The sequence below is a fragment of the Cryptomeria japonica genome, chromosome 4, assembly GCF_030272615.1.
Source record: "Cryptomeria japonica chromosome 4, Sugi_1.0, whole genome shotgun sequence".
Taxonomy (NCBI): domain Eukaryota; kingdom Viridiplantae; phylum Streptophyta; class Pinopsida; order Cupressales; family Cupressaceae; genus Cryptomeria; species Cryptomeria japonica.
Genome location: NC_081408.1, coordinates 169,193,574 through 169,265,662, shown reverse-complemented (window position 1 = coordinate 169,265,662; position 72,089 = coordinate 169,193,574). Strand labels below are relative to the sequence as shown.

Below are 72,089 nucleotides of genomic sequence, written 5' to 3'. Positions count from 1 at the left end.
AGCATTTAATGTTTTATCTTCCTTTTTCTCATTTAAATAAATTAATATTTATTTAAATATTTACCCAAATGCAAATTACACCATTTAATTGAAATAAATGATTTTATTTTAATTGAAAATACCAAAATTCCTCCCACTTGCATTTTCCTACAAAATCCACTTGCATGCCTAAACCCCTTCTAGATTCTTCTAAACCCTTCCTAATTAACCTAATCCATCCCCTAAATATTGTCACATTCCTAAGCAAATTGGAGTCACTTCTCAAAGACTCCAAAGTCTTTAAAAAACAATTAATGTTTTGTCTGTTCAACAAATTAACTTCTAAAGTCTTCCAAACCACTTATGGCTCTTACATGACCATTAATGGTTAATTCCACTTGCACCCATGGTTAAGGACTTTGACCCCTAACTTAACCCTCATGTAACCCATGTGTCTCTTCAAAGCATTTATTTCTTTGACTAGGGTAACCATCATGTCCCCTCAAGCATTTAATGCTCCTTATCTCTCCTCTCAAGCCTCCTCATGGTGACACTTGTCAACATGGGATTGGGTTGAAAGTCTCACATGGATCTCAAACCATTCAATCCTGACCCTTGTTGAGATTGCTCAATCTCAACCATCCATTGCTCCATTTTTCCTATAAATAGAGACCATTTCTTCATAATCCAAATCCTAGAACACTTGTATGCATTTAACCTATAGGCATTTTAGAGAGCATTTAGCATAGCAAACTAATATCTTGTTATTTTGGTTAAAATCAATCATTTTAATAGCATCTAGTGTTTTAGCTTTTCATTTTACATTTGGAGCAAAATACTCAAATCTCAATCCTCCATAAGCATCCATAGTGCAAAAAGCTGCTAAGAGCTACACTATTTTGGAACTTGGAGAGGAGAGGAACAAAGAAGAAGGAGCCAAGAGCATGTTAGGAGGCATTTGGAGATGCCTCATCATATTTGCTTATTTAGTTAAATATTCTTTCATGTTCTTAGTATCTCTTTTGATATGCCTGTTTAGATTAGCTTTTGGTTAACTAACACTAATGATTTCTTGTGTTTTGTGTTGTTTGTCGTTTTCTAACCTTGTCCATTTTGCAGAGCATCATTTGGTGAACCCGACGTGAATTCAAACACCCATGAGATCATTTTTTTTTTTTAACCAATAACATGTTTGAATGTTGAAATTGTCACACAGGTTGTGCTTTAGCGCTATTGATCGCGTTCTAGCGCTATTGATACTTGTTGTTCTAGCGCTATTGTTCTTACAATAGCGCTATTGTATCAAGATTAGCGCTTTTGACACTATTTTGGCGCTTTTGACCCTGTTTTAGCGCTATTGACCCTGTTTAAGCACTTTTGCCTTCTCTGTTTTTCTTTTTCTTTTAGCGCATTTGTGTTAAATAGCGCTTCTGGTCAAACACAGACTAGCACTATTGTAACAGAATGTTGTAAAAAAAAGACCTTGTAACCGAAAAAGTGAAAAATTTTAGGCTTGTGGAAGCCCCCCTTAGATATGGATTTTACTAAGTAGTTGTTGTTTGTGCAGGTTTAAAAACTCACCTTTTAAAATCAAAAACTTTATTTTGGTGTTTTAAAACTTGAACAAACAAACTTTCCCTTGCTTTCCAGGTTAGGATCACTTGTTTCTTTGGTGCATTAAAACTGAACAAAACAACATTTGTTTTCTTGCAAGTTAGGGAACACACTTTATTTGGTGCTTAAAATCAACAATTCCATTTTCTTGCATCAAACTAAAGAATTTACAATCCACACTTCAATTTTTGGTGCACATAAAATATACAATCAACTTGTTTAAAACTTTTTGCAAAGCGATTTTTCTTCATGCATACATGCTTCAATTTCAGTTGACCAGGATTTCCAAAATTTTAGTTTACTCAAAACCTTTGCATTTGAAGTTAAAAAGAACACCATGAATGTTGGAGCAACATCTCCAAATAGTTAGATCACATTGCAATGGCAAATTAAAAAGAACAAGTGTTTTTCATGCTTGGCACACTTGTGCAAAAAGTTGGTCAAGTGGTCCTACTTCTAACACACACTATCCTCTCCCTTGGCTTTCGTGGTCCTAGGTGCAAGAGAAAAGTGTTAGTAACACTCAAAAAAAATTATCTTTTTAAGAGAGGCATGCCAAGAGACACATCACTCTTGGGAACAACCTCGTGCGGTAAATCCTTCGAGCCGCTATAGAAATCAGGTGAGAGCGAAAGCTGTAGCCTTGGGTATAGTTGTTCCTATAGTGTAACCGGCCGAAAAGACAAATGAGCCCCACCACTAGTTACAAGTCTCTTAAGTGAGTCACTGCAGAATGAACTTATGTCCAAAAACATCGAACATGACTAAACACCTTTAAGTAGTAGCCCACCTGTTCTATTGATTGAGGATATTTGCGATATAATTTAGTGCAAGAGCATAGATGGTTTTGCTCCCAAGATACTCACCATACATATTTCCTTGAGTAGAAACATAGCTTTTTGAAAAGTCACTTGTGGCTTGATAAAAGTGGTGACTCCCCCATCATAGGGATCATCTATTTGTTATACTCGTGCAAGACTTAGTCTATCACATCCTTACCTGCCACGGTGGGATTAATAAGGTATGTAGTACCAAAGTCGAAGAAATATCAAGATGTGGGCTAAATTTATCACAACTGGCCATTTGACCTTAGGGATAAAAAAGTGTTTGAAATGTCTTTGTGTTAGTCAAGACCAAGTGCAAATTGAGCCGACTTCAAGCTTTGGAAATACACCTTAAAATACATCTAAAGGAAGGGTCATATAAAAGTCCAAGGATTGGGTTGATCTAGACCCATACTCATTTGTGCCTTTTAGGCAGCATTCTTGTGTTTGTGTGCTTGCTTTGTTTTCTTGTCAAAGAAGAATAAAAAATCAATCCCAAAAACAAAGTATTCATCCAACATCTTTCAAAGCAACCAAAAAAAACCAAGAACAAAACAAGAGAAGAATCAAACTTTATGACCATTCTTCACATCTTGAGAAAGAAGAATTGTCGTCAGAATATCAACTTGAAAAGAAGACCATTGAGCTCAAAGGCTTTGATCAAAAGGAAGAAATTCTTCTATTTAAATAGACAAATCTTTATCTCCCATAGAGTTTTTTTGCGTCACATGTGTCTCTACCTTCAAGACAAAACAAATGAATTCGATTTAGAATCATTGAACCATAGAGCTTTTATGCAATATAGAGCTTTGAGTTATCACAAAAACCAAGGAGGCAAGATTAATCCCAACTTCTTCCCAAACGTCTGTATCACATACAACGCAGCTCGAGAAATACCACCAACACCCAAAAGGGAAGAGGTAGAGTTTGTCCCATTTGTGACACAAAGCTTTTATTGAAGTTAAAACATTCCATTATCTCACTCATACATCATCACTTCATCATCAATCCGTTCCAACTCTCAAAACATTAAGAGGTTCTTGTCCCAAGTTCTCTTTTTAGATATTGCTTGAATCAAACACATCACATCACTTTTTAGATTGTTTCTACATCTAGGATAAGCTCATCCTAAGAGACACATCTATGCAGGTTAAAACTAGTTCATGAGTGAATCCTCTCATTACTAGGTAGTTAAATCTATAACACATCTCAAATTTCTCTACACCTTATCACATAAAACCTTATCAAAAATGAACAAGCAATTCAAAGAAGGAATTTTAGTTACATCTACCTTAAAAGTGCTAGAGATCCACATGCAACACAATTCACCAACCATCAATCTTTCATTTCATCAACAACGCATCATCATTTTCACTCAACTTCAACAAAAGCTTGTAAACAAAATGGCTCAAACCCAATCACAGTCAAGACAACGAGAAATAGAAATTGAGGAAGAAGAGGAGGAAAATCTCAATGAATTTCAAGAAGCACTTGGAGGAAATGCGAATGACGAAAACCCAAGTACTCCTACTCCTGCAACAATAGAAAGGGCCCAGCATAACCCTCTCTTTAACAGACTTTTTGATGAAATACTCAAGAGCAATGCGGATGCTCACTTTTTAAAGATCACTCAAGAAGGAGCCAAACTCCCCTCTGACTTTGATCTTGCCCAATTAAGACAAGCATCGGAACAACAAAGTTGCCATGAAGAGGACAGAGGTAGAGATCCCATCAGATATAACATTCCTCGAGGTAACCCACCACCTCCTCCTCCAAATGAAATGGAGATGTTGCGGCAACAAGTCAAGAATCTCACCCAACAACTTCATAGTGGTGTCAAGACTAACCAATTCTCACTCAATGACATATGTCCCTATCCTTTTGATAGGAATCTTTATATGCCACCCTTTCCACAAGGATTCGAAACACCCAAATTTGAAAAATATAGAGGAAAGGGAGACCCTCGCGATCATGTCAGAGAATTTCATTCTGCTTGCCTCGAAGTGGTATATGAAGACACATGCCTAATGCACCTTTTTCCACAAAGCTTGGGAGGAGCAACCACATCATGGTTTTCTTGACTATTAGGTGGCATTAGAACATTTGAGGAACTCATCCAGAAGTTCCTAGCTCATTACTCTCATAACATTGAACGTGATATCACCATGGCCGATCTGTGCAACACTAAACAAAATCCAGGTGAACTATTCTCAGTATTCCTGCAATGATGGTGTCAAATGTCTAGCAGATGTTCTCTTCAGTTACCTGAACGAGAACTAGTGGAAATATTCATTTCCAACTTAAATGAAGAAATGGAATTTCACCTAGATGTCAAAGACATAGACTCTTTTAATGATATGATCACCAAGGGTTTGAAATGTGAGCGAGCCCTCATCAAGAAGGGACTCATCAAAATCTATAACGAACCAAAGGATGGTCCTCACTCGCACTTCAATAGTGATAAACCAAGCTTCTGGAACAAAAACACAAGAATATCATCAACGATGGGGTTATGGATGCCAGGACTATCAAAAGTGCACAACCTGTGGTTCGGTTTGCAGGACAAAATCCTCCACCTTAGAATAACACAAATGTTCCTTCAAATCAAGGTTGTATCACATCTCACGATGAACCTAGACCTCGTCAGCAAAAACAAAAATGAACATACACTCCCTTACGGGAACCCATTGAAATAGTATTGCGACAACTCATTTCTCAAAATTTGGTCACTCTACCTAAAACATCAAACTATGAGCCTTAGGTCAAACCTGCATGGTGGAGAGATACTGAACACTGTGAATTCCACCAAGGAAGAGGACACAAGACAAGTAATTGTCACCGATTGAAAGATCTCATTCAGGATCTTATTGATCGAGGAGAAATTGAAATAGAAGGACATGACCCAAAAACAACAAATAATGATCATCTAATGTTCAAAAATCCACTTCCATCACAAGATCAAAGGGGTCTTTCCACTTCCAAGCGAGGCACTGATACCACGGATTATACGCAGGTTGCATATAATTATATTGTCAATCACCTGTATGATGCCAGTGAACAAGTTGCAACTATAACCTTCAAAAATCCCAACTCCAATTGCAATGTTGTTACACGACGTGGCAAGGTTACCATAAAAGTCGCTCCACAAGGCACCACCACCATACCAAAGCAGTACAATCTTGTGGAACAATTAGATAAAACACCTACGCTTATATCCATTTTAGAGCTATTGCGCCTATCGCCATCTCATAAAACAATCTTGGATCAAGCTCTCCAAGAGGCGTCAGTCCCTGTAAACCTGAATACAGACCAATTTCAAGCCATGGTTGGAAGTCTAAAGTCATCACCTTGTCTCACTTTTTCCGAAAGTGACAACTCTTCCTTCCAGCAACCTCATAACACTTCGCTACACATTGAAGGCTTCATCAACCAGCACAGGATCAAGCAAGTCTTGATCGATAATGGAGCAGGCCTGAATATTTGTACACTATAGTTAGTCACGGCATTGGGATATGCAATAGAATCAGTGGATCCTCGCAAGAAGATCACAATCAAAGCCTATGACGATGCAGAGCGTTCCTCCAAAGGAGCTGTGGTACTACCAATCTGAGTGGGCCCTACGGTAAAGCACATCATCTGTCAGGTTCTGGAACTTCCTCTGCCATACAATCTATTGTTAGGAAGACCTTGGATACATGCCATGCAAGCCGTTCCATCTACCTACCATCAATGTATCAAGTTCCCACATAACGGTGTAGAGATCACAATCCTAGGCGATGCAAATCCCTTTGCATACTGTCATAATATCAGCCATCAACCAGAGATTACCGTTCCTAATAATAGAGAAGCCATTTCCTCCACATCATATATAAGTCCCGCCTCTCTTGCTAGTATGAACACCACTATACCAAAGCAAGAAAAGCTTAAAATGAAAATAGCAGAGGAAGGTCTTGGGGAATACAACTTAAGTCAACTCTTTTGTGTGGGACAAATGCCCACTTCTCCTAGAACACATGGTAAACCGCAGCAGTTACTCCAGCAACCACTGATCATGCCAGCATGTGCTTTGACGCCTTTCATCTTTGGAAAGAGTCAAGAAGAAGAAGAAACCCAAGCTGAGGACTTAGCGGAATGGATCTATAAAGATCCCATCACCACTGATATACCGCAAGTTAAGCTTCCTATGGATCAATATGGCAAAGGTCTTCTCATTATGCAAAGATTGGGGTATGATGGTCAGAGTGCTTTGGGATATTTCAAACAAGGATGACATGAACCTCTGTTGCCGGAATTAAAGCCCAAAGGTAATACGGGCCTAGGCTTTGAAAAAGAGATCTTTCCTAAACTCAAATTCAAAGGAAAACCCAACAAACAATTATATCAGCCTACTACAAAAAGGACACCTTTCATTATCAAAGCAGCATCAAGCACCATCACAACTGCCCCATCGAGGCTCAGAATCCCAACACCACCATCTACAATACCAATCATCCCACCAATCAAACCAGTAATCCCATCCGCAGCAGCCATCACATCAATAGTACCATTAGTAGCAGCAACTGTATCAGAACCCGCAGCAGCATCTATGGCACTAGCAGTTCCAACAGAAGCACCTGAGTCAACACTACCGATACTCCCCGTATCGGATTCCTTAATCGACATCGACCTTCCTGTAGCACCGATCATTTCATCTACAAAGGTACATCAACCGATCACACCTACAGTATTCAACTCAAAGGACATCCCAGTATGGTATTGTAAAGCGGAAAATCGCAATCGAACCCTAGTTGCTCTCCCCTCTTCCAATTCCGAGGAGAGAGAAGGGAGGTGGCTAGGGTTGATGGTTTTCACTTGGGAGAAGACTTTACATTCAAAAGAGGGGTTGAAACCCACAAGATCCAATCCCACACAATGCAAGATTGGATGCTAAATGAGTTTCAAGGGTTAAGACAGCAAGGCTACCCTCTTTTGTAAAGAATGTGCATAGAATGATTAAGCTAGGAATGCATAGAAAGTGATAAAGATTCGCTTATAAACTGAGATAGGGATATAGTATGAAGTTGTGGACCTGGAATTAGCAGTAAAATGTCGATACGGCGCTGTCCTGCAAATTTGAGCAAAAGTTGTCGGGACGATGGTGCCCGGTGCCACGGTCCTCTGAAAAATCGGCGAAATGAAGGGGGATCTGTTCGTCTCTGCACAAGGATTCTAGATCTTCAATTTCAGCCGCGTACCTGCAACCTACACATAGAAAAGCGAAGACGATTGGGGGGTTAGGGATTGGGGGTTTGCCTTTAGGTCAAACCCCGGTTTTGGAATTAACCAAGAAATGAGAAATGCTGTAAATGTAAATGTCTGTAATGTAAAACAAGTACTAATACCTTGTTGTAAGGATGTTTGTATCCTTATGTGCGAAGGTATAGATGTTGTATGTTGTTGTATGTAGTATGTTGTATGTTATAAGTGATCTCCTCTTCAATGGTTGAATCCCTGTCTTGAATGCAACACTTAGCCTTGAATGGAGACTTAGAAGGAATGCTTGAATGCTTGAGTATAGTTTCCACGCTTGTACACATATCCTCCTCATGCCAAATGAGAGAGAAAAATGTAGTTTATATACTTGCCAATTAGGGTTAATAGACTGATTTTCCCGACCTTAGGCCGACCAGGAAAGTTAATTTCCAATTTGCAAACAAAAAGACCTGAAGTCTCATAGGAGACTGGGCCCAAAATAGGCCCAGGGACTAGGGCGTTGGGCGCCATGGTCCTGCGGGACCAGGGCCCTGGTCTTGAAGGACCAGGGCCCTGGTCTTGAAGGACCAGGGCGCTCAGCGCTCTAGTCCCACCTCCCGGGACAGCAGGGTGCAAAGGAGGTTCAGGCCAGGGTGCTTGAAAAATGCAGTTTTTAGTGTCGTGAGCAAGTTTCGGGGTCTCCATTCAGGTTGCGTGTTGCGTCGCCATCGTGAAGACCGAAATGCAGTCGAAATTGCAAGTGTCGCAATTTTAGGACACTACATTTAGCCCCCACTTTAGCGGGAGTATGTATGCTCATACTTCCGGTAAAGTACAAGGAAACAACATTGAAAGACTTTCACCACGTCAAGGAGGCAAGACACACCAAGCCCCCAGTGGACTAAGGATCTTACGACTTCGATTGACAAAGTAAAAGGGAAGATCACGAGGGAGAACCATGACTGTCAGTAGTAAGGTTCCCTCACTATGAGTCATGCAAGAAAAATACCAAAAAATTTTCAAGGCAAAGCTAAGTTCGCCAAGAAATTTTCAAGTATCTTGAAAGGATAGACAGGGTGTATGCCCCCCTACGTTAAAGCGATCGCACACGCCTCAACGGGGGTGATTGTTTTAACGTAGTGATACACATAAGAAATGAGAAAGGAAAGGAGGACGTTATCGCAAGGATTTAGCCCCCAAGTGTGAGATAAACCCAAGGATAATAGATACAAAACACAAAGCACGAGGTGACTTTGTTTTCCTCAGGGTCAGTATGCTATATGATAAGTCATGTATATATATCATATGTATGTATGCATAATTGTTCTTCATTCCCCAATCAAGGAAGGTCACCTAGAAGAAGGGAACACATGTGTCTTTTGAGTCTGAGAGAGACCAAAAGAGATCTCAATGCTTTGCATCGTCCTCAAGTAGACAACACTAAGGACAACAAATAGAAGAATGAGAATAACACATAGAAGAAGTAACAAAAGAAAGGAGGAAAGAATCTGCTATGCTAATGTAACTAGTCTAGCACGTCATCTACCCCCCGATCTTGCTGATCAATGTTTCGGGAAGGCAGGGAACACGCTAGAGGAGGAACATCCAACATAGCAGATGGAGCTATCACAAGATCCAAACAAGGGCTATGTTCATGTTCCAAGCCACGTTGTTCTTGTCTAGGAGCTAGGATAAGTGCTTTAGAAAATTCGTTAGATAAATGGTTATCAATATCAACAAGTTCATATTCACTATCAGAAGCAAGAGGAGTAACATGTTCATCATGAATAACATTTTCATCTATATCACCATCAAGATTTATAAAAATAGGGTCTTTAACTCGCACAGGATCAAGACCATCATGCATCCTATGTTTAGGAGATTTTGGAGAAAATGGAATAATGCTTGTTGAAGGTGTTTTTGGAGATTGTAAAGTTTGAGAAGCAGTTGCTTGAGCTCTAAGACGACGCTTTCGTCGGCGTTCACGTGCAGAACGATTTCGTCTAGTCTTAGTAGGAAGTGGAGAAGATTGAGGAGGAGGAATGTTCTCATCCTTATCACTTGGGTGTTTAGGTTGTGGTCTCTTAGGCTGGATAATAGGAGAAGAAGAAGGTCTCTTCTCTCTATAAAAAGAAGGAGGAGGAACTGCTCCATATAAAGGAGGAATTTTTGGTTTAGGAAGAAGACCAAGTCCATCATGACGAGGAGGTATAGGTCTACTTTTAGGAAGTTTATTAGGCATAGACATAGTCACATCCATAGGAATGGGTTGGGAATCTTCTTGAGGAAAGACATTAGTTTTATCTTTCAAAGGAAGAACTTCCTTCTCAAGAACAATAGGAATGTCAAGTTTGGGTGTTCTAGGTTCACTTAAAGATAGGATCATATATGTTTTCCACTTTTGATAAGATTTAAAAAGATGATCACTTCGCGGAGGAAGAGATTGGAATTGTTTAGGCCAAAAATAATCAAAAGGAACACTAGAGGTTCTTTCAGCTGGTTTAAAGAGACTATGATTGATAGTAACAACTTCACCATTATGGGGAAATTTCAAACACTTATGAATAGGAGAAGCAATAGCTTTCATGGAAGATAGCCAAGGATAGCCAAGCTTCACACGAAATTGTTTGGATGAAGGAATAATAGAAAAGTTCACATCAAGAGATTTGTTATGGACCTCAATAGGCAATGTAATAGAACCAATTGCAGGAGAAGAAAATGCATCAAATAATTTCACAACCACATCTGTTTTGTCATAGATCACTTGATTCAATTGCAAAGTAAAAAGGAATTCTTCAGTAATAACATTAACCATGCACGAAGGATCAATAAGCACTCCACAGCAAGGTGTATTCTTGACTTTTGCAACTATGTATAAAGGACCATCAGGTGCTCTAATGGTTTCACTAGAATCAAATGTGATGGAAGGTTCTTTAGGGTTTTCTTGCTGCTCTACAAAGTTAATCACATTCAGAGTCATAGACACAAGACCATCAGATGAGAGAGAGGAATCATTAGTCTCAATCGCATTAGAGGTATGAGAAGGTAATGGATCAGTAAAAATCTAAAGATTTTGGTTAGGAGGAGCTATAGATGTGTTGCCTTTATCATTCACTCCAGAAACAGAAATAGTATTATTATCAATCAAATCTTGAATTTTACCCTTTAAAGAAAAATATTTTTCAGTATCATGCCCAGGCTGACGATGAAATTGACAAAAAGCTTTGTTATCAAAATAAGGTGAAGTAATCTTTGCAGGATCAATTTGTCTTAAAGGAGGAAGAGTAAGCACATTTTGTTCCAATAACTTATTCATAATACTATGCAATGATTCATTCAAAGGAGTATACTTTCTTTCTTTCTTGAAAAATTTAGAAATAGGAGGCACACCTGATGTTGCATTCACATTGTTGTTGATGATGTTTTCATTGAATTTGATGGAATCTCTATTCGGTTTAAACTTCCCAAATGGTTGTTGACTGCTATCACCCTTATCACTCGGAGCCATAGGATGTGATTGTTCCATTTGACTCACACTCAGTTGATAATTGTGAAGAGTTGCACACAACTGTTGGAAAGAAGTAAACTCAGAAAACAGAAGTTTGTCTCGAATATCTTTTTGTAAATTAGAAATAAAGATCCTTTGAATATCATTGTCAGGCACTGGAAAAGAAATTTGAGCATACAAATGCTTATATCTACCAATGAAATCAGTCACTTTTTCTTTAACACCTTGTTTACAATGCATTAAATCAATCAAAGTAACTTTAGGACTTATATTGTTTTGAAATTGTTGAATGAAAGCATTTGCAAGTTGTTCGAAAGAAGTAATAGAATAAGAAGGAAACGAGCAATACCATTGTAGGGCTTTATCTCTTAATGTTCTAGTAAACAGTTTTGCAAGCAACCTTTGGTCATAAGCAAAATCGGTACAAATTGTTTGAAAAGTCTTAACATGTGTTAGAGGATCTCCTTTACCATTATAAAGCTCCAAATGCGGGATTTCAACATGTTTAGGAGGGATAACTCAAACAATGTCAAGAGAAAGTGGGCTCGCAACATCAAATGTGGGCACACTAAACTTAGATTGATTGATAGAGGCAATTTGTTGCTGTAAAGAAGAGACAGTTTGTGCAAGATTATTAATGGTCGCTTCAGTCGAAGAGTTCATATTAGATGTGTTAGATTGAGATGGAGGTGTTATGTTATTGAAAGAAGGTAAAGAGTAAGGTGGTGGGACTCTATGATAGGTAGTCATAGGAGATGATTGGACAGGAGGAACACTACAAGGAGGAATGGAATGGTTAAATGAATTGCCCCCTTGTGTCATGTTCATTTGCGGAGATGTAATAGGAACACTCATTGAAGGAATGAATGAAGAAGTCGAATTGAATGAAGGAAGAGGGTTAATTGAAGAAGAGGGATTGCCCCCATGACTGGTGATCATAGGAGGAATGTCTTGTATAGAAGTAGCCATTATGTTTTATGTAAAGGTAGGTATGCTAGCAATAGAAGTTGTCAGAGGAATAGAATGATTGACTTGTGTAGGAGGTTGCGTATAACCTAAAGTTTCAGCACAACTCTTCATAGGCATCACATTCGAATCCACAATGTGTGCAATACCACGCAAAATATCAATTCCATTCTTATCACTTTGAAGCATATGTTTTAGACCCTCAATTAAAGGAAGAGCTTGACTATCGGGGTATTCATGAGACATCCATTGGTGAAAATCGTCAAATTGGTTATCCAATTTCGAAAGTTGTTCCACAGAAACCTCATGGAGAGCTTCTTCATCATTAGGAGGATTAGAGGAATTACCCATGTCCTCGTTAAAAAGGCTATTCAAATTAGGTTCCATCTCCTCGGTAGTTAAACCTCGGAAAGACTTAATTCTACGGCTTCGCCTAACGGGAATAGTGTAAGTAGGGCTTATTGTTGTAAAACTCATGCACTAGAAAGAGAGAGAAGATTTTGAATTTTAGAGATAGCAATTTTCAGTAAAATCAGCCAATCTTCTAGATTTAAGCTGTTAAATGCAATCACGATAGTCTCTCGAAATTTCAGAAAAAATGTCCGGGACCGTGGCGCTCGGAGTGCACACGGTCCTTGCAACTTTTTTCGAAATTTGTAGGGATGAAAGATATGATGATTTTAAAGCTAATCTGAAAAAATTGAGTGATTTTACGATCTGTAGATAGGCCAAATTAAAGTTGCAATCTCAAAATTGAACCCTACCCAGATTGTCGAAAAATGCAAAATTTGAATTTTGAAAAAGAGAGGGAAACTGAAATTTTGAATTTTATGATTTTAGAGGGAATGTCAAAAGAAATGCAAGTTTTGAAATTTAAAAATTGACTTAATTTCACGCAAAATTCAATTTTGAAAGTGGAAATCAAAGTTGTTGTAATTAAGCACTTAATTTCAAAAGTCACAAATTGCAAGGATTTGAATAAAGCACTGAAATTTTGAATGAATGCAAACACACTTTTCAGATTTAGGACAGTAAGAAACACAATTTTGACAAAATTTTCAATTTCAACGATTTTTGAATGATTAGGAGCCCTAAACCAAGCAATCACAAGACCAACTTTTACTGTAATTTTGAAAGTGTTATAATTGATAAAATCAGCCAAAATTCTGGATTTTAGCAAGAAAATACAGTAAGATCTCGCTCCCGAAATTTCAGAAAAAATGTCAGGGACGATGGCGCTCGGAGTGCACACGGTCCTCGCAACTTTTTTCCAAATTTTCAGGGATGAAAGATATTGTGATTTTATTGCGGAATCCAAAGTTACAGCTGATTTGGAGATGTTTTGATCAGTGAAATTGTCGGACAAAGGTTGAATCAAGAGGGTTTCAAAAATTAGGGTTTTGACACTTAACCACTTAATTTTCAAAATTAAAGCACAAATATGAACTGATAATTTGTAATAGAAGGGCAGATCTGAAACAAGCATTAACAATTAAACATTTCACAAGCTTAATTACTAAAAAGAAAATTTTAGGGTTTTTATGCAATCAACCTCTAAAATTTGCAAAAGATCAAACATGGAAATGCAATCAAGGAATCCAATTTTCAGATCTAATCATGAAAAATCAGAAAGGATGTTCACGTCGGGTTCACCAAAATGTAAAGCGGAAAATCGCAATCGAACCCTAGTTGCTCTCCCCTCTTCCAACTCCGAGGAGAGAGAAGGGAGGTGGCTAGGGTTGATGGTTTTCACTTGGGAGAAGACTTTACATTCAAAAGAGGGGTTGAAACCCACAAGATCCAATCCCACACAATGCAAGATTGGATGCTAAATGAGTTTCAAGGGTTAAGACAGCAAGGCTACCCTCTTTTGTAAAGAATGTGCATAGAATGATTAAGCTAGGAATGCATAGAAAGTGATAAAGATTCGCTTATAAACTGAGATAGGGATATAGTATGAAGCTGGGGACCTGGAATTAGCAGTAAAATGTCGATACGGCACTGTCCTGCAAATTTGAGCAAAAGTTGTCGGGACAATGGCGCCCGGTGCCACGGTCCTCTGAAAAATCCGCGAAACGAAGGGGGATCTGTTCGTCTCTGCACAAGGATTCCAGATCTTCAATTTCAGCCGCGTACCTGCAACCTACACACAGAAAAGCGAAGATGATTGGGGGGTTAGGGATTAGGGGTTTGCCTTTAGGTCAAACCCCGGTTTTGGAATTAACCAAGAAATGAGAAATGTTGTAAATGTAAATGTCTGTAATGTAAAACAAGTACTAATACCTTGTTGTAAGGATGTTTGTATCCTTATGTGCGAAGGTATAGATGTTGTATGTTGTTGTATGTAGTATGTTGTATGTTATAAGTGATCTCCTCTTCAATGGTTGAATCCCTGTCTTGAATGCAACACTTAGCCTTGAATGGAGACTTAGAAGGAATGCTTGAATGCTTGAATGTTTGAGTATAGTTTCCACGCTTGTACACATATCCTCCTCATGCCAAATGAGAGAGAAAAATGTAGTTTATATACTTGCCAATAAGGGTTAATAGACTGATTCTCCTGACCTTAGGCCGACCAGGAAAGTTAATTTCCAATTTGCAAACAAAAAGACCCGAAGTCTCATAGGAGACTGGGCCCAAAATAGGCAGCGCTCTGGTCCCACCTCCCGGGACAGCAAGGTGCAAAGGAGGTTCAGGCCAGGGTGCTTGAAAAATGCAGTTTTTAGTGTCGTGAGCAAGTTTCGGGGTCTCCATTCAGGTTGCGTGTTGCGTCGCCATCATGAAGACCGAAATGCAGTCGAAATTGCAAGTGTCGCAATTTTAGGACGCTACAGGTATAGTAATCGGATGCTAGAAAGTGGTTCAGAGACTGACTCACATGAATGGGAATTTGATTCCATTTAGCTTAACACTTCAGATGAGGTAGACACATCAATACCTCCACCCCGCAAAGACATCCCTATTTACGGAGAAGCACAGATAAAGACTTCTTGGGTTCCTGAGCTAGAAACATCTTCCACAGACCCTACGTCTCATCCTACGCCTGATTCTGACAGGGAGAGTACCATCAACGACCTTCACCATAACGTCTTAACCCTCATTGATACCTCTAATGAACTTAACCTAATCGATGAAGTAATGCCCATTATCCATCCTAAACTCATCGAATGGAACCAACCAAATCCCCCATGTCTTGACCTCTTCCAAAACGATGAGGCCATCATTGACTTTTTGGAATTAAGGGATAACCTACCAAGCGGGGATCACAAAGCTGGATTTGCCATAGAACTAAATAGCGCAGCATACTTCGGGGCAGATGTCAAACCTTTCGACTGCAAAAATATAACAATAAAACATGGATCTTCCAGTGAAAACCACACCGTGGCACTGTTTGATTCAACAAAAGTAAAAAGAAAGAGCGTATCCAACGATGAAAACCTCTCTGAGGTGCCTGAGGATGAAGGGTTTGACATTCTACCTGCTAGTACACAACAGGAACAATGAACGATTCTCATCGAGGAAACCAAAGAATACAATGTGGGGACTCCTGAAAATCCTCACCTCATACATCTGGCATCTCTTCTCACTCCAGAAGAACAACCTAAATTTATAGAGTTCTTTCAAAAGCGTCAGATCAACTTTGCATGGTCATATGCAGACATGCCTGGGCTTGATCCTGATTTAGTCATGCATCACCTCACCATAGCAGAAGGAGCCAAACCTGTCAAGCAGAAGCTTCGTAAGATGCATCTTCAAATTGCAGTGCTAGTCAAAACAGAACTCAAGAAACTCGTAGATGTTGGTTTCATTAGACCAATTGATTATGCAGATTGGATCTCCAACATTGTGCCTGTCGGCAAACCCAATGGGGGTATCCGCATTTGTACTGACTTCAGAGATTTGAATAAGGCATGTCCTAAGGATGACTTCCCCCTACCAAATATCGACATCATAGTGGATCTGACAGCAGGACATGCCATGCTTTCACTCATGGATGGCTTTTCAGGATATAATCAAATAAAGATCACACCAGAAGACCAACATAAGACAGCCTTCACATGTCCATGGGGCACATATTGCTGGAATGTAATGCCTTTTGGCCTCAAGAATGCAGGAGCGACCTATCAAATAGCAATGACCACCATCTTCCATGACATGATGCATACTATGATGAAAGATTATGTTGATGACTTACTAGCAAAATCACTCACTCGAAAAGGTCATCTCGACATATTAGATAAAATATTTAATAGACTGGAACAATACCATGTTCGACTCAACCCAAAGAAATGTGTCTTTGGAGTAACCTCCGGGAAGCTTCTAGGATACATTGTCTCAAGCAAAGGTATTGAGGTCGATCCAGCCAAGGTAAAAGCAATCATGGAGATGCCACCACCAAAGAACATCAGTCAGCTAAGGACATTACAAGGATGACTACAATCCATCCAAAGATTCATTGCACAACTGGTAGATAAGTGTCATCCTTTTACACACCTGTTACACAAGAACATCCGCTTTCAATGGGATGCCAAATGCCAGCACGCATTTCAGACGCTTAAAGACTATCTCATGAATCCACCATTGTTGATCCCACCAAATCCAAGTCGACCTCTGTTACTCTATATATCAGCAAAAAGTATAGCATTGGGTGTACTACTGGCACAGCATAATGTAGAAGGAAAAGAGTGTGTTGTTTACTACATCTCTCGCACACTGGTTGGCTATGAACTCAATTACACACCTATTGAGGGAGCTTGCCTAGCAGTAGTCTTGGCAGCCACTAAACTGGGGCACTATCGGTTAACACACAAGGTACAACTCATTGCAAAGATTGATCCACTCAAGTATTTACTTAGCAAAGCAGCATTGACAGGCCGCTTGGCCAAATGGGTGATGATTTTGAGTGAATTTGACATCGAGTATGTGGACCGTAAAGTTATCAAAGGTCAAGTTATTGCAGATCAGTTGGCTGATGCACCACTCATAGGTGATCATCCTCTCATTTCCAATTTTCCAAACGAAGAGATATTCATGATCACAACAAAACAACCATGGAAGCTATACTTTGATGGTTTATACACTAGACATGGCTCGGGGGCAGGCATTCTGTACCTCAAGGTGACAGCATCCCAAAGTCTTACAGGCTCACATTTCCATGCACCAACAACATAGCGGAGTATGAGGCCTTGATCACAGGACTCAAGCTAGCCGTACAATGGAAATTACAATAACTACAAGTATATGGCGACTCACAACTGGTCATTCGACAAGCAACTGATGAATATTAGACCAAGGATGATAAACTCATGTCATATAAGAAAATGGTGGACAATCTAAAAGAATCATTTACTACAATTACCTTTGAGCAGATACCAAGAGATCAGAATCGAGCTGCTGACACCATGGCTACCATCGCATCTCTCCTAGATCTTCCACAGAATTTAACATGCTATGAATTCTTGGTAGAACAGCTTTGGATCCCCGCTTATGATATCCCCAAATCCAAGATGATATGTCACCTTGTCGGTTCTGAATCCCCATGGTACGGATAATTCTACACCTATCTTCGTGATCACACACTCCCTCCCGACCAATCAAATAACCAACAAAAAACCTTCATTCGCTAAACTGCTCGATATACCATTATTGTTGAAACCCTATACTGATGCAGTCTTGATGGTACTCTCCTTCAATGTCTGGAACAAGATGAGATAACAAAGGCCTTGGAAGAGGTACATGAAGGAATTTGTGGAACCCATGCAAGTGGTTCATCACTAGCCAAGAAACTCTTGCGCAATGGATACTATTGGCCATCTATGGAAAGGACTCCTACTACTTCGTTAGAAAGTGCAAGAAATGCCAAGTTCATGGAGACCTGATACATGCACCAGCATAGGAACTACAACCAATCACGACACCATGGCCTTTTTGTCAATGGGGCCTTGACCTTGTGGGTAAAATCCATCCATCTTCATCCAATGGCCACAAATTCATTATTACCGCCACCGAATATTTCACAAAGTGGATCGAAGCTGTTCCACTTACCTAAGTTACCAACAAGCAAATCGCCTCATTCATCCTTAATTACATCATCTGTCGGTATGGTGTACCCATGTCCATCATCACAGATAATGGTCTTCCTTTCAAAAATCAGGATGTCCGTGAACTCTGCGAAAAATTTCACATCCAACACCACTTTTCCACTCCCTATTACCCACAAGGCAATGGTCAGGCCTAAGCATCAAATAAAAGCATACTGAGGATCCTAAAGAAGACAGTCAATAATGTCAATCGTGATTGGCACGTTCAATTGAATCCGGCACTATGGGCATATCGAACTAGCATTCAAACCCCTACAGGCCCAACTCCCTACTCATTGGTCTATGGTGCAGAAGCTATTTTACCTATTGAGGTCGAAATCCCATCACTACGGGTTTCCTTGCACAATCTCATCGATGATGAAGCATACAGAGTATCCCGTCTCCAAGACTTAGAGCTACTTGATGAAAAACGACAAGCTGCATACAATCACCTCAAGGCCTATCAGCAGCGCATGAGCAAAAGTTATCATCATCGAGTTAGATTTCATACATTTGAGGTAGGTGATCTTGTTCTCCAAGAGAATCCTCGCAACCAACCAAACAGAAAACATCAGGGCAAGTTTGAATCAAATTGGCTGGGCCCATATGTTGTCATTGCTGTATTTGGGTCCGGAGTATATCAGTTGGCTACTTAAGAAGGAGAACCACTAGCAGATCCAATCAACAACATGCACCTCAAACGGTTTTACACATAAGCTGCACAGAGCATCAGGCTCCCATGTATATTGGCAAAAATACAAAAAAAAAACATCCAGATAAATGACCTGAAGAAAATACAAAAACATCAAAAGAGTAAAGAAAAATCATGCATCCAAATGGTGAACAAACACTCCGGTGGCACCTTGGGTAAGTATGATGGTGAAAACCTAGCAAACAGGCGTCACTCATAAAAGGCTATGGCTTCATTGTCTTTCAAACTTGTTGCGATCACATCTACTTCATACATACATCCATCCATCCATCTAAACCATGGCTTGTTATTTGATCTGTAATCAAAGAAAGTACTTCATGTGTCTTGCATCCTGCTTTTTCATGGTCCTGCCTATACTGGGGGCAATGCACTTAACCTATCGATGGAAGTGGATTTTTGCATTACTTGTGATTCGTGGAGTTCTTGATTCAAAACTGTCTCACAAAATCCAAAAACAATCAAAACAATCACCAAAATATCAAAAACATTGGAAATCAAATCAACAAAATCCAAAAACATCAAAAAACATCAAAAATCAATCAAAAACATGGCAACACATTGTACATACTCATCCACATAGATACCAAACAAAACATTGTGATATACTCCACAAAATGACCACTTGCCCTATCAACCAAAACAATTGACATCAACAATCAAACTGTCTTCAACAAGGATGCATCCTTCCTTACCAAAACAAAGACAAAAATGACGTTTTTCTTTGACAAGAAAATTATGTTAAGCTATCAAATACTTGGTTGATTTGTGAGTAATTCATTCATTTATCTATATCAGGATCTTTCAGCATTATTTTGTATCATCTACACATTATTTCTGATGAAGTTTTGGGGCATGTACTAATGGTGTCTACGTGGGAAGTTCACTAAGTTACGTGATCATATGCAAAAATTCAAGTCATAGATCACTATGGCTTGCTGACTACAGCGTATACCTCGACCATATGAGCATGAACCATTACCAAGGATCCATATTCTTTATTCTTTATGTATATACTGTTTGTTTGCAAGTACAATGCTCTTTCTTTGGTTCCTCCTACCTCATCCAAACTGAATAAAGGTTTTATCTCTTATTACAGTATGCACTTGTCTCAGGATATGATCAGCCTAAGATCAAGGAGGACGATCCAAGTCATGCATGAAAGGAGATAATCCTTGTCTATTCCGCAAGCAATACTCAGGTCAACTTGATCCATTATATCAAGTTGCTTGTATTAACTTGCTATATCAAATCCATGTAAGAAATACTCTGGTCATCTTGAATCTTTATGTCAAGTTGCTTGTATTTTCTTACAACATTTTAAAGCTCAATGATGAAAATAGAGCACTATGGATCGTCATCTCATCTCATCTGTATATATTGCATTTCGTTGCATTCCACCCATCCATACATTCATAATAGCTGCATATTATGCATACATAGTCATAATAATGCATACTCTATTTTACTCATCTTCTTCCATGGGACTCGGTCCTAGTCCTCCATATCTTCTATCTAACATCGAATCCCCCCTCACCCTCCCTATCTTGAGCATCAACATCATCCTAATCCCTTCATCGCTTCTCATCCTCACTCATCCACAAAATTAAGCCAATTACTCTATCTACACAGATACATTGACTCCCACACACCTAGACTATCAACAAATACTCTGATCAAGTATCTTCGGGTCTCAACAGGTAATCGATCATGGTAATCCTAGACTACATCAAGCATTTATCATAATGACCTAGTCTCAACGGGGCTGCCATGATTCCCCACAACCATCCATCACACGCACACACTATCAATTGATCAACCAATCAAACACAATCCAACGGACAATTACATCAATTGTCTACGTCTCAACAAGTATTTTGCTTCATATACCTTGACTTCATTGGGCAATTACATCAATTGTCTAAGTCACATCAGGTCACTTTGATTCACTTACTCAGACTTTATCATATCCAAGCGACCAATTGACATCAACTGTCACGCTTTGCCTTGACGGGGGCAATTAAACCGATTGCACCAGATTGTCCAACCAATTTTGATCAATTGTATAGCATCAATCCAAACCCCACACTACATCTGCTATGTATCTCTTGCATGACCTCAGGGTACTCGTTGGCTTGTTGTTTCTTCATATTCACTCCATTTTTCCCATTCTTTCATCATTAGTTCTAATTTCTTCTATTCTACCTCCCCTCCACTTTTCATTCTTTTTCGAGAGATCGCCCGATTTTTCAAACAAAAAAAATTTGGCCCATCTCTCGAGGGGGCATACCACCCATTAAATTTACATTTTATGGGGCATTTCTTCACACCTATTTTTCTTTCTTTGAAACGACACGATAAACCGCACCATCTCAAAAAGGGGCAAATGTAGTCACATAAATCTATCCACTTAATTAAATAAATATTTAGTATTTATTTGATTATTTAACCATCAATCAATAATTAATTAAATTAATATATTTAATTAATTCATCTTAACCCTCTTCTCTTATGAATTAAATAAATTATTCAATTTATTTGATTTAATTCACTTAACAAATTCAGACCATTAATTAAATAAATAAATCATATTTATTTAATTAAATATTCTCTCACATTTAAATAAATTAATATTTATTTAAATCCCCCAAAATCCCACCTCTCACATTTAAATAAATAAATCATTTATTTAAATCACCTTTATCCTCCACCCACTTGTATTTTCTTACAAATGCAAGTTGCACAACTATTTTAAATAAAAAAATTATTTATTTAAAATCCTATTTATCCTCACCCACTTGAAACCTTTAATGGTTTCCCTTAAAGTCTTCAAACTTAATGGCTTCCTTCTAGAGTCTTCTCAAACCTTTAATGGTTTCCCTTAAAGTCTTCAAACTTAATGGCTTCCCTTAAAGTCTTCTTAAGACTTTAATGGTTTCCCTTAAAGTCTTCAAATTTAATGGCTTCCTTCTAGAGTCTTCTCAAACCTTTAATGGTTTCCCTTAAAGTCTTCAAGCATTTAATGTTTTATCTTCCTTTTTCTCATTTAAATAAATTAATATTTATTTGAATATTTACCCAAATGCAAATTACACCATTTAATTGAAATAAATGATTTTATTTTAATTGAAAATACCAAAATTCCTCCCACTTGCATTTTCCTACAAAATCCACTTGCATGCCTAAACCCCTTCTAGATTCTTCTAAACCCTTCCTAATTAACCTAATCCATCCCCTAAATATTGTCACATTCCTAAGCAAATTGGAGTCACTTCTCAAAGACTCCAAAGTCTTTTAAAAACAATTAATGCTTTGTGTGTTCAACAAATTAACTTCTAAAGTCTTCCAAACCACTTATGGCTCTTACATGACCATTAATGGTTAATTCCACTTGCACCCATGGTTAAGGACTTTGACCCTTAACTTAACCCTCATGTAACCCATGTGTCTCTTCAAAGCATTTATTTCTTTGACTAGGGTAACCATCATGTCCCCTCAAGCATTTAATGCTCCTTATCTCTCCTCTCAAGCCTCCTCATGGTGACACTTGTCAACATGGGATTGGGTTGAAAGTCTCACATGGATCTCAAACCATTCAATCCTGACCCTTGTTGAGATTGCTCAATCTCAACCATCCATTGCTCCATTTTTCCTATAAATAGAGACCATTTCTTCATAATCCAAATCCTAGAAAACTTGTATGCATTTAACCTATAGGCATTTTAGAGAGCATTTAGCATAGCAAACTAATATCTTGTTATTTTGGTTAAAATCAATCATTTTAATAGCATCTAGTGTTTTAGCTTTTCATTTTACATTTGGAGCAAAATACTCAAATCTCAATCCTCCATAAGCATCCATAGTGCAAAAAGCTGTTGAGAGCTACACTATTTTGGAACTTGGAGAGGAGAGGAACAAAGAAGGCAAGAGCATGTTAAGAGACATTTGGAGATGCCTCGTCATATTTGCTTATTTAGTTAAATATTATTTCATGTTCTTAGTATCTCTTTTGATATGCCTGTTTAGATTAGCTTTTGGTTAACTAACACTAACGATTTCTTGTGTCTTGTGTTGTTTGTCATTTGCTAACCTTGTCCATTTTGCAGAGCATCAATGTCTACTTTTTTATATATAAACAAATGGAAGTATAACTCAAGTGACCCATTGAGTATAGTTCAACTATAATCAACATAAGATAGAAATCAAAATAGTACTTTGTATATTCATAGATGCATAATGACAATAACATAAATATATTCCCAAAAATAGTATTAGTCATTACAAGCACATGAAGCTTCGTTATATAGAGCTCATGAAAGTCTAAATTATTCAACTACCTAAGTGATTAACTCCTTAGATCTAGGAAGGAGATTTAAAACCATAAAGATTAACAACCATGAGAGATAGTCCCAGTAGGACTGTATAACATTAATAGTTAAAATATATCTGTCATCTTGTATACATGATAACAAGAGGAATAAATAGTTTGTTATGAACAATCAAACTCCATGGAACAAGTCTTCACCATCTTCATATCTTGATAGGGTAGTAGGAACAATTCACTCCATTGGATCAATTCAACTCTACTTCCTTGCATGGCTATAGGACTTTTGACAATATGAAGCTACATGAGATAAGCCAGTTTACTATGCCTAGATGCTACAAAAGATAGTTAGTATGAAAATGATCACATTTATCAAATCTACAAATATTATCATCACATTAACTCTCATAATTGGCCACATAATCATATTATCAAATTATGTATATAAGCATGAAAGTATGGCATGTATGTCTTATAGTTTACCATAACACCAAGTTTTAAAGCACCAAAGACACAATTAAGTACACACAAAGTCATGTAAAAACTATATAAAGAGACCATTAAACCACCCCATCAGTCGCAATGGATAGTGTCTCTACACAAGATATTCCCAATAATTGCAATTGATGTAGCACTATTGTAGTTAATTCCAAACAAGCAACTCTTCTCAACAATCACATGTTCTTTGCATTTGTCATATTGTCCCCAATTGACATTTCTTGGTGGATTGGGATTTTGCATTGGCTTTATGTATGCTATTTATATTTGCTAGAAATTTTCTAAAGCCTTTTTACCAAATCTATTTTCTACTTTTTCAAAAAAAAGTTACTTTTTTCTTGTGCCTTACATTTTCCATTCCAAATAGTGACTTTGAATTGTAGCCTTGCATTTTAATAATTAACAATGAATGTCCTCACTTCGTCCAAATCATCTATTTAGTGTAGGTTTTCCATTTACATGAACTTATATTCAATCATGCTTGCTTTCTTTCAAAATGGCATCTCATTTACACATTCACAGTCATAAAGTTAATTAAATTTCAACTTTTAGGATCATATAATGGTGAAAAAAAAATACATCTAATTTTTTTCATTCCATGTAATTTTGTATCATTAAAAAAGTCTTGTATACAAATTATATAAATTTGGTGTAGTAATAGTATGCAAACAACTCATAAAATAAATTAAGAATAATAGTTAGGTCTCTCTCTCTCTCTCTCTCTCTCTCTCTCTCTCTCTCTCTCTCTCTCTCTCTCTCTCTCTCTCTCTCTCTCTCTCTCTCTCTATGTGTGTGTGTGTCTTTCTAAAGATAGGTATGCTAGTTTATCTTAATTTATAAAAAAAAAATGTTGTCTTTATTGCACTTCATTAATTATTTTATAAAGTTGATGATTTATTTTTAATTTTATTAAATTTTTAATCGAATTAGATGGTGACACTAATAGCTTACATATTTGATAGATAAGTAGGAGATATTTTTCACAAGAAGTCAAATTATAGCTTCTAGATTCGATTGTGTGAATTGTAGACCAAAAACCACTTAAATAGCATAGGGGAGGGGGTGGAAAGGAGGGGAGAGAAAGGCACAAGAATTTTTAGATTTAAAAATAATAAAATAGTCAAATTAAAAGAAAGAAAAGGAAAAATAAATAATAAATATAAGAAGAATGAATATTTAATTAAAAGGTAAAATAATATTAAAGAACCTACATACAAGCATACAACCAAAGAAATAAATAAATAAATAAAAGAAATATAAATAGATATTAACAAAAGAATAAAAAATACAAAGAAAAAAAAATGTGACGAGACCAAATCCAAAAGGACAACAAAACCAAATAAGAAAATAATACGAAAAAGAATTTAAAAAAATAAAAAACGATTAGAAACAAATTAAAGAATAAATAAATAAAAGAAAAGAACAAATAATGATATTGCTATAAAGATTTAGTTGTGTAGCTTTGAGTCAAACTTATTGACCCATGTTTCATGAGTAGTTTTTTGCCTTATGAACCATTTATTATAGAGCCCCTTCTCTCAATGAACAACTCATGTGTAGCGGGATGGAGAAGTCTATAACCTTTGACATCATTTGGATACCCAACAAATATGCAAGGCTTACTTTGCGGATCCATAGCCTTGCGTTTCTATGTTGGAATGTGGGCCCATGTAAGAGAACCAAACACTCTGAAGTGCTTAACTGCAAGTTTCTGACCAGTCCAAGTTTGAAAAGGAGTTACCCCCTTTATAGCTTTATGAGGAACTTCGTTCTGGATATAACATGCACAATTGATGGCCTCTACCCAATAACCCACTTAGGAAATTACAAAATAGTGGTTATGAGATGTGGCACAACAAGCCAAAAGAGGTTGTATAACTCAACTACCCATGTGAGGTGGAGAGTTACACATGTAGCTGAAATATTTCACCATGTGTCCTCATATAAACTACTCTTATTAACTTAAACAAGCTTAAATAATATATGTGTAGGAAAAATAAATACCCCCTAACATAAAGAAAATAAAAAACCTACACTAACAAATATAAGAAGAATGAATATTTAATCAAAAGGTAAAATAATATTAAAGAACCTACATACAAGCATACAACCAAAGAAAAAAATAAATAAATAAATGAAATATTAATAGATATTAACAAAAGAATAAAAAATACAAAGAAACAAAAATGTGACAAGACCAAATCCAAAAGAACAATAAAACCAAATTAAAAAATAATACTAAAAAGAATTAAAAAAAATTTAAAAACTATTAGAAACAAATTAAAGAAAAAATAAATAAAAGAAAAGAACAAATAATGATATTGCTATAAAGATTTAGTTGTGTAGTTTTCGAGTCAAACTTGTTGACCAATGTTCCATGAGTAGTATTATGTGTTATGAACCATTTATTATAGAGCCCCTTTACCTCATCAATTGACAAGTAAGAGATATTCTCCACAAGAAGCCAAATTATGATATTTACTATGTAATTTTGAAGTCAAACTCATTGACCCATGTTTCAAGGTTCAAACATGAATCAATGAATTTGGCTCGAAAACTACACAACTAAATCCTCACATCAATATCAAAAATAGCTGGCATATCATTGATCAAGAATAATACCCTTTGATGTGATATTATCATGAAATTTATCAAAAGTACTTGCAAGCATTCCTATTTTGAAACGTTAGGCCGACCTTCAACATGGTGCTATCATAAAAGCTTCCAACTATTTCTATTGAGTTCCTATTTGTATAGGTTGCTTAAAATTGACAGTACGTCCAGTGGATACTACAACCCCTAGTAAATACTTATCCGCTAATATATTGATTGTTCACAGTTAGAGCGGATCCCACATGTAAAAAGTTGCCACGAGACTGAAAATTTCAATAAAAAATCCGCCAACTAAATCATTCAAAGCACGGAAAACGCTTCGAAATGGGCCGAGCTCCATCATTTGAACAATAATTTATACGTCCTAATTGTTCAACAAGGTTTATTCTTTACTTTTTAGGATTGCATCATTCAACTTGCAACCATAATGTGATGCCATGTGAAAACAAAAAAGTGCCAAAGGTGAAAAATGGGCATTCAAAGCTGAAAGGGATGTGAATGAAAGACCTGCAATCGGTACACAAAGTGGGCCAGTCACTGACAGATGATACTTGCCCTTCAAGGTTACTATGGAGAAAGTTCTGATGGCCTTCCCTAGAGAGCAATTAATGGATTTAGCAAGTGTGCAAATGGGTTCTCTTGTTTACTTTGCTTGACCCGTAAATCACTCTCAAATTGTGGAAAATTGTGGCCGGAATATGTTTCTTCCAGGTAATGAAGATTGAAGGAAAGAGATATGAATCTTCCCTGTGTTGACTGTAAATGGAAGCCATAAATTCCCAGCATTCAGAAGAATGGAACACAAGTTCAGGATAGCAAGGTTTTCCACAGATCTTGTCCAGTATAGTAGAAGAATTATAATTCTTCATAAGTTGTCTTAGTCTGCTTCTACTATGAAGGTTTGGATTTTTATTCTATTGACATTGAAGTTCAATTTGTTTACTTTTGGTCTGAGGCTAATGTAAAGTTTTTGTTATTGCAGAGGATTGTAGTGTTTTCTGTAGAGATATATTGCTGCAAATGCAAGCAGACTATCTTGAAGGCCACTGCAGAAATAGACGGTATGCACTTCAATCTTCAAACATACAATTTCTCAGACATGCTGGAGAATTGTATTGTTTTTACTGTTCATGTGATTTGAGCTTCTGATTTTGACTCTGTATTTGTTTTTCTCATCAATGATTTGAATCATTCTCCATTCCATCTGATAATGAATCATAGAATCGCTGATGAAAAAAAAAGCACACACAGTTAAAACCAAAAGCTTAAACTAAATTTTATTGTTGAATGACTAATTTATATGTTATACATTTTACAGGTATTGACTCTATACAAGTGGATAGCTCTAAGAACACTGTGACTGTCACTGGGGAAGCAGATCCTGTGAAAATAGCCAAGCAACTAAGAAAGTCCAAGAAGCATGCAAAACTTTTGACTGTTAAAGCTGCTGGCTAAAAACAGAGGAGGTCCAAAACAACCATCTGATCCATTTTATCTCAATAATGGAGATGCAATAGTTTTCAATTTTGTTGAGAGTGTGCTACAATGTAATCTGTAATTAGGACAAGGTAGAAAGAGAAACAGTTGATTTCAGCTATCTGGTCTTTTCGAGGTCACAGATATTGTTGTTTTAATAATATTCTTAAATCAATTCAGGCAATGAATTTGGGCTTGCTCCATTAAGCTATTTTCTTTGTTTTCATATTTTCTTACCTTGTTCAATTAGGAAAAGTGAGTTTCTGCCATGAACTCTTTTTGGGGTTTAATTTTGTGTAATAATCATTCCAATATTCAGTTCGTATGGGTAGGTGAGTTGGTTTGGGTGGTGGGTTTGTTCCCATCGGTCTTGGGTTCAACTCCCTCTCACATTTAAGAGGGAGGACTGGTTGCAGGCTCTGGATTCTCTTCCTAGGGGACTAGTCTCTCTCTCCCTAGGGGACTAGTCTCGCGTAGTCTCTCTCTAGGGGACTAGTCTGGCCTCAGTTCACCCTGCGTAGGGGACTAATCTGGCCTCAGTTCACCCCAGGACGTGGTACTAAAAAAAAATAATCATTCCAGTATTCTTAAGAATTCTAAGATTTTTATGATCATGAGATAGTGTAGAATGCAACAATACATTCATAAGATAATCATTGTAATTTTCCTTTATCAATAATAAATATATGTATTGTAAGTGGTTTTTTTTTTCCTGTAGTAATAGATATCAAGTATTGTATAATCAGTAGTTATTGAGTTTTAAAATTTTATTAGATTATATTTTTACAGAGTTATGAAAGAGAGTTTTAGGAGAGGGTTTTGAAAGGATTCTGAAATCTTACACTTGTCTGAAACTCAAAAAAGGTCTGACAAAACAAAAAACTCACATCAGAAAGATAGAAAAAACCATTACAATCATTAAGATTTGTATCCGAAACTTTCCAAAAAACTGTTGAATTTGAACCAAAGACTAACTTGTATCTGTTTGAATTAATACATAAAGTCATTATAATTGTTTTGTTATAACTAATAATTTGTGTATATATGATTGTATGTGGATGTAATATTTCTATATTTTTAAGTGGATTCTAATATGGTCAGGGAATATATATTTATTTCATAGGAAACTGGTCTCTCTAATTATTAGTGTTGGAAGGTCTTATATTGGGCAGAACTTGATTCTTGGTGGACTCATTTTAAACTATTATGAATTTGTGTTGTAAACCCTTCTTTTTGGGGGTATAATTTTATGTGTAATAATTATTCTACTGTTCTTAAGAATCTCAAGAATGTTATGATCATGGGTTAGTGTGGGAATATATTATTGCATCCTTCTCTTATTAATAATATATACACATGTTATTCTATTGTAAGTTTCTCTTAGTAGTAATGGATATCAAGTGTTGCAAAGTCTAGCTCTTGACTTTCTGTTTTTTATTAGATAAACATTTTTTACAAAGCTATGAATTGAAAGATGAGACTACTTCTTGACTTTCTGTTTTTTATTAGATAAACATTTTTCACAAAGCTATGAATTGGAAGATGGTTTCAGGGAGGGTTTTGGAAGAGCCTTGAAATCTTACACATACGTCTAAAACCCAAAAATAACCTCACTAAAAAAATTTTAAAAAAATTAAAAAAAGTTCACATCAAAAAGATGGAAATAATCATTATAATCATGAAGGTTTGAATCCACCTGGCCAAAGAACTTTGAATTCAAATCAAAGACTAACCCACATGGGAAATAATCCTACCTTTGTTCCAAAAGATCTAGACTCAACCAAAGGACAATTCATAGTTGTATTTGTGGGAGGGAATATATTAATACAGAAATTGTTAAAATTGTTTTGGTATAACTTATAATTTGTCTATCTATAATTTTGTATTTGTAGTCACATAAATCTGTCCATTTTAATTAAATGAATATTTCGTATTTATTTGATTAAAAAATCCACTAGCCATCAATTAATTAAATTAATATTTAATTAATTCATCCCCAAAACACTCTTCTATTAATTAAATAAATTATTCAATTTATTTTAATTCATTCATTAAATCCAATCCCAATCAATTAAATAAATAAAATCTATTTATTTAATTAAAATCCCCTTTTCTTCTTTTAAATAAATTAAATAAAACATTTATTTAAATCATTATCCCCACCCCACTTGCATTTTCCTAAAAATGCAACTTGCACACATTTATTGAAATAAATGAATTTTTATTTTAATAAAATCCTATTTTCCCTCACCCACCAAATCCACTTGCAAAAATCTAATCCCCTTCTAGATTCTTCTAACCCCTTCCTAATTAGCCTAATCCATCCCCTAATTATTGTCACATTCCTAAGCAAAATGGAGTCACTTTTCAAAGACCCCAAAGTCTTTGATAACCATTAAAGGCTTTCAACCTTCAACCACTAAATGGCTCAAAGTCTTTGAAAACCATTAAAGGCTTCCAACTTTCAACCACTTAATCCCCAAAAGTCTCCAATAACCATTAATGGTTAATTCAACCCTCCCACATGGTTAAAACATTTGTTTTGACTCAACCTCTACCCAACGCAAGGGTCTCATCAAGCCTTCAATGCTTTGACCATGATTATCTCTTAATCATTTGCACAAAGGTTTATCCTTGGATTAACTCCTAATCCAATGGGTAATCCTAATTTAGGTTTGACCCTTAGCCTTTAGATAACCATGAGGTCTTCTCAGGCCTTTAATGCCTCCAACCTCTTCTCTCAACCCAATCATATGTTGACATTTGTCACCATTTCATTGGTGCAAATTGTGCACATGGATTCCCAACTTTCAAGCTTGACCCTTGATTAAACCTTTCAATCCTGACCATCCATTCCTATAAATAGAGCCCATTCCTTCATAATCCAGATCCTGAAAACTTGTATGCATCTAAGCTATAGACATTTTAGAGAGCATTTTAGCATAAACAATCTAACATTTTGTCTTTTGGTTAAAACATATCATTTTAGCATTAGTATTAGCTTTTCATTTCATATTTGGAGCTATACTACAATCTCAATCCTCCATAAGCATCCATAGTGCAAAAAGCTGCTGAGAGCTACACTATTTTGGAACTTGGAGAGGAGAGGAACAAGGGAGAAGGAGCTAATATCATGCTAAGAGATAGTTGGAGATGTCTCATTGTCTTTACTTCTTTAGTTAAATTCATTAGCATGTTTTTAGTGTCTCTCTTGGAATGCCTTCATATGTTTTAGTTTTTGATTGACTAACGCTAATGCTTTGTGTGTTTTTGTGTTGTTTGATCTTAGACTAAACATTGTGTGCCATTTAGGAGGGCATCATTTGGTGAACCCGATGTGAATCGAACACGCAACCTTCTGATCATGTTTTTGAAATTAACATTTTTTCTTGTTGAAACTGACACACAGGTCGCGCTTCGGCGCTATTGAACGCGTTCTAGCGCTATTGCAACATTTTATTTTAGCGCTATTGTCAATATAATAGCGCTAATGAAAACGTTTTAGTGCTAGTAATTCCATTCTAGCGCTTTCGTCACAATTCTAGCGCTATTGAAACTATTCCAGCACTTTTGACCTTTCGGACTTTCCTATTGTTTCAGCGCTACTGTGTAAAATAGCGCTTCTGCAACGCAGACTAGCGCTATTGTGTAAATTAGTGCTTTTGTCTAAAAAAAAGCAAAATAGCGCTATTGTGATAGAGTGTTGTCCAATTCGCTTTGTAACCAAAAATTAGAATTTAGGCTTGTGTAAGCCCACACTAACATTTGACCATTGATTGTGTGCAGGTTCTAATATTTGTTGTGTGCAGGGGAAGGAGTTAGTAGATGCTTTAAAATCTTTCTTTTTACTTTCTTTCCAAAGTTGGTTAAAAAGAATCCATTTTTCCTTCTTGCACAAGTTAAAAATCAACCTCACATTTTACTTTGGAGTGCATAAAATGAACCCAAAAACTTGTTTTTAGTGCTTAAAAAGAACATTCATCTTTCTTTTATTGCAAAGTAAAAAGAACAACAAATTTTGCTTTCATTACAAGTTAGGGATACATTTTGTTTTGGTGCTTAAAATCAACAAAACAAATTTTCTTTCTTGCATCAAACTTAAAAATCACAATCCACACTTCAAATTTTTGGTGCAGTAAAAAGAACAATCCACTTGTCTTGATTTTTTTTGCAAAAACAAATTTTCCTTCAAGCAAAACGTGTTTTTCATTAAGTTGACCAGGATTTCTAAATTTTAGATTACAAAACACATTGCCTTTGAAGTTAAAAAGAACACCATGACTGTTGGAGCAACATCTCCAAATAGTTAGATCATCTTTGCAAATGTTGGACTAAAAAGAACAAGTGTTTTACGTATTTGGCACGCTTGTGCAAAAAGTCAGTCAAGTGGACCTACTTCTAACACACACTATCCTCTCCCTTGGCTCTTGTGGTCCTAGGTGCAAGAGAAAAGTGTTAGTAACACTCAAAATTTTATCTTTTTAAGAGAGGCCTGCCAAGGGATCGATACTCTTGGGAACGACCTCGAGCGGTAAATCCTTTGAGCCGCAATAGAAATCAGGTGAGAGCGAAAGCTGTAGCCTTGGGTATAGCTGTTCCTACAGTGTAACTGGCCGAAAGGACAACTGGGCCCCACCACCAGTTACAAGGCTCTTAAGTGAGTCACTGCAGAATGAACTTATGTCCAAAGCCATCGAACATGACTAAACACCTTTAAGTAGTAGCCCACCCGTTCTATTGATTGAGGATATTTGAGATATAATTTAGTGCAAGAGCATAGAAGGTTTTGCTCCCAAGATACTCACCATACATATTTCCTTGAGTAGAAACATAGCTTTTTGAAAAGTCACTTGTGGCTTGATAAAAGTGGTGACTCCCCCATCATAGGGATCATCTATTTGTTATGCTCGTGCAAGACTTAGTATATCACATCCTTACCTGCCACGGTGGGATTCATAAGGTATGTAGTACCAAAGTCGAAGAAATATCAAGATGTGGGCTAAATTTATCACAACTGGCCATTTGGCCTTAGGGATAAAAAGTGTTTGAAGTGTGTTCGTTTTACAGACCTAGTGCAAATTGAGCCGACTTCAGGCTTTGGAAATACACCTTAAAATACATCTAAAGGAAGGGTCAAAAACAAGTCCAAGGATTGGGTTGATCTAGACCCATACTCATTTGTGCCTTTGGGGCAACATTCTGATGTTTGTGTGCTTGCTTTGTTTTCTTGTCAAAGAAAAATCAGAAAAATCACTTCCCAAAAACAAAGTATTCATCCAACATTTCTCAAAAACAAAAGTACCAAAAACAAAGTGCAAACAACAAAGAGTCAAATTTTATGACCATTCTTCACATCTTGCGAAAGAAGAAGCGTCATCAGAATATCAACTTGAAAAGAAGACCATTAAGCTCCAAGGCTTTGATCAAAAGAAGAAAGTTCTTCTATCTAAATAGATAAATCTTTGTCTCACATAGAGTCTTTCTACATCGCATGCGTCTATACCTTCAAGGAAAAACAAACGAATTTGATTCTGAATCATTGAACTGTAGAGCTTTTATGCAATATAGAGCTCTGAGTTATCACAAAAATCAAGGAGGAAAGATTAATCCCAATTTCTTCCCAAACATCTGTATCACCTACAACACAGCTCGAGAAGTGCCACCAACGCCTGAAAGGGAAGAGGTAGAGTTTGTTCCATTTGTAACACAAAGTTTTTATTGAAGTTGAAAACAAAACATCCATCATCTCATTCATTCATCATCACTTCATCATCAATCCATCCCAACTCTCAAAACATTAAGAGGTTCTTGTCCCAAGTTCTCTTTTAGATATTGCTTGAAATCAAACACATCACATCACTTTTAGATTGTTTCTACATCTAGGATAAGCTCATCCTAAGAGACACATCTACGCAGGTTAAAACTAGTTCATGAGTGAATCCTCTCATTGCTAGGTAGTCAAAATCTGTAACACATCTCAGATTTCTCTACACCTTATCACATCCAAAAATCATCAAAACAAACAAGCAATTCAAAGAAGGAATTCTGGTTACATCTACCTTTAGAGTGCTCGAGATCTACAATCCACTAATCATCCATCTTTCATCGAACAACTCATCATCATCTTCAATCAATTTCAACACAAACTTGCAAACAAAATGGCTCAAACCCGCTCGCGGTCAAGGCAACGAGAAATAGAAATTGAGGAAGAAGAGGACAACCTCAATGAATTTCAAGAAGCACTTGGAGGAAATGTAAATGACGAAAACCCAAGTACTCCCACTCCTTCAACAATCGAAAGGGTTCAGCATAACCCTCATTTTAACAGATTGTTTGATGAAATACTTAGAAGCAATGCGGATGCTCACTTCTTAAAACTCGCTCAAGAAGGAGCCAAACTCCCCTCTGACTTTGATCTTGCCCAATTAAGACAAGCATCAGAAAGACAAAGTCGCCATGAGGAGGAAAGGGGTAGAAATCAAATCAGATATAACATTCCTTGAGGTAATCCACCACCTCCTCCTCCAAATGAAATGGAGATGTTGCGGCAACAAGTCGAAAATCTCGCCCAACAACTTCATAGTGGTGTTAAGACCAATCAATTCTCACTTAACGACATCTGTCCCTATCCATTTGATAGGAATCTTTATATGCCACCCTTTCCACGTGGGTTCGAAACACCAAAATTTGAAAAATATAGAGGAAAGGGGGATCCCCGCGATCATGTCAGAGAATTTCATTCCGCTTGTCTTGAAGTGGCTTATGAGGATACATACCTAATGCGCCTCTTTCCCCAAATCTTGGGAGGAACAACCACATCATGGTTTTCCCGACTACCAGGTGGCATTAGAACATTTGAGGAACTCATCCAGAAGTTCCTATCTCATTACTCTTATAATATTGAACGCGACATCACCATGGCTGATCTGTGCAATACCAAACAAAAACCAGGTGAACTATTCTCAATATTCCTGCAACGATGGCGCCAAATGTCTAGCAGACGTTCTCTTCAGTTACCTGAACGAGAACTAGTGGAAATTTTCATTTCCAACTTAAACGAAGAAATGGAATTTCACCTGGATGTCAAAGACACAGACTCTTTTAACGATATGATCACCAAGGGTATAAAATGTGAAAGGGCACTCATCAAAAAAGGACTCATCAAAATCTTTAATGAACCAAAAGATGCCCCTCGCCCGCGCTTCAATAGCGATAAACCGAACTTCTGGAACAAGAATAAGAATATCGTCAACAATGGAGTTGTGGATGCCAGGACTGTCCAAAATGCACAACCTGTGGTTCGGTTTGCAGGACAAAATCCTCCACCTCAAAATAACACAAATGGTCCTCCTAATCAAGGTCGCATCACATCTCATGATGAACCAAGACCTCGTCCACAAAAACAAAAACGCACATACACTCCCTTAGGGGAACCCATTGAAACAGTGATGCGACAACTTATTTCTCAGAATTTGATCACTCTACCTAAGCTATCCAACTATGAGCCTCAAGTCAAACCAGCATGGTGGAGAGATACTGAACACTATGAGTTCCATCAAGGAAGAGGACATAAGACAAGTAATTGTCACCGATTGAAAGATCTCATTCAAGATCTTATTGATCGAGGAGAAATTGAGATTGAAGGACATGATCCAAAAACGACAAATAATGATCACCTGATGTTCAAGAATCCACTTCCATCACAAGATCAAAGGGGTCCTTCCACTTCCAGGCGAGGCACCGATACCACTGATTATATGCAGGCTGCGTATAACTACACTGTAAATCACCTATATGATGCCAGTGAACAAATTGCAACTATAACCTTCAAAAATCCCACCTCCAATTGCAATGTTGTTACACGTCGTGGCAAGGTCACCATCAAAGCAGCTCCACAGGGCACCACCTCCGTCCCAAAGCAATATAACCTTGTGGAACAATTAGACAAAACCCCTGCGCTCATATCCATTTTAGAGCTATTACGCCTATCACCATCTCATAAAACAATCTTGGATCAAGCACTCCAAGAGGCGTCAGTCCCTGCAAACCTTAATACGGACCAGTTTCAAGCTATGGTTGGAAATCTAAAGTCATCACCTTGTCTCACTTTTTCTGAAAGTGACAACTCTTCCTTCCAACAACCTCATAATGCCTCACTCCACATTGAAGGCTTTATCAACCAACACAGGATCAAGCGAGTCTTGATAGATAATGGAGCAGGCCTAAACATTTGTACACTACAATTGGTCATAGCATTAGGATATGCAATAGAATCAGTGGATCCTCGCAAGAAGATCACCATCAAGGCCTATGATGATGCAGAGCGTTCATCCAAAGGAGCTGTGGTACTACCAATCCGAGTGGGCCCTGTGGTAAAGCACATCATCTGTCAGGTTCTGGACCTTCCTCTGCCATATAATCTATTATTAGGGAGACCTTGGATACATGCCATGCAAGCCGTTCCATCTACCTACCATCAATGTATCAAGTTCCCACATAATGGTGCAGAGATCACAATCCTGGGCGATGCAAATCCCTTTGCTTTTTGCCATAATATCAGTCATCAACCAGAGATTACTGTTCCTAATAATAGGGAAGCCATTTCCTCCACATCATATGTAAATCCCGCCTCTCTTGCCAGTTCGAACACCCCTATACCCAAGCAAGAAAATCTTAAGATGAAAGTCGCAAAGGAAGGTCCCGGAGAATACAATTTGAGTCAACTCTTTTGTGTGGGACAGATGCCCACTTCCCCTAGAACATATGGTAAACCACAGCAGTTACTCCAGCAACCATTAATCATGCCTGCATGTGCCTTGACGCCTTTCATCCTTGGAAAGAGTCAAGAGGAAGAGACACAAGATGAGGACCTAGCGGAATGGATCTATAAAGATCCCATCACCACTGATAAACCGCAAGTTACACTTCCTACGGAACAGTATGGCAAAGGCCTCCTCATTATGCAAAGAATGGGGTATGATGGTCAGAGTGCTTTGGGATCCTGCAAACAAGGACGACATGAACCGCTGCTGCCAGAGTTCAAACCCAAAGGTAATACAGGCCTAGGCTTTGAAAAAGAGGTCCTTCCTAAACTCAGGTTCAAAGGAAAACCCAGCAAACCATTTTGCTCACCTACTACAAAGAGGCCACCTTTCATAATTAAAGCACCATCAAACACTATCCCCACTGCCCCATCAAGGCTCACAACTCCACCGCAACCATCACCCATGCCAAACATCCCACCAATCAAGCCAATAATCCCATCAGCAACACCATTTGTAGCAACAACTGTATCAGAACCCGCAGCAGCATCTATGGCACCAGTTGTTCCAACAGAAGCCACTAAATCAACACTGTCGATACTTCCAGTGACAAAACCTTTAAACCCCATCACAGTTCCTGCAGCACCGATCACCTCAAAGGTACATAAACCAGTCACACCTGCAGTATTCAACTCCAGCGACATCCCAGTATGGTATAGCAATCGGATGCTGGAAAGTGATTCAGAGACCGACTCACATGAGTGGGAATTTGATGCTGTGCAACTTAACACTTCAGATGAGGAAGACACATCACCACCTCCACCACGCAAAGACATCCCTATTTACGGAGAAGCACAGATAAAGACCACTTGGGTACCTGAGCTAGAAACATCTTCCACAGACCCTACGTCTCATCCAACGCCTGATTCTGACAGGGAGAGTACCATCAACGACCTTCACCACAATATCTTAACCCTCACTGATACATCTCCCGCACTTAACCTAATCGATGAAATAATGCCCATTATCCACCCTGAACTCATCGAATGGAACCAACCAAATCCCCCATGTCTTGACCTCTTCCAAAATGATGAGGCTATCATTGACTTTTTGGAATTAAGGGATAATCTACCAAGCGGGGATCACAAAGCTGGATTCGCCATTGAACTCAATAGCGCAGCATACTTCGGGGCGGATGCCAAACCTTTCAGCTGCAAAAATATAACAATAAAACATGGATCTTCTAGTGAAAACCACACTGTGGCACTATTTGCTCCGACAACAGTAAAAAGAAATAGCGTATCCAACGGTGAAAACCTCTCTGAGGCACCTGAGGATGAAGGGTTTGACATTCTCCCTACAAGCACACAACAGGAACGATCAACGATCCTCATTGAGGAGACCAAAGAATACAATGTGGGGACTCTTGAAAACCCTCATATCATACATCTGGCATCTCTTCTCACTCCAGAGGAACAGCCTCAATTCATAGAGTTCTTCCAGCAACGTCAAATCAACTTTGCATGGTCATATGCAGACATACCTGGGCTTAATCCTGATTTAGTCATGCATCATCTCACAGTAGCAAAAGGAGCCAAACCTATCAAACAGAAGCTTCGAAAGATGCGTCCTCAAATTTCCGTACTAGTTAAAACAGAACTTAAGAAACTCCTGGATGTTGGTTTCATTAGACCAATTGATTATGCAGAATGGATCTCCAACATTGTGCCAGTCGGCAAACCAAAAGGGGGCATCCGCATTTGTACAGACTTCAGAGATCTAAATAAAGCATGTCCTAAGGATGACTTCCCTCTACCAAATATTGACATCATAGTGGATTTGACAGCAGGACATGCCGTGCTTTCACTCATGGATGGCTTTTCAGGATACAATCAAATCAAGATCGCACCAGAGGACCAACATAAGACAGCCTTCACATGTCCATGGGGCACATACTACTGGAATGTAATGCCTTTTGGTCTAAAGAATGCAGGAGCGACCTATCAAAGAGCAATGACCACCATCTTCCATGACATGATGCATACTATGATGGAAGATTATGTGGATGATTTACTGGCAAAATCACTTACTAGAGAAGGACATCTTCACATCTTAGATAAGATCTTTGATAGACTGGAACAATACCATGTTCGACTCAACCCAAAGAAATGTGTCTTTGGAGTGACCTCCGGGAAGCTTCTAGGATACATTGTCTCAAGCAAAGGCATTGAGGTCTGTCCAGCAAAGGTTAAAGCAATCATGGACATGCCACCACCAAAGAATATCAGTCAACTAAGGACACTACAAGGACGGCTTCAATCCATCCGCAGATTCATTGCACAATTGGCTGATAAGTGTCACCCATTCACACACCTGCTACACAAGAACATTCGCTTTCAGTGGGATGACAGATGCCAGCAAGCATTTCAGGCACTTAAAGACTATCTCATGAATCCACCATTGTTGATGCCACCAGATCCAAGTAGACCGTTGTTATTTTATATCTCAGCGACAAGTACAGCATTAGGTGTATTACTGGCACAACATAATGCAGAAGGCAAAGAGTGTGCGGTATACTACATCTCTCGCACACTGGTTGGCTATGAACTCAATTACACACCTATTGAGCGAGCTTGCCTAGCAGTAATCCTAGCAGCCACTAAATTATGGCATTATCTGTTGACACACAAAGTACAACTCATCACAAAGATTGATCCAATCAAGTACTTACTCAGCAAAGCAGCATTGACAGGTCGCTTGGCCAAATGGGTGATGATTTTAAGTGAATTTGACATTGAGTATGTAGATCGTAAAGCTATCAAAGATCAAGTCATTGCAGATCAGCTGGCCGATGCACCACTCATAGGCGATCATCCTCTCATTTCCAATTTTCCAGATGAAGAGATATTCATGATCACAGAAGCACAGCCATGGAAACTATATTTTGATGGTTCATACACTAGGCATGGATCGGGGACAAGCATTCTGTTTATCACACCTCAAGGTGATAGCATCCCGAAGTCTTACAGGCTCACATTTCCATGCACAAACAACATAGCAGAGTATGAAGCCTTGATCACAGGACTTAGGCTAGCCATACAATGGAAATTACAAGAACTGCAAGTATATGGCGACTCGCAATTGGTCATTCGACAAGCAACAGATGAGTACAGACCAAAGATGATAAACTCATGCCATACAAGCAAATGGTGGACAGTCTAAAGACATCATTTACTACTATCACCTTTGAGCAGATACCAAGAGATCAGAATTGAGCTCTTGACGCTATGGCTACCATTGCATCTCTCCTAGATCTTCCACAAAATTCAACACGCTACGAGTTCTTGGTAGAACAGCTTTGGATTCCCGCTTATGATATCCCTGAATCCGAAATGATATGTCACCTTGTCGGTTCTGAATCCCCATGGTACGGTGATTTCTACACCTATCTCCACGATCACACCCTTCCTCCCAACCAATCAAATAACCAACGAAAAACCTTCATTCGCCAAACTGCTCGATATATCATTATTATTGAAACCCTATACCGACGCGGTCTTGATGGTACTCTCCTTCGATGTCTAGAACAAGGTGAGATAACAAAGGCTTTGGAAGAGGTACATGAAGGAATTTGCAGGACTCACTCAAGTGGTCCATCACTAGCCAAGAAACTCATACGAGCTGGATACTATTGGCCATCTATGGAAAAGGATTCCTACTACTTTGTCAGGAAATGCAAGAAATGTCAAGTTCATGGTGACCTGATACATGCACCAGCACAGGAACTGCAACCAATCACAACACCATGGCCTTTTTGTCAATGGGGCCTTGACCTTGTGGGTAAGATTCACCCATCTTCATCCAACGGCCATAAATTCATTATTACCGCCACCGAATATTTCACCAAGTGGATCGAAGCTGTTCCACTTACCCAAGTAACCGGCAAGCAGATCGCCTCATTCATCCTCAACTACATCATCTGCCGGTATGGTGTGCCCATGTCCATTGTCACAGATAACGGTCTTCCTTTCAAAAATCAGGATGTCCGTGAGCTTTGTGAGAAATTTCATATCCAACACCGCTTTTCCACTCCCTATTACCCACAAGGCAATGGTCAGGCCGAAGCATCCAATAAAAACATACTGAGAATCCTAAAGAAGATGGTTAATGATGCCGGCCGTGATTGGCATGCTCAATTGAATCCAGCATTATGGGCATATCGAACTAGCATTCGAACCCCTACAAGCGCAACTCCCTACTCATTGGTCTATGGTGCTGAAGCTATCTTACCTATTGAGGTCGAGATACCATCCTTACGGGTTTCCTTGCACAATCTCATCGATGATGAAGCCTATAGAGTATCTCGTCTCCAGGACTTAGAGTTACTTGATGAGAAGCGACAAGTTGCATACAATCACCTCAAAGCCTATCAGCAGCGCATGAGCAGAAGCTACAACCACCGAGTTCGATCTCGTACATTTGAGGTAGGTGATCTTGTTCTTCGAGAGAATCCTCGCAACCAACCAAATAGAGAACATCAAGGAAAGTTTGAATCAAACTGGCTGGGCCCCTATGTTGTCACTGCTGTATTCGGGTCCGGGGCATATCAGTTGGCTACACCAGAAGGAGAACCGCTTGTAGATCCAATCAATAGCATGCACCTCAAAAGATTTTATACCTAAGGTGTATAGAGCATCAGGCTCCCCTGCATATCAGAAAATACCAAAAACATTCAGAAAATGTCCTGAAGAAAATACAAAAACATTCAAAAAGTAAAGAAAATCATGCATCCAAACAGTGAACAACCACTCCGGTGGCACCTTGGGTAAGTGCGATGGTAAAAACCTGGCAAACAGGCGCCACTCGTAAAGGCAATGGCTCTAGTATCTTTCAGGCTCATTGCGATCACATTCATGCACACACACATCCATCCATCCAAACCATGGCTTGTTATTTGATCTACAATTAAGAAAGTACTCCATGCGTCTAGCATCTCACCTTTTCATAGTCAGGTCTACAAACTGGGGGCAATACCCTTACCCTAGTGATGGAAGTGGATTCTCCATTGTTTTATGATTCATTAAAGTTCTTCATTCAAGCAATCATCAGAAAAATCCAAAAACATTCAAAAATGCCTCTAAAAATACCAAAAACATTCAAAAATGTTTCACAAAATCCAAAAACATCGGAAAACCCATCAAAAGTCACACAAAACCATGGCAACACCTTGTACATATTTATCTGATTAGATACAAATGAACATTGACAAAATACTCACAAAATGACCACTTATCAATCAACCAAAACAATCGACATCAACAAATCCAAACTGTCTTTAAAAACAAGGATGCATCCTTCCTTATCAAAACAAAGACAAGATGACATTTTCTTTGACAAGAAAATTATGTTAAGCTATCAAATACTTGGTTGATTTATGAGTACAATCATTTGTTTATCTGTATCGGGATCTTTCAGCATTGTTTTGTATCATTTGCGCATTATTTCCGATGAAGTTCTGGGGCATGTACTAATGGTGTCTACGTGGGAAGTTCACTAAGCTACGTGATCATAGGCAAAAATACAGTCATAGATCACTACGGCTTGCTGACTACAGCGTATATCTCGACCATATGAGCATGAACCATTACCAAGGATCCATATTCTTTATTCTTTATGTATATATGCTGTTTGGTTGCAGGTACAATGCTCATCCTTTGATTCCTCTTCCTCCAAATTGGATAAAGGTTTTATTTTCTTAGTACGGTATGAACTTGTCTCAGGATCTGATCAGCCTAAGATCAAGGAGGACGATCCAAGTCATACACGAAAGGAGATAATCCTTGTCTGTTTCGCAAGCAATACTCTCGTCGACTTGACCCTTATATCAAGTCATTTGTATTCACTTGCTATATTAAAATCCATGAAAGAAATACTCAAGTCATCTTGAATCATTGTGTCAAGATGCTTGTATTCTCTTCCAACAGTTTAAAGCTCAATGATAAAAATAGAGCACTATGGATCGTCATTTCACCTCATCTGTTTATATCTTGCATTCCGTTGCATATCACCCATCCATTCATTCATATGTGGGCTTTTACATGCAAAAATGACTAATAAAGCTGGTCTTGGATACAATCATGATCGAGTACTCTGATACATCATCAATGCATCATGCAAAGTCTTAAAAACCTTGTGTTCTTCATGATCATATCATCATTACATTTAGGTGCATCTTGCATTACGTCCATTCATGTCATTTTAAAAACTTAAACATTGCATATAGTTCATTGTTGATATTCGTTTTTATTAAAATCATTTGCATCATTGCATCATCATAAATAATCGCTTTATTCATAGGATTAAAATGGTCTTTGATTATATTTAGTCTTTTACTGAGCATTCATATAGTGTCAAATATCCATTATCATTTTCTTATCTTTTCATCATTTATCATTTGCATTCATTTCGTTATGGTTAAAAGGATGCATTCATTCATTACTAAGTATCTTATTATGCTCATTGTAAGATACATTCACATTGCATTCATTATCATTACATTAAGGTGCAGTTATTATACTCATTAGTTATCATATCATCCCATTATCATTTATACTTACCAACATATTTAAAAACACATTTAGAATCATAACACCATTTGTTTACACCATTTCATACCATTTCATATATCCATTTTACGTATGCATTTATTTAAAACACATTATCATATAAACACTTGTACTTTACATTTGTTTATCCGTATGCATTCATTCTACACATTATCATATAAACATTTGTCCTTTACATTTATTTAGGCATCATTATCATATAAACATTTGTCCTTTACATTTATTTAGGCATCATCATCATATAAACATTTGTCCTTTACATTTGTTTATCCATCTACATTCATTTAGGCATCATCATCATATAAACATTTGAACTTTACATTTATTTATCCATCTACATTCATTTAGACATTATCATATAAACATTGGTACTTTACATTTTGTTTCTCCATATTACATTCATCTAAAACACATCTAGATGCATATCCATACATAAAATCATTCATCTAACCATTACATTAACATCGTCACATAAATCATCTTATCATTGCATCGCAATAGGAAACACCATAAATCCTGTTCATACATCAAAACATAAGCATATCTCATCATGGCATTCCATACATAAAGCATTACATCAAAAATCAAAATACATCATATACATCTAAACCTGCATTCATATATCAGTATCCAACATCATATATCATCATGGCATTCCATACATAAAGTATTACATCACAAATCAAATACATCATACACATATAAACTTGAATTCATATGTTAGTATCCCACATCATAAATCATCATAAAATCATGCATAAAAGAAACATCTCATCAAATGCATCCATATACATATACATCTAAGCAATAAATCATCATCATGCATAAACATCCAAACATAATCAAAAGCATATCATCACAATATGGGATCTCCTCATATATATCAACTCATATATCAAAGTACAATGAAGTCTACAAAATCGGCTATCAAGAGCCATCCAAGATACAGTCCAAAAATAGACAATGATACAATACATATATGCAAAAATGCTCTCTCAAATGCCGCTCTGGCCAGATGTTGTACCTGCACCACCCCTACCTACTCCACCACTGGTACCGGCCCCACCTGATCCATCTCTCCGTGGAGGCCTCATCGAACCCCCACTCCCTCCTGCATCTCCTGATCTATCTCGCCTTAAAGGACCCATCACTCCCCCACTGCTCTGCATCCTCTGTGATTGCTCGGATCTCGACTGCCGCATCTGGGTATAACTGAGAGCTCACTGACTAAATGGCACCACCTGCTCATATAAACCTCGCCAGTACTCTATCTCAGCCTGTGCTCGCCCAAACTGCCTCATAATCTCCCCTGTAGGACCCTGTGCTCCTACTCCCGCTCGGACTCTCTCCTGCAACTCTGCCAATCTCTCCACCGCAGTATCTCTCTCCCGCAGCACCACTGTCAGCTCTGACTCACGTGCAAATAGTTGCACATCCCTAGCTGCTACCTCCGCCTCTAATCTCTCTACCTGGGTCTGCAAATAACCTATCATATGATCCCGCAGATCCCCTGTAGCTCCCTCCCCCATGGCTGCCACACCCGTATCACCCCCTGCACCACCCTCCCCTGCACCACCCTCTCCTGCACCTGTATCCATCGGGATCTCTCTCTCCATCCCCCTCCCACTCAGCTGCACTCCTCCCTGCATCAAAGGACCCTGTGATATCTGAAGAGGTAATCCACCTCTCCCTCTCCGTTGTCTCGGCATCCCCAAACCTCCTCCACCTCCTCCACCACCTCCACCACCTCCTCCACCACCTCCTCCTCCACCTCCTCCATCTCCTCCTCCTCCTCCTCCCCCTCCTCGACCTCTTGCTCTCCGTCCTCATCCCCTCTCATCCTCAAAAGATGGGATAGGCTCAACTGGGTCTGATATCCACAGGATCAGGTGCGCCGCCCGATATTGTGTATACTCTGCTGTAACACCTACATCCACGACCCTCGGTCGTAAGTCCCATGGCCTCGCCTGCAGTGTCCGAAACTCTGCCAGTGCCTGATCATATGGTAGCACTGGACCCCATGCATACCGCTCTCGGATCACTCGTGCATACTCCCCTGATCCGGTAGGCAGTCCCTGTTGTCGTCCAAACTGCCTCATCACCCGTCCTGGCACCTGTCTCTCCACATGATAAGAGGTCCTCCCAATGAGGAATCGGGTCATGAAGCAATATGGTAGTGCCTCTGCATCATCCTCCCATGGCTCACACTCTAAGTATGGCCGCTAGATCACCGCATCCAGGTCATCCAATGCCCGCCGCCACCACTCTAACTTCCCCAAGTGGGGCTGACTCATCATGCCACTGTACATAAACATGTATGGCTGGTCCACGGCTCGGAATCTGAGATTCACTGGTCACGTCACTGGTAGGTGCTCCCATGCCCACACATGCAGCAGCGTCATGCCCACTGCAAGAGACCCTCTCCCCCGGTATACTACCTCACGTAGCTCCTGATACATGTGCGCTAACACACACGGCCCCCACGCAAATCGGGTCCCCTCAGTCACCATCATCTCTATCACCTGTCCCCATCCCACCGCCAATCCATGTGACCGCCTATTTGGACACAGAAGTCCTCCCACGATCCCTGACAAAACTGCTGGAAGGGGCTCATATAGTGCCGCTATATCCTCCCATGCGATCGAGCCATCATCAATATATACGTCCTCCTCAAAAATCCGCTGACAAGACACCATCCCCCAGGATCGATCATATGTCACCAGCTCCCCCCGAATCGGAATCCGGAGGATATGCCACACGTCCTCCAAAGTCACCGTCATCTCTCCCTGGGCTAGATGGAACGTGCACGTCTCGCTGTGCCATCGCTCTGCCAATGTTGTGATCAGGCCGTGATTCATCCGAATCACGGGCATATGCATCACCTCGTAGAGGCCAGTAGCTGCAATGCAGTCTATCTCTATCTGTGTCAACCGATCTCGTAATCCCTGTGTCACAGGGTGGCGCTCGCGTAACTGCAACACGCGCAGATCCTCCTGCACATAATCATTCATCCAACCACCAATCAGTTGTTTTGTTATCAAACTTTCTTAAGTTTAAACCTAGACTATCATCAGATACTTTGATCAAGTATCTTCGGGTCTCAACAGGTAAGCAATCATGGCCGCCTAGACTTCAACAGGCATTTATCCTAACAAATGACCTAAGTCTCATCGGGCTGCTATGGTTCAAAACAACTCCCACTTCACCTCGCCATCCATCAATCATTAGGCATCAGGAGATTTATTTTGTCCGAAACTGGGGCATCTTGTTATACTAAGGCAAAAGCGCTATTTTATCTACAATAGCGCTAAATCTACACAATAGCGCTACAACCACATCAATAGCGCTCAAACCAGACTACAATAGCGCTACAAAACCAAAAGCACTAAATCCGCTATACAATAGTGCTATTACGGGTCAATAGTGCTCAATTAACCCTACGATAGCGCTACTTAGACATAAGCGCTAAAACTTGCATACACTAGCGCTAATGCATACAAAAGCGCTCAAACTAGCCTACAAAAGCGCTATTGCGACACAATAGCGCTAATTGATGGAGCAAAAGCGCTAAAACCATAGTTCCAGCACTCTTGCTCCGACTTGACTTTGACTCAGCTAAAAACATATTAAAAATGCCTGAAAAGTGAGTTTTTGAATTTGCGTACCGCTGGTCTGTAGTCGGTTGGGCACTGGAACCGTCGGACTCGCTCGAATCGGTGCTCGGTGATCGGAAACGGCATCATAGCTCCTCCTTGCTCCTCCAAATGTCACTGTCAAAGCTCTCGTTTTCAACTGGTCGCGGTCACAAATGATCCTATTTTCACCCCTTTCACCCCATTTATACCCCCCGCCGTCACCATAACTTCGCCCTGCTCATCGCCGTGGTCCCCGTGAACTTCCCGAGCCCCCCATTTATCCATGTTTCCCCCGATTTCTTCTATTTTCCACCAGTATACCTAACTTCTTCTCTTCTACCACCCTGCCAATTTTCATTCTTTTTCGAGAGATCGCTCGATTTTTCAAAAAAATTCGGCCCATCTCTCGAGGGGGCATACCACCCATTAAATTTACATTTTATGGGGCATTTCTTCACACCAGTTTTTCTTTCTTTGAAACGATGCGATAAACTGCACCGTCTCAAAGAGGGACAAATGTAGTCACATAAATCTGTCCATTTTAATTAAATGAATATTTCGTATTTATTTGATTAAAAAATCCACTAGCCATCAATTAATTAAATTAATATTTAATTAATTCATCCCCAAAACACTCTTCTATTAATTAAATAAATTATTCAATTTATTTTAATTAATTCATTAAATCCAATTCCAATCAATTAAATAAATAAAATCTATTTATTTAATTAAAATCCCCTTTTCTTCTTTTAAATAAATTAAATAAAACATTTATTTAAATCATTATCCCCACCCCACTTGCATTTTCCTAAAAATGCAACTTGCACACATTTATTGAAATAAATGAATTTTTATTTTAATAAAATCCTATTTTCCTTCACCCACCAAATCCACTTGCAAAAATCTAATCCCCTTCTAGATTCTTCTAACCCCTTCCTAATTAGCCTAATCCATCCCCTAATTATTGTCACATTCCTAAGCAAAATGGAGTCACTTCTCAAAGACCCCAAAGTCTTTGATAACCATTAAAGGCTTTCAACCTTCAACCACTAAATGGCTCAAAGTCTTTGAAAACCATTAAAGGCATCCAACTTTCAACCACTTAATCTCCAAAAGTCTCCAATAACCATTAATGGTTAATTCAACCCTCCCACATGGTTAAAACATTTGTTTTGACTCAACCTCTACCCAACCCAAGGGTCTCATCAAGCCTTCAATGCTTTGACCATGATTATCTCTTAATCATTTGCTCAAAGGTTTATCCTTGGATTAACTCCTAATCCAATGGGTAATCCTAATTTAGGCTTGACCCTTGGCCTTTAGATAACCATGAGGTCTTCTCAGGCCTTTAATGCCTCCAACCTCTTCTCTCAACCCAATCCTATGTTGACATTTGTCACCATTTCATTGGTGCAAATTGTACACATGGATTCCCAACTTTCAAGCTTGACCCTTGATTAAACCTTTCAATCCTGGCCATCCATTGCTCCATTTTTCCTATAAATAGAGCCCATTCCTTCATAATCCAGATCCTGAAAACTTGTATGCATCTAAGCTATAGACATTTTAGAGAGCATTTTAGCATAAACAATCTAACATTTTGTCTTTTGGTTAAAACATATCATTTTAGCATTAGTATTAGCTTTTCATTTCATATTTGGAGCTATACTACAATCTCAATCCTCCATAAGCATCCATAGTGCAAAAAGCTGCTGAGAGCTACACTATTTTGGAACTTGGAGAGGAGAGGAACAAGGGAGAAGGAGCTAATATCATGCTAAGAGATAGTTGGAGATGTCTCATTGTCTTTACTTCTTTAGTTAAATTCATTAGCATGTTTTTAGTGTCTCTCTTGGAATGTCTTCATATGTTTTAGTTTTTGATTGACTAACGCTAATGCTTTGTGTGTTTTTGTGTTGTTTGATCTTAGACTAAACATTGTGTGCCATTTAGGAGGGCATCAGTATTTTTAAGTGGATTCTAATATGTTGAGGGAATATATATTTATTTCAAAAGAAAATGCTCTCTGAGCAAAATTTGATTCTTAGTGGACTCAATTTAAATCTAACATAAACATTTTAATCAGAAAGTCATTTTGAAAAATAAACATAAATAAAATCATACAAAAATTAGAACTGTATGTTAAAGAATGTAAAAAAAATTCTATTCATAAAAATGTTTTATAGTATTTATTAATATATGAAAGTAATGGATGAAAACATCCCTATCTTATGATTGTTATATATATTTCATATGTTATATGTGTTGGTATAATATAAATTTTTTATAAAGAGAATCAATTCTTCAAAGATAATTCTGCTGTTTTGTTTGGTATGAAATCAAATTCATAAATATCTAATCTTTTAATTAGAATCTAATATAAAACATTTTACATCTCATTCTTTTGATATAATTCAAAATCTTTACAAAATAAATACTTTAATAAAAACCTCAATTTAATCTCTCAATATTAACTCAAATTGTAAAATATTTATATACTTTACTACTTTGCTCCTATTATTATAATAATAATAAATCCTTACAAAATAAATTAAAACAATTTAATCTTTTAATTTAGATTTAAAATATTTATATTCACCACAAATAAACTATTATACAAAGATTATATACTGTTCTAACAGGAACATTAGGATTAAAGATGGCATCAGGTCTGTTCCTCTAGAGAGGAATATTAAGATGAGGATATGTTTTAAATGATTGTTGTAGCTTGTAACACATCATCAAGCGGAAAGTGGTGAAAGGGACAGACATGAAAGCTTCTTGGAAAAGATCATGTGAACATATCAAGCGAAAATGTTGTACTTTGCAAAAAGTTTTCAAAAGAAGCAAACACCGTAAAATATGTGTTCAGGTTATATGCAATTTTAGAAGGGGAAATTTTTTAATTTGAAAATAATTTTTTTTATTGTATTAAAAGAAGAAAATCTATTAGTTGTGCATTTTAATTTCAAGCTTTTCAAAATCTTATGTAAAAATTTCAAATCACTTGAGTAGTTTATTTGGCAAGTCCCCTGCTTATAAGTAAGATTTTAGGACAACATCATCAAATATGAAGTTACATCAGCATACTTTTTGTCAAGGTGTCGAAAACAGTCCAAAAAAAGGTGAAACCAATAGTCTGCAGAAAAGACTACAATACTTGTGCAGTTGATGTGGCATCACATGATTGGTTGCTTTTTATAACTAATGGTACATTTCATTTGGTTATTGGCAGTCATCATCAACAATGTCAAAAAATTGGACATTAAATCAACGAGTATTAAATTCAACAACTTCTATCACAAAAATTGAAATGCTTTCAATTACTGGATCCTCTCCCCTAGTTTATGTGTACATTCCATTTAGTTATTGGCAGTCATCATCAACAATGTCAAAAAATAGGACATTAAATCAACCAGCATTAAATTCAACAACTTCTATCACAAAAATTGAAATGCGTTCAATTACTGGATCCTCTCCCCTAGTTTATGTGTACATTTCATTTAGTTATTGGCAGTCATCATCAACAATGTCAAAAAAATAGACATTAAATCAACGAGTATTAAATTCAACAACTTTTATCACAAAAATTGAAATGTGTTCAATTACTGGATCCTCTCCCCTAATTTATGTGGCATACTAATAACTAAATTGCGAGTTCAAAGATCCGCTTCGTTGGGTTAGGTGCAACATTTTAAGTTACAACCATAATGGTTAGCTGTGTGAAAACAAAAGTGACAATGGTGAAAAATGGGTATTTAAAGCTGAAAGGCCTGCAATAAGTACACAAAGTGGGTTAGCCACTGACAGATGATATTTACAGGTTATTATGGAGAAAGTTATAATGGCCGTCCCTACACAGAAATTAATGGATTCAACCAGTGTGCAAATGGTTCCTCTTGTTTACTTTTCTTGACTCATAAATCACTCTCAAATTGTGGAAAACTGTGGCCGAAATATGTTTCTTCCGAGTAATGGAGATTGAAGGAAAGAGACGCGAATTTTCCCTGTGTTGAGTGTAAATGGAAACCATAAATTCCCAACATTCTCCAGAATGGGACACAAGTTTAGGATAGCAAGATTTTTCACAGATCTTTTTCTAGCATTGTAGAAGAAGTATAATTCTTCATTAGTTCTCTTAGTTTGCTTCTACAATGAAGGTTTGGATTTTTATTCTATTGACATTGAAGTCTAATTTGTTTAACTTTGTTCTGAGGTTAATGCAGAGTTTGTTATTGCAGAGGATTGTAGTGTTTTCTGTAGAGATATATTGCGGCAAATGCAAGCAGAATGTCTTGAAGGCGACTGCAGATATAGATGGTGTGTACTTTTATTTTGAAACACATAGTTTCTCAGACGTGCTGGTGAATTCTATCGTTAAATGAATGATTTATATGTTATACATTTTGCAGGTATTGACTCTATACAAGTGGATAGCTCTAAGAACACAGTAACTGTCACTGGGGAAGCAGATCCTGTGAAAATAGCCAAGCAACTAAGAAAGTCCAAAAAGAATGCTCAAATTTTGACTATTAAAGCTGCAGGCTAAGAAGAGGGGAGGCCTAAAACAACCATCTGACCCATTTTATATCAGATGACATAGAATAAAAATTTGCTGGGAATGTGCTACAATGTAATCTGTAATTAGGACAAGGTAGAAAGAGAAAACAGTTAATTTCAGCTATATGGTCTTGGAAGGCCACAGATTCTGTTTTTTTAATAATATTCTAAAATGAATTCAGGCAATGAGTTTGGGCTTGCTCATTAAGCAGTTTTCTTTGATGGACCTTAATGGGGTATGGTGTTTTCTTATTTTCTTATCTTGTTATCATGTAACTGGTATTTCTGCTGTTCTGGTTGCAATTTCTTGTTGCTGTTGTGCATTTTCCAGTGGCCTTGTGCTGCTGTGTAACAGTTGGTTGTTTTCAACAGGTTGTTATTTCTCTATTCTCTTTGTAATCTAAGATTGCTTATTCCAATAAAAAAAAGATTAAAAGTTGAGTTTGTACTGTGAACTCTACTCTTCCTTTTTAGATGTAATTTTATGTGTAACAATCATTCCATTATTCTCATGCAGCTACTGTGAAATGCAACGATATGTTTACAGAAAACAACTTTCTCTTATTAATATTAAATATATAAGCTAATCTAAATACATAAGTTACCCATTTTCCACCATTATCCCCTTTTGTTTTCAGACAGACACGCATTATGCTTGCAACTTAAAATGATCCAATCCTAAAAATTAAAGAATAAACCTAATTGAACATTACATCATAACATAAAATTCACAATATATTGAACTAGAACGAATAGACATCATTAATGAAAATAAATAACAGCTATAATGATTTTGTTAGTTTAAATTTGTTCATATATCTTATCTTGCTATAACAAATTTATAATTCACCTTAATCAGCATTTATTAGAAAAGATAAATTTACTAGTTATATATAGGGGAAAGGTTTTAGTAGTTGATTTAATGTTCAACCTTTGTATAACATGGCACCAATAGTTGTATGATAAGTACCAATAATTGAATGAAATATACCATTTGTTGTGAAAAGTAACCAATCATGTGATGCCACATCCGCTGCACAAGTATTGGGGCCCTTTTGCACACCTATTGGTCTCACTTTTTTTTGGGTTGTTTTGGACACCTTGGCAAAAAGCATGCTGATGTGGCATGGTATTTGATGATGTGGCCCTGAAACCTTAGTTATAAGCAGGGGACTTGCCAAGTAAGCTGCTGTAAAAAAATCTGACTGATTTGAAATTTTCACTTAAGATTTTGAGAAGCGCGAAGTTAGGGTGCACAACTACTAGTCCTTTCCCCTATATATATATATATATATATATATATATAGCTAATGAGTCCAAACCTCCAAAAATAATTAATCAAACCATTACTATGTTTTGCTTCTTTAAAAAAACATGGTTGTCCCTTTCACCACTTTCTGTTTGATGATGTGTCATGGTCTGTTACAATTAATTAAAACATATCTTCATTTTAATATATTTTTTTAGGGGAGATGATTTAGTAGTTGAATGCATTTCAATTGTTGTGATAAAAGTTGTTGATTTAATACTCATACTTGTTGATTTAATGTCTACTACTTTTTGACAACATTGCACCAATAGTTGAGTATAAGTTGTTATTGTTGATGATGACTACTAATGATTGAATGAAATGTACCATTAGTTGTAAAAAGCAACCAATCATGTGATGTCTCACCTTTTTTTGGGGTTGTTTTGGATACTTTGGCAAAAAACATGTTGATGTAGCATCATATTTGATGGCATGGCCTTGAAATCTTAGTTATAAGCAGGGGACTTGCCAAGTAAGCTACTCTAAAAAATTGGGAGTGATTTGAAATTTTCACAAGATTTTGACAAGTGTAAATTTAGGGCGCACAACTTTTGGGTCCTCTCTCCTAGAGGAACAAACCTGATGCCATCTTTTATCTTAATGTTCTTGTTGGAATAGTGTAAAATCTATTTCAAATAGTTTATGTATGGTGCATAGAAATATTTTAAAGTATATATTTAAAGAAATATGGTGCACAAAATTCTTCCAAAAGCAGGAGCGTTTCTTTGGATAGCCTTACAGGACAGAGTTCTGACAGGAAACAAATTAAAATCTATTGGTATAGCAAGTCCTAGTAGGTGTACTATGTGTAAAAAGGATGAAGAAACTACCAATCATTTGCTTTTTACATACTCTTTCACAAGTAGTTGATGGGAATGGTTCTTTTATATGATTGAATATCTTACTGTAAGAAATGAAAAAATTTTAGATTTTTTGTCCGCTTGGCCCATAATATGCAAATCTAAGTGGGGAGATTTATGGTTAGTAGGGCCTTCTTTGATTGTGTGGCATATATGGAGGGAAAGAAAAAGGAGAATATTCAGAGAGGAATTCCACTCTAGAGAATAAACTTACAAATCTATCAAAGCTGGTATTGAGGAAGTTGTGAGTGGTAACATTAGGACGAAAACTATCAAATTCTATAATGCATGGGATAAGAAGATGGAAAAGAGGTGGGCTCTCAAGTAATTGATCGCGGTAAGGATTGTGGATAAAGCTAAAAGTAGAAAGAAAGCCAAATGGTTAGCCCCAAAGATGAATTGGACTAAGCTAAATTTTGATGGAGCTAGTAGAGGCAATCCAAGCAAAGCAGGGTATGGAGCGGTTATTAGAGATGAAAATGGATCTTTTCTGCAAGCAGTTTTCGGAAGAATTGAGGATACCACAAATAACGAAGCAGAAATAAGGGCTTTGGAAGCAAGTATGGAGATGTGTGTAGAGAAAGGACTAAACAAAGTCATAGTGGAATGGGATTCCCAAATCATAGTTAATGGGGTAATCAAGAAAAAATTTCAAAGCTGGAAATTAAATAGGTGGCTAACTCAAATTTGTGCACTTCTAGAAAAAATAGGAGACTTCGAAATCACCCATTCGTACAGGGAGGGAAACAAGTTGGCAAATTTACTAACTAATATGGGTGTTTCTTCAGATAGGGATAAAAATGTCATTAGCAAGGATGGACTGACGAGAGACATTGAAGAATTGGTACGCAAAGAGAAGAATGAGGAAACCCGTGAAGGCATTGGGTGACCCCTATTCTAGCAGTAAAGGGGACAGAAAGACTAAACAGATGGGATAGTTGATTATATTTTAGTAAGGGTAGTCTTTTCTATATCAGAAAAGTGGAGAATATTTCAGCTCTAGGATGGAGTACACATTCAATGCCGGCACTCTCCAGAAGTGAATTGGCCACCTCGGGCTTGGAAGTTTGAAGAGATTGGGGCGGTTTAGGAAGCCTCAAGAGATCCAAAAAGCCTATAAGAGATAAGCAGGCCTTGATAGTAGGATAGAGTTGCAAGAGAAGAAAAAGAAAATGGTGCACTTCTTGGGACTGAACTGCACTAACTATGAGGTCCCTCTGGAATTCCAAGTCAGGGACCCATTTGAGACCACGGAGTTCGGATACGATGCCATTAGGGGAATGGTAGAATGCTCTCTAAGCCTGGATCGTCATTGGTGCGACGATGCAATATATGAGGCGGTCCTTGCGCCCATGGTAGATATTTTAGAGTCAAGGGACAAATGTGCAGAACTGTTAAAGGGCTTTGTTAAGAAAAAAAATGGAAACATGGTTGCGGAAGCTATATATGATTTGGAGGAAGGCAACAAGAACAGTGTGCTCAGACACAGAGGAAGAGAGCATGGAGGAGGAAGAAAGCGAGGAGGAGGAAGGAAGCGATAAGGATGATGGAAGGGATAAAGAAGCAAAAAAGGAGAGAGTAAGAGTATTCACTGAGGAAGTATGGCAACAGTTCAAGGTCGGGATCATCAATGAAGATCTAGCAATCTTCAGAAGTTATGTGAAATCTGAGGAATGGTGGATGTCCGAGGCGTCCACAAAAAAGCTAAATGATCTGGCAGATTACGCAATGATCATACTCCAAATTATGAAGAGCTAAGATTATTCAAACTAGGAGTGGGATATAGTTCTTTTTGGTCTTAGAAGTAGTTTACTCTTTGTAATTTTTCGAGGTAGTATGTGGGCATTGGGGATGCTTTGATTGCTAGGGAGACAGGCAATTTTTTGTAATGATCATATATTGTAATGTTTGTTAAGAAATAGAGGCAGCTATCCCCATTAAAGATAGCACTTACTATAAAAAAAATTTAAAAAAAAGATTATAATAATGGGAGCAAAGTAGTTACGGTATATAAACATCTAACAAAAAATTTGAGTTTATATTAGCAAATTAAATTGAGGTTTCTAATAAAGCATTTATTATGTAAAAATTTTCAATTATATGAATGAAAGTGTGAGGTATGTCAAATGTGATTTTTTTTTCTTTCACTAGACTATAATTGAAAGATCAAATTTATTTTTATATTGAAACAATCAATAAGGAATGAAAAATTATACAATAAGGGCAACATAGCCACCTAGAAACTTAGTAGCACATGAAATAAAAACGACTCCAATGGAGCATACAACCATAACAAATCTTCATAGAAGTAGTCTCCGGTCTAATTAAAGAAACGCTAGGGAGGTATGAAACCATTACAATCTAAATTTTAGCATAATCTGTTGCCGTTTAGAACAAAAAGCATTTGTAAGTTTGACTTCATACCAAGCCAAAAACAGAGCTTTTCATGAAGAAATGACTCACTTTATAAAATACTATACCAATAAATATAATATGTGAAGTATATATAATAATTGTTTTAGTTTCCATTCTTTACTTTCATACATTAATAAATACTCTAAAATATCTTTATGAATAGAAAGCTTCCAAAACTTCTTTTATTTACAATTCTCATTTTTGTATGGTTTGATTTGAGTGTATATTTCAAAATGACTTTATGGTTAAAAGGGGTTTTTGGTTTCTTAGTAGTGTTAAACGGTTTTAAATGAGCTCATCAAGAATCGAATTTTGTTGAATACAAGACCACTTTCCTTTGAAATAAAGATATATTCCCCCACCATATTAGAATCCACATAAAAATCCAAAAATATTATCCACATATAATATTATATCCAAAAATTATCACTTATAACAAAACAGTTACAACAATTTATGTATTACTCTATTCCCTCCCACAACTACAACTATGAATTGTCCTTTGGTTGAGTCTAGATCTTTTCGAAAAAAGGTAGGATTGTTTCTCATATGTGCTAGTCTTTGCTTCGAATTCAAAGTTCTTTGGAGAGGTTTGGATTCAAACTTTGATGATTGTAATGGTTCTTTCTATCCTTCTGATGTGAATTTGTCGTTTCGTCATTTGTTTTTAGTGAGGCTGTTTTGGGGCTTTAGAATTGTGCATAAGGTTTCAAGGCCCTTTCAAAACCCTCTCTTGAAACCCTCTTTCAATTCATAACACCATACAAAAATGCTTATCTAATCAAAATGGGAAGTCAAGAACCATTGACCCTGCAACACTTGATATCTTTAATTACTAAGAGAAACTTATAATAATAACATATGTATCTTTTTTTTTAATTAACATACATACATACATATATTCCTTAAAAAAATAATTAATAAAATGTGTATTTATTATTAATAAGAGAAGGTTGTAATGATATATTCTATGAATATATTACTGCATTCCACACTAATCCATGATCATAACATTCTTAGTATTTTTAAGAATTGTATAATAATTATTACAAATAATATTAGATTCTAAAAAAGAAGAGTTTACAACACAAATTCACTTTCTAATTGACTTTCTAGTCAAAATGTTTTTCGATTTCTTGGTGAAGTTGAGTAGTTTAAAATGAGTCCACCAAGAATCAAATTTTGCTTTATACAAGATCTTCCAACATTAATAATTAGAGAAACCACTTTTCTTTGAAATAAATATATATTCCCTCACCAAATTAAAATCCACTAAAAAATACAAAAAATATTACATCTGCATAAAATCTTATATCCAGAACTCGTCATTTATAACAAAAGAGTCATAACAATTTATGTATTAGTCAATTCCCTCTCACAAATATAATTATGAATTGTCCTTCAGTTGAGTCTAGATCTTCTTTGGAATAAGGTAAGATTGTTTCCCTGAAAGATCCCTGATGGATCCCCTTGTTGATCTGTTGTAGTTTTTAAATTAATAAACTATATTTTCCTGTGTTTCTTTTGATGGTTTTAGAAAATAGACAGAAGTTGCAGAAGGTTTGTTTATTTTTGTGTTTTTTGATAGTTTTTCAGCAAGTAATAATTGAAGAAAAAGTACATGAAAAGAGTACTAGAAATAAATGTTCATACACAACCAAATCAAAATCGTACCAAGCAGATTTCTGATTATTTAAATCAAATAATTATCCAGATAGTGATTCCAAATCACCAAGAAGGAGGCTACGGCAAACATCCAAAGCTCTTACATAGCTCCACGTGGGAAGAGAAATGGCTACAAAGTACAGCCATACGGCTGTTAGGTGATGCCAAGCTGAAAACCCCAATCTCCACGCTGAACCCTAACTCTGTTCATTGAATCCTTCAGAAAAGATGTTGTACCAACTCTAAGGCACTGAAAACTGAATGCAAGAACCAAATAACCACTGTGCTGGGGGCTACGTCCAAATCAAAGATGAAATGTGTAAAAGATGAGTGATAATTAGGTTACCATCTCCTTATAACTCCTCCCCTCTAGCTCAAACCCTAAAAGTGTATGAAAAGTGCGCTTAGGCTTATAAAGTCTTATTTCTCATTTTTTAGTCGCCAAGTCCACTTTTTTAATATAAAAGAATTTCGTTCATCAAAAGGGTCCCTGACAAATGGGAAACATTTAGAAAAGTTCAAGACCTTTCCAACGAGCTAAACACATGGGCATATGCATCCAGATGAAGCCAGAAACCCCTTATTACTCCAAAATGGCTATAAACATAGCCTTATTTAATTAATTAAACGCTAACTTAGGAAATATTTAAATATATTAAAAATATAACCCAAATAGCTGCAGAAGACTCAAATGACTCCAAAAAACTGAAACGAAACCTGCCACCTGTCTGTGACTGAAATCGGAAATCATGGATCCACTAGCAATCTTATCCCTAAAATCTAGGGATGCTCCTAGAAACTAGGAAACATACCCATATCTTCTGAAACTGAAACCAATGAATAGTCTCATGGAAACCCAACCCTGGATACTGTCATAACCTCCTAAATAGTAGGAACAGCCTCCACAAATGTAGGAACTGCCTCCTAAAATTAAGAAACTGCTCCAAACTGGTCTACTACTGCCAGAACACCAAATCCCAAACACTGAATATCCTCACTGAGTCTCTATCCACTACTGTCAACCTACAAGACCCCATAATAAGCTGACTCACATGTCTCTGATAGACAGAGCTAAAGAGGGGACATGACATTCCCATACAAGTTTGCCTTTGGTTCAAATTTAACATTCCTTGGAGAGGTTTGGATGCAAACCTTCATGATTGTAATGGTTCTTTCTATTCTTTTGATGTGAGCTTGTTGTTTTGTCATTTGTTTTTTCATTTTGTGAAACATTTTTCGGATTTTAGACCTGTGTACAAGATTTCAAAATTCCTTCAAAACCCTCTCATAATACCCTCTTCCAATTTATAACTCTATAAAAATACTCATCTAATCAAAGCAGAAAGTTGAGAAATACTGACCTTACAATACTTAATTTCAATTACTAAGAGAAACTTACAATATGAGGTGAAATGGATACGAAGGAAAAGCCTGCAATCAGTACACAAAGTGGGTCAGTCACTGACAGATGATACTCACTAGGTTATTATGGAGAAAGTTCTCATGGCCTTCCATAGACAGAAATTCATGGATTCAAAGTAATGGAGATCAAAAGGAGACATGAATCTTTCCTGTGTTGACTGTAAATGGAAACCATAAATTCCCAACATCCTCAAGAATGAGACACGAGTTTAGGATAGCACAAAATCTTGCCCACTATGGAAGAATTATAATTCTTTAAAAGTTCTTTTAATCTGCTTCTACTATAAAGGTTTGGATTTTTCCATTGACATTGATGTCCAATTTGGTTAATTTTGTTCTGAGTTTAATGCATAGTTTGTTATTGCAGAGGATTATATTGCGAAAAATGCAAGCAGAATGTCTTGAAGGCCACTGCAGAAATAGACGGTACGTACTTCAATCTTCCAACAAACAATTTTTCTGTTATTGCAGAGGATTATATTGCGAAAAATGCAAGCAGAATGTCTTGAAGGCCACTGCAGAAATAGACGGTACGTACTTCAATCTTCCAACATACAATTTTTCAGATATGTTCTGTTATGTTACTCTAATTTAAACTTTTAGTTTTGATTATTTTTTTTTTTTTGTCAACATTTCTAATCACATTTTATGATTCATCATCAGAATAGAAAACTTAAAAAGAAAATATAAGAAAAAATACATACAGTTAAAACCAGAAACTCAAATCAAATTTTATTGTTGAATAACTAATTTATATGTTTATTTTGGAGATATTAACGCCATACAAGTGGATAGTTCTAAGAACACTATAGCTGTCACTGGGTTAACCGATCCTGTGAAAATAGCCAAGCAACTAAGAAAGTCCAAAAAGAATGCAGAAATTTTGACCGTTAAATCTGCAGGCTAAGAAGAGGGAGGTCCAAAACAACCATCTGATCCATTTTATCTCAATAATGAAAATGCCATAGATTTCAGTTTTGTTACGAGTGTGCTACAATGTAATCTGTAATTAGGACAAGGTAGAAAGAGAAAACAGTCAATTTCAGCTATATGGTCTTTGTAGGCCGCGGATTATGTTTTTTTAATAATATTCTTAAATCAATTCAGGCAATGTGTTTGGGTTTGCTCTATTAAGCTGTTTTCTTTGTTTGGGGTTTAATGGGGAATGGTGTTTTCTTTTTTTTTTACTTTGTTCAATTAGAACTAATTTTATGTGCAATTATTTTTCTATTATTCGTATGAAATTTTAAGAATGTTATGATCATGCATTAGCATAAAATGCAACAGTCATATATTCACAGAATATATCATTATAACCTTCTTTTATAAAAAATAAATACACTTTTTATTCTATTGTAAGTTTCTCTTTGTAGTAATAGACATTAAGTGTTGTAGGGTCAGTAGTTCTTAACTTTTTGTTTTGATTAGATAGACATTTTTTTACAGAATTATGAATTGGAAGAGGGTTTCAGAGGAGGGTTTTGAAAGAATCCTGAAATCTTACACACACGTCTAAAACCCAAAAATGACCTCACAAAAATTAAATGACAAAACAACAAACTAATATCAAAAGGATAGAAAGAACCATTACAATCATGGAGGTTTGAATCTAGACCTCTTCAAAAAGCTCTGGATTCAAATTCTTTTATGACAAAGATGTAGACTCAGCCAAAGGACAATTTATAATTGTATTTATTGGAAGAATCAATACATAAATTAGTATAATTATTTTGTCATAACTGATAATTTCTAAATATAAGATGAAATATTTTTGTATTTGTAAGTGGATTCTAATATGGTGAGAGAATATACATTTATTTCAAAGGAAAGTGGTTTCTCTAATTATTAGTATTCGAAGGTCATGTATTTAGCGAAATTTGATTCTTGATGAGCAGATTTGGGTTTTGGTTTATGTCTAAGCTCCAGGTATGTCTCTATATTCACCAGGGTACTGCCCAGGTGTCTGAGTTCTTTGTGGGTTCAACTACAATCTGATACTGAACCCACAAAGAATCTAAGTACCTCAGCAAACCCAAGGATGTACCAAGAACAGATCAATACCCAGGCTGAACCAAGACCAAAACCCAGAAGACCTCTAGAAAAGAACCTGAGTTATTAGACTAATAACAATGTAAATAAGAAAAAATAATTGTGTGAATTCTAAAAGATATATAATTACGAAATTTTATTATTTTGTTAAAAGGACTTAATATTTATAATAGACATCAAATTTCCACAATCCATTAGATATCATCTAGAGTGCTTCTGGATTAATTGTGTATGATTTTTTGCATCAACGTTTCAGATCACACTCCGTGATCTATCATCAGAATGAAAAGAGCATAGAAGCACTCTAGATGAAATTTAATATTTGTTAAAATTTGGTTTGCCTAAAACTAATATTCTGGTACAGTCTTTTGTTTTTGCTATGGATAAGTCATGAACAGTTGTAAGTCTTCAACGCTCAGTCATTGATTCTGCTTGTAATTCTGCTATGACCATGCTGGTCTGTTTTGTCACGGACAACTTTTGCTATCTACTCTGTTTAGATATACTAGCTTTAATTAAAAAAAATATATTAAAAAAAAACGAAAGTTACGAAGCAGATTACTAAGTGAGAAGCCAGGAAGAAGAGAATAGCAGCAAAAAGGCTTAAAGAGCCAAATAATTACAAAGAGACTAGCGGCAAAAAATACTTGAAGAGCCAGATGATTAAAATCAATTAGATTTGCCCCCTCCCTCCTTCGAAGAGGTGTATGTGAGCGGAGGAGCATTTGGTGTGGGCCTGAGATTTACATTTATTGGAGCTATCTTGTGTTCCTGAACAAGGGTCCGTGAATGATCTTTATTTCTTGCCAAGTCTGCAGGAGGTTCGATCAAATTCGTTCTATCTTGTTTCTCATTCTTTTTTATAAGATTCTGAGCAACCGCAGAATAAATCTCTTTTGGGCGCTGGGGAAGATCCTCTTTGAAATTAGTGGTTTCAGCCAAAAGAGAAGAAGCTTTCACCTGATTTAAAGAGATTTCCTTTACATAATCTTGCAGAGGAAGAGGAAATGCATCCTTGATTGCAGCTTTAATTAAATCAGCCAAAAGAGCCTTCACTTGATTTGAAGAGATTTCCTTTTCATAATCTTGCAGAGGAAGAGAACAAACATCCTTAATTGCAGCTTTAATTGTTTCAGCCAAAAGAGCATTCACTTGATTTGGAGAGATTTCTTTTTCATGATCTTGCAGAGGAAGAGAACATGCATTCTTGATTGCAGGTTGAATTCTTTCAGCCAAAAGGGAACAAGCATTCACTTGTTTTAAAGAGATTTCCTTTTCCTGAACTTGGAGAGGAAGAGACTTCTTCTCTTGTTTTGCTTTGGAGAGATTTCCTTTTCATGATCTTGTAGAGAAAGAGAACTTGCATCCTTGATTGCAGCTTGAATTGTTAAATGATCTCGATGAGAATCTTTCCACCATGTTGATCGATCTGTTGATTTTGTTCTAGTGTTTGGACACTCTACTGTAATATGACCTGTAGCAAAACATTTTCCACAACGAAAAGGAATTCCCTGATAATCTAGGAGTTGAGACCAGAACCGACCAGCAGCTTTGAGAGTGATGTCTGCTGGAAGATCTTTTGAGATGTCTAAATTAACAAGGATTCGAGCACAGGTAGTGTGGACATAATCTAGGGTATCCTCATCAACATTCAAAAGACACCCAAGGAATTACCTAAAGCTTTAAACGAGACTTGATCCAAAACTGAAGAGGAACCCAAATTGGCAACACACTAAAAGATTCAGTTGAGGGATTAAAAGCTGGATACCAAGGTTTAACCATCAAGAAATTCTGCCCCCAATTCCAAACATGATCAAATATAAAATCTCGATCTTTGGTTGAGTCAAATGATACAATAAAAGAACCCTGAGAACAGGGGTATATTTCCATATTGTATTCCAGGTGCGCCTGCCAGTGATCTATAATCCATTTGTTTAGATCTGGAAGACTTGGCCAGAGACGGGAGAAACGACAAATCGAAGCATGAGAAGCAAAATATTTTTCTCCTTTCAAAAATTCATCACCGAATTCTAAAATAGGAGATTTAGTAGCACATTTCAGGGGTTTGATCCCCCTTTTGAATCCTTCAAAATCTTAGTGCCCAAAACAGGACAAGAGCCATCAGATTGCAAAACAGAGTGATTAGAAGGAGACGCCCTTACCTCTGGAATATCAGCTGTAGAATGTGATGTCGGAGACCCCTTCAGAATCCCGCCCGCCTGAGATTTCCCAAGCCCAGATTCGGGATCATTAGGCGCAGAGAGAGAAACAGGGGTCGACCAGGGGAAGACTTAATGAAAGCTGAACCATTGGCCGGTTTGGAGAAACATGCATCCATGCCATTGACAGCTCGCGTCGAAAGGGAAATGGAGGAGGATGAAGTCGTAGAAAGAGGAGGAGCCGTTTGAGCGGGAGCAGGAGCCATCTTTTAAATTTAAATTTTCAACTTTCCTTGCAATTCTCTCAGTACCTAAATATTTGTCATGTGTCATATGTGATAAGTATTATTTACAGAGGCCTCGAATTTGACCGTTTGAGCATTTAAATTTCTTTTATTTGACGTTTAAAAAAAAAAGCAGTATATATATATTTTTTTAAATTATATATAAAATTTGGTCAATTATTTAAATAATTATTTTATTTGGTATTATTCTATTTTAAAAAATTATATTAGGAAGAGCACGAGTAGGTGAGCATGTACCAATTCTATTATATTTAATTAATATTAAGTCATTTTTGTGATATTATAATTAATATTAAATTATTATTTTAATATGATTTATTTATATATTTCTCCTATATTCTTTACAAACAAATTTCAGTATGAAATAATTATTATTTTCTTCTTTATATGGTGGAAATATAAAGCAAATTAAATCCAATGTGAAATTAATAAATATTCTAAATGGAAACATGCTCATGTTGTCTATTTTGTTATTTCTCTTCCATGTGACTTTCTTTATCTCTCTGAAAGGATTTTCTATTTAGGAGGTGTGGGTAGTTTTCTAAATCTTCTTAGGGGGTTGCTTTTTTTTAGGAACAAGTATCACTTGTTCATGGGTACCTCATCAAGCTACACATTAATCAAATCTATTTTTTCCATCCAACTAAGTTGTGTTTAAGTGGGAGTGTTACTATAAGTTCTTATTCCTTTTCATTAGTTTATTAAATACTTTCCTACATCTATTTTAGTTTGCTTAGATAGACTCACTTTGTTGAGTGAAGTGTTCAAATGGTGTCTCTTCATATTCCATCTTTCCCCTCCTTTGTGTTTCCTACAAATGCATTCACCTAACTTTTTTTTTCTTATTTTGTTGCAATATATTTGTCTTTCTTGATTAATAGGAAACAATATTGTTTAGCCTATTATTTAGTCTTGAGTAGTACATTTTGGCTATCACTGTGACATTAGCTCTTGGTTAATTTATTTCTTATTGTAAAATCTAACAATAATAAAGTGATAACATGACATAAAAGTTCAATATCTTATAATTAGAGATTGATGCAGAGACCCAAGGAACAAAGGCTTCTCACACAAACTCAATCCACCAGACCGTCAACTAAGGTCTCAACATTCTCATGGATTCTTGGATAGTCCAACAACAACATGAAATGACTCCTCTACACACCCACCCCCCCCCCCGCCCGCCTTTGCTCAATGGGACCCCACTATGTCCATGAAACAACTTCTCACATCAAAATTGTTCTTGATACCAACTCTCTTGTCACCACCTATGGCTACTTGGTTTACAACTCAACCAACATTGCAAACAGGTGTGGACCCTATAGTAACACTTGACCAACTCAAGGAACACTATTCACAATCAAAACAACACCCTATTTGTGTGTTCAGATCAATCAAGATAATCAACCTGCTACTAACGCCTACTCCTGGTAGCCCTGTTTTGAACTTTTGAGGCAGAACTTGGTAACCCTCCTAAGGAAACCATAGACTCTTGACACTTTTGGAAACCTCCAATGATGACACAAAACATTGCAAAAACTCAGAACCCAAATCTTGCATTTGCTAGGTCAAATATTGCTGCTACAGGAGGGCTAAAATGGCTTTTAGGCCACTTTTACAAAGCAACCACATGCCAATGGCCTAATCCAATGACACCAATGGATGTAAAATGTTTGCACACATACCAAAATAACAAATCCATAGTCATAAAGGGTCCATCACACATAGCTTTATCCCTGCACCAACTTTAGCAGTCAAACGGGCTAGTCACATGAGGCTGTGTAGCCTAGGGCATGATCCCAAACTCCACCAACTCAATGGCCCACTTAGAAACCTCAAGGATATTAAATTAAATGGTCTCCCCTACCATTCCTCAAATTTTGAGCCAATTTGGCTAGAGGAATGTGGGGTTAAGAGATGATTTCTTTAAAAACCTTGGTTTTGGAGGGCTTTCAGACCACCTATTACAAAAATGCAGATATCTTCCTTGTTATTCAACCTTTTTCAACCAAATAAAAATGAAAATATCATCAAAACATATGCCTATTCAAATCAATGACTTAGACTACACATGGAGTCCGTACAAGGCATTGTTACAACATATTTAAGGAAATTTCTGAGTGTTTACTAATTCTGCTCACCAAATTACATCCAAACTTCATCTTCAACTCATCCCTTTGACCTCCAAGACCTTAAAAAAGGTTTCTCCAACCTCCTCAACCGACTCCAACAAAAATTTGAATTAGTTAGCCGTTGGAGGGGGGTTAGTTACATTTTGACAACAAAAGTTGACATTCAACTTGACAACTTTGCACAAACTTGACAACTTATGACTTTTACCTATGAGACCTATTAGAACACATCATATACCATACAAATAGGCAACATAGAAGCCAAAATACATTTCTTGCCTCATGTAGGCATTTTGGATGAATTGTTACTATTGCCATTTTATGACACCCTCGGTCCATCAGTGAGAACCGATCAGAGATATGTTCCATGGATCAGCGCTGCCCAGTTGATCAAGGAGAAAAACAGTGAAATCATGGTTTGAAGTGTAGACTTGTCAAAAGTTCCTTGGCCCTCTCTTCCTCTAGCCTGGAACTTTGAAACCCCAAGGTTCTGAGTTTCTTTGCCTTAGCTTCTTTCTTCCCTGCTCCGGGACTCCGGAACTCCGGAACTCCAAGTTTCTAAAGTTCCCTTCCTTCCCTTAGCTTTTCTTTTGTCTTCAACCCAGGAACTCCGGAACCCCCAGGTTCTGAAGTTCCTTGTCCAACTACGGAGACCCCGGTCTCCGAAGTTCCCCAACTACAGAGACATCGGTTCCCAAAGCTCCCTAAGTTCCTAAGTCTTCTACCCCGGAACTCCGGAACCCCCAGGTTCCAAAGTTCCTTAGTCTTCAACCCCGGAACTCCGGAACCCCCAGGTTCCGAAGTTCCTTGTCCAACTATGGAGACCCCGGTCCCCGAAATTCCCCAACTACGGAGACCCCAGTCCCCGAAGTTCCCCAACTACAGAGACCTCAGTCTCTGAAGTTCTCCAAATTCCTAAGTCTTCTACCCCGGAACTCCGGAACCCCTAGGTTCCGAAGTTCCTTAGTCTTCAACCCCGGAACTCCAGAACCCCCAGGTTCCGAAGTTCCTTGATCTTCTACCCTGGAACTCCGGAACCCCTAGGTTCCGAAATTCCTTAGTCTTCAACCCCGAAACTCCGAAACCCCATGGTTCCAAAGTTCCTTGTCCAACTATGGAGACCCCGGTCTCCAAAGTTTTCCAAACTACTTCCAACTTTCAACACTTCTGGATGGCATGATCGACACTTAAGGCTTTAAATGCTCCGATAGTTTGGTGACTTATGCACTCTTTTATGGAGACACAGGGGTGCATTTAATGTTTTTGGCAAGATTTCCATCAAGGGAGATACGGGGCCATGCTTGGTGACTTATGTCATGCCTGACTTTGGAAGGTCAGTCAATCCACCTTCTCAGGATTGCCCTTGTGGGTATGGCTAGGTTGCTTGCATGTACAAGTCAAGTGCATGCACTTCCCTACACCTCCAGACTGACATGCAAGGGTCATGATCACCATTGTAACCCATTTTTCTATATAAGGTTGTTAAGCCTCATTGTAAAGGGTTCTCTCCCTGTTGCCTGGAGTTTTCTTATGCTCTCCTCTTCTCTTGAAGACTTGTAATCTTTTGCATTTCTGCAACTGTTAGATTGGCGTTTAGCCTTACGATTAATTGAAGAACACTATTTTTGCCTCCTTTCAACCTATATATGTTGTGTATGCTTTCTTACCTTCATCATAGGTGTATGTTGTGGCTCTTTCTCTTCATATATGTTGTGTTAACTGGTTTTCTGAGTGTGACTTGTGGGAATTCTTCTCCCCTCTTGGCATTCAATGGATTCTAACCTTCATCTATGCATTGGGGTTACTCATACAACTGAAAGTTGTGCATCTTCAGGGTGTTTCAGTTAATTACTTGTGTCATTTCGGTAGGGAGAGGAACTATCTCTTCTTGGTGCATCACCTCCCTTTGTTTTCAAGCAATTTCTCTCTTCTCTTTTCCTCTGCAAGTTGTTAGGATAGGCTTAGGATTTAGCTTTGAAGTGTTGAGTTGGTTCAACACCTGCACCTAGATAGAGAAGGAAGTTGGCCTTCTTCGGAGATTCAACCCCCTTTGCGCAAGGTCCCACACTTCGGGGTTGTTTCCATGTTTCACAAGGTTGCTGAGTTGATAGCTCAACAAGGGTGCAAACTTTTGTGATAACAGTTTTTGGCACGCCCTGTGGGACTTATTCAATTCACATGCTAAGGATTTAGTGCTATTCTTAGTGTTTTGGCCTTTTGAGGCAGTCATCTCTCAAGCACTTGGTGACCCTGCTCAAGGACCAGTTCGTGCTCACACAAGGTTCATAACTCTGGGACCCCGGAACCCCCAAGTTCTGAAGTCATCGTAGCTCTGCTTACTTTGGAACCCCCAGGTTCCAAGGTTAGTGAAGCCATCTTACTCTGGAATCCCGGAACCCCCAGGTTCTGAGCTCCCAAGCTTCCTCACTCCGAACATCCGAGCTCCTGAGGGCGGTTGCAAATTTCATGCCCAGAATTCATACAAGGGCATCTTCTGGGGGCAGTTTCCAATTCATAGAGCTTCCATCTACAGGCTCTAGAAGGAGGAGAGGTAGACCTTCATTATCACCAGTCAAGGGTGACGAGGTTGTAAACACTCCATCTCCCAGGTCTCGTTCTACTCCTCCATTTACAAGACCTTTTCTATCAAGGGCTCCCACCACTCATATCAATAGACCATTGTTTCACATGGCGAGAAATCAAGTCTTTGTTACCTTCAATGGGTGGAGTCCCCTTGTTTTGACTCAATGGAATGACATACCAGTGGTTGCATTGAAGAGTATACCATACTTCACTAGTGAAACAACTACTACACCCATTGAGCACATTCAAGACATTGCAAACATCTGCTCCGTCCATAACATCACTCAGGATGATGTTGTTGTCAGACTCTTGGCCACATCTTTGAAAGGCAAAGCCTTGCAGTGGTATAGAGGGTTGCTGTCTAGCTCCATCCACAATTGGGACGAATTGGGGGAGAAATTGTGCAACCATTTTGAAGACAAAAGTGATCACGTATCACTTGTGGAGCAGTTAACTATGATCAAGAGGGCACCCCACAAGTTCATGGGAGACTTCAACTTCAGATTCCATAAGACATGGAATAGGATTCCTGCTCTAGTGAAGCCATCCCCAAATCATGCCTTCTTGTATTATCTTAGAGCTCTCAACAGCGATATAGCTATCATGGTACAATCGATGGGTGGAGCCTCTCTACCGGGTGCATATGACATAGCCATAAGAGCAAAAAATTGTTTGATCCAGGCTAGGAAGATATCTCCAAGGCCTCCAATGCCTCTCTTCCCAAAAGCTCCTACTCAACAACCAACCTTGGCTCCTATTCCCATGGCACCTACAAGTCAACCATCCACACCATCTACATCCTCTAATGAGCTCCATGATGTCAAGGCTCTATTACAAAACTTTGGCAATGAATTGGTGGCACTAAAAAGACAACAAACTCAGTATAATAGACCTTACCAAGCACAAGGTCAGAATTATCAGCAAAATAGGCCACCCTTTCAAGGGCAAAACCAATGGAGCAATGCCATGCCTTTGAATAGTGTGAACCCCACAAACACAAGCAACTCAAAGGCGATGGTTCCAATGCAAAATAACCTTGCCCAAGAGCAAGATTGGTGTCAACCATGTAATCAGCCACACAACCAAGGTGTATGCCAAAGTGGAGGGTTTGCCCAAACCTTAGTGGTGTAAGATGAGCTGACCACTTCTGGCCAGCAATATGACCCTAATCAGCCTAGTATTGGTCCCCAAGTTCACTTACAAGGGGATTCTACCTTTGTCAATTGGGAGGAGGCAGAATTCTGTGGTTTGAACCAAACAAATGGTGAGTCCATGTTGCAGTATGTGAGTTCAAAGAAGAGAGCCATGAAGGATTCCTCACCTTCAACATCAGTCCAAGCTCCAACACCCAATGTAGCCATCCATGATACAAGCCAAAGTACCATGCAAGAGAACAAGAGGCAAGAGGAGACCTAGGTCGTCCAAAGAGCAAAGGTTGACCTTGTAGCCTCAAAGGGGCCTCTAAAACCAGCCGGTGTCCCTTTCAACATAGTTGATCAAATGAAGAAGGCCAACCTCAACGTCACTATGTGGGAGGCCCTTTCAATCCCATCTCAAAGGGATTTTCTTAAGGAGGCACTGAAGGAAATCAATCAGTCGGGTGAGGAGGCAGTAGTCAACGGAAAGACAGTCTCCACCAGTTTGGTGCAACCCAAGGAGGAAGAAGATTCAAGCAAGATCAGCAAGCCTCCCCCTTTTTATCTCTCCTTAATCATAGGAGACAATTTGGTTCACAACTGCATGATAGATTCAGGAGCTAGTAGCTCAGTCATGCCTAAGAGGGTAGCTGATCTTCTTGGCATAGAATACAAACCTATGACCAAAGGGGTGGTCCAATTAGATGGCACTTCTATAAAAATAGTAGGGGTGATAAAAAATCTGAAGTTAACCTTGCATGCATGCCCTGGTTGCACTGTCTTGCAAGACGTATCCATCATCGACCTCCCTGCCTTCTTTGCCATCTGCCTTTCTAGAGACTTCACAGCCAAGATAGGTGGGTACCTGTCTTCTGACTAGTCCCATATGCTATTTCGAACAAGGTATGGTACCAAGGTCACCATAAGGACAGAGCCCATTGCCCAAAACCACATTGAGCCCTATACCCCTAGCCCTATAAACATGAATTGCACTTTGCACGAAGAGGTGGAGGAGTGTGATGTCCGTGAGCTTGCTACTCTCTTGCAAGAGGTTCCTGATTGCTTACTAGATGAATGGGCCAATGCTTTTCAATTTGATCCATTAGCTGAGACTGAAGAGACTGGGCTTGGCACCTATTGTATCCATGAAGAGGATACTTCTATCCCTAACCTCATTAAGATGCAAGGAGATTCAAAGGGGTTATGGAGCATGTTTTTTGATGGTTCAAGAAACAAGAATGGTGCAGGTGCTGGTGTGATGCTTGTTTCTCTAGAACAGGAGAAATATTTCTTCTCCTTTAGGCTTCAATTTGGTTGCAATAACAATGTCACTGAGTATGAAGCCTCGATCCAAGGTCTCCAACTTGCACAAAGCAGAAAGATCAAAACTTTGCAAGTATTTGGAGATAGTGAGTTGGTTGTTAACCACATCCGAGCCCAAAGTGTAGCAAAAAGCAACCTACTCAAATCGTACAAACACAGGGTTTGGGATTTGATTAAGGGATTTGAGGCCTTCAATATCCAAAGCATTCCCAGGGGTCAGAACAAGCATGCTGATAGGCTTGCAGCGGTTGGTGCTCAATTCAACGTACCAGCGCATGTTGCACGAGAGAAGGAGCAACACATCAGACTTGTTGTGAGGCCTGCTGTCCTAGACAACCAAGTGAATTGGCAAGTGTTCGAAAGCGATCAACAGATCATCAACTTCTTGCAAAATGAAGCAGAATTTTCTGCTAAAAATCAGTCCAAGCTGCAAGACCAGTATGGAGATCAAATTATGCAGCTCAACTCTAACAAGTTGCCTAAAGGTCTAGTTACCTTGGAGGGCATTTTCAACTCGGATGATCAGTTGAAGAAAAAAATGAACTTGGTTGCAAAGAGGGGTGATTACAAGCCAGTTGTTGTTGCTGAAGGTAGGTCCTTGAACTTGGGCAAGGTGTGTTCCTCAATCGAGCAAGAGGCCTTTGTTGAGCTTTGCCAACAATATGATGACATAGTCACTTGGACCTATGAGGACTTGAAGGGTTTTGACCCTAGCTTAGCCCAGCGTACCATAGAGCTAAACCCGGATGCAAAGCCAGTAAGACAGAAATAAAGGCCAATAAACTCCAAAATTGAGCCACTAATGAGGAAGGAGTTGACCAAGCTCATAGAAGCCAATATCATCTTCCCTATCAAGCACTCCTCCTAGGTGGACAACCTTGTCCTTGTAAGGAAGAAGAATGGGGAGATCAGACTATGTGTAAACTTTAGGGATCTCAATAGAGCCCCCCTTAAAGATCACTATCCCCTTCCCTCTATGGAGCGAATTCTCCAAAAGGTCAATGGCTCAAAAAGATTTTCATTCTTGGATGGGTATTCAGGCTACAATCAAATCTTAGTCCAGGAATCAAACCAATACAAAACTGCATTTACTACTAAGTGGGGCACCTATGCTTATTGTAAAATGCCCTTTGGGCTAACCAATGCAGGTGCCACATTCCAAAGAGCAATGGACATGGCCTTCAAGGGGGTATTAGCAAGGTTTGTGCTTGTATACCTTGATGACATAACTGTTTATTCGAAGCATGCATCTAATCATCTTGGTCATCTTGAGCAAGTGTTCATGAAATGCAGGGAGTACGGTGTGTCCTTGAACCCTAGAAAGT

At 37.9% G+C, this 72,089-nt stretch overlaps 1 long non-coding RNA gene across 1 annotated transcript; it reads left to right on the top strand.

Annotated features, from left to right (window-relative positions):
- The first annotated feature begins 26,936 nt into the window (after positions 1-26,936).
- LOC131874750 (uncharacterized) lies at positions 26,937-28,034 on the top strand. The gene is made up of 3 exons (XR_009372130.1): positions 26,937-27,246; positions 27,330-27,408; positions 27,666-28,034. It is a non-coding gene; the product is annotated as an uncharacterized LOC131874750 (long non-coding RNA).
- The last annotated feature ends 44,055 nt before the right edge of the window (positions 28,035-72,089 follow it).